The sequence below is a fragment of the Hypomesus transpacificus genome, chromosome 3 (assembly GCF_021917145.1).
Source record: "Hypomesus transpacificus isolate Combined female chromosome 3, fHypTra1, whole genome shotgun sequence".
NCBI lineage: Eukaryota > Metazoa > Chordata > Actinopteri > Osmeriformes > Osmeridae > Hypomesus > Hypomesus transpacificus.
In genome coordinates, this window is record NC_061062.1 from 2,909,167 (window position 1) to 2,978,462 (window position 69,296).

The 69,296-nt window shown below is 48.6% G+C and overlaps 2 protein-coding genes and 1 long non-coding RNA gene across 6 annotated transcripts in view; 1 reads left to right on the forward strand and 2 right to left on the reverse strand.

Annotated features, from left to right (window-relative positions):
- Positions 1-6,479, reverse strand: part of esr2b (estrogen receptor 2b) — a 14,687-nt gene extending 8,208 nt beyond the window's left edge. Inside the window, exons 1-2 of one of the 4 annotated variants that reach the window (XM_047048612.1) lie at positions 6,398-6,465; positions 6,202-6,283 (exon numbers count right to left, since the gene is read on the reverse strand). The gene's annotated coding sequence lies outside the window, so the exon portion shown is untranslated. Of the gene's footprint in view, positions 1-1,868; positions 2,364-6,201 lie in introns of those variants that run through there. The other 3 variants (XM_047048603.1, XM_047048629.1, XM_047048620.1) reach the window with 3 other exon arrangements.
- Positions 6,480-6,482: 3 nt separating this feature from the next.
- LOC124487987 lies at positions 6,483-8,102 on the forward strand. The gene is made up of 3 exons (XR_006958578.1): positions 6,483-6,596; positions 6,873-6,934; positions 7,762-8,102. It is a non-coding gene; the product is annotated as an uncharacterized LOC124487987 (long non-coding RNA).
- Positions 8,103-34,048: 25,946 nt separating this feature from the next.
- On the reverse strand, positions 34,049-60,739 carry LOC124486119 (protein jagged-2-like). Its single transcript, XM_047047943.1, has 24 exons — positions 60,373-60,739; positions 59,485-59,805; positions 52,482-52,542; positions 48,250-48,504; positions 47,971-48,031; positions 46,082-46,212; positions 44,352-44,471; positions 44,092-44,205; positions 43,722-43,835; positions 42,003-42,223; positions 41,745-41,895; positions 41,450-41,614; positions 41,115-41,228; positions 40,902-41,015; positions 40,658-40,771; positions 40,334-40,450; positions 40,199-40,226; positions 39,226-39,311; positions 38,735-38,848; positions 38,331-38,446; positions 37,991-38,248; positions 37,712-37,843; positions 36,336-36,495; positions 34,049-36,229 (listed from the first exon to the last, which is right to left on the reverse strand). Exons 1-24 carry the CDS (start codon positions 60,439-60,441, stop codon positions 35,721-35,723), a joined length of 3,645 nt encoding a protein of 1,214 aa, XP_046903899.1. The 5' UTR covers positions 60,442-60,739; the 3' UTR covers positions 34,049-35,720.
- Between the last annotated feature and the right edge of the window lie 8,557 nt (positions 60,740-69,296).

The following is a 69,296-nucleotide window of genomic DNA, read 5'->3' on the forward strand; positions in this document are numbered from 1 at the left end:
TGGGGTTACCACTCAAATAAAGACGACATGCTGTAGATAGCGTAGCTGGAGAGCAGCACCTTAGTGTCACCTTGTCACATGTAGGACAATAATATAAAGACGTACATTTTTGTGAAAGGTTTTTTGTTTTTCTTACAAGACTGCATAGCATGGTGAGCAAACCACAGTCTACATGAAAAGTCTGATTAGAAACAGATGTAAAAGGATGTGGTTTACTTCAGACTCCTCTACACTGGCAATCTTGGTTCTTTTGTCTCTTCCATTTCCATCTTTTTTTTCTTTTTTAAGTGTAAAAATGCCTTCTTTCAGCCTTCTCTTTGGCACCTATTGGGACATTAGAAGAGATTCCTACTAACAATAGCGTAATTACTTTATTATTATGATGTGAACAAGACGTGCTAATTTCCCCAAAAAAAGTGCAATGTGTTTCCCCAAACAGTGCAATGTCTTACTAAATCAGATTACACACCCAAAAAAGTAGCTGGCAAAAGCAGTTGGCAAAACACAACGTGAAGAATTATCATTTCGTAAAGTAAATATTTCAGAGGCCTTGGGTTGTCTCCTTGGACACAAGCTCACACACACAAGCACACAAACACATGCACATACACACACACACTCTCTCTTTCACATGCTCACACACACTCTCTTTCACACTTACACACACACAACCAGCTATCCGGATGAGGTAATTGCTCTTTGTGTTAAAGGTGACAGGACAAAAGCCTGCTGCATGTCTGTTGACTTGACTGCCTTCCAGTCAGACTAATACCATGCCATACCTGGGGGTCTTACCCACCCTTACTGCAGAGTAAGACCAGCAGGCCCCTGCAGAAGCTGTCACAACATGCTATTATATTTACATTACATTTAGCAGACGCTCTTATACAGAGCGACTTACAGTAAGTAAAGGGAATTCCCCCCGAGGCAAGTAGGGTGAAGTGCCTTGCCCAAGGACACAACATCATGTGACACGGTGGGGAATCGATCCGGCAACCTTCTGACTACTAGCCCGACTCCCTCACCGCTCAGCCATCTGACTCCCTGACTATTAGCATGCGAATCAGTGCTAGCACAATGAGAACAGGTTACGACTGAAGGAGAACTAACAGGTCAGGACTGAAGGACAACTGGGGACAGGGTTACTGCAGGTCACTCAGATCAAGATACTGCTCATCACTTCCAACAATCTGTCCAAATCACTAGATAAACAAGATTTTGTCTATTGCCAAAAGGTGTTTTTGTTGAAGAAGAACCCTGAAATATGTGGTGTGTAAGTGATCAGACTTCTTACCAACCCTGGGAGATCACATGTGTTTCAGTCTTGGCATAAGTACATTTCCATTTAGTAATTTAGCAGACCCTCTTATCCATAGCAACTTACATTTAGTACAGGGACATTCCCCCCGAGGCAAGTAGGGTGAAGTGCCTTCACACAACGTCATTTAGCACTCGAACCGGCAAACTTCTGATTAATAGCCCGATTCCCTAACCGCTCATCCATCTGACCCCCACTCATTCATATACCCCAGAAGTACATCACCGTTCAAATAATTGTTTAACTCAGATATGTTCATTTTCGAGTTGGATTGAAAATGAGCAACATCACAGACTGTTCCCTGTTTGATACCTGAGAACAGATCACTAATCACAAAACTATACCAATCCTGCTGGACGTCAACAATCCTGGTCAAACTAATTTCATTTAACGCCATTCCTCTCTATAATACCATAACCACTTCACACCATTTACAAATCCCAGAGCAGCTATTTATCCACATAATAAGGAATCAGTATGCTAAGCCCATGCACATTTCGGTATATATCAAACATACAAAATCTAATATTGAGAGAGTGGAGTCACTTACTGTTACATGCTGTTGACAGAAACCAGGGGTTATAACTATTGACAGACATATGAGATGTTTTGTCAAATTGTGGCTGTTTACTGAATTGCTCTTTGGACGGGCAGGCAGCCTGGTTCGTTTGCTGACAGCCTGGCAGTCCTCCATAGTAAACGAGACAGACCGCATTACAGATCAAAGGGCGTGGTGTCTGTTCTGTTAATTAGCGTGCTTCAGGAAGACAGAGTGTTCTTGCAGGTAGGACAGAAGTATACCACAGGCTGAGATGGATATGCCCAGACACGCACACACTCAAAAGTAAACTGCTATTAGCATGTCTGAATGAGTGGATGAAAATGTTGTAATTCCCTGATTTCCTTTTCCCTTGGATGGGAAACTAGAAATAGAAAACTATCCAAGGGAAAACTATCCTCGTTTTTCTGTTTCGTTCTATTAGTTAGTGGATATGAAAGAACCCAACCAATAGCATGGTCGTACTCTCTGCCCCCCCCCCCCCCCCACCTCACTACCACACACACCGATTAAATAAAAGCACACAGCCAATGGCACATACAGTGCCCTCCAAAAGTATTGGAACAGTGAGGCCAATTCCTTTATTTTTGCTGTAGACTGAAAACATTTGGGCTTGACATCAAACGATGAATGTGAAACCAGAGATCAACGTTTCAGCTTTTATTTCCAGGTATTTACATCAGGATCTGATGCACAAATTAGAAAATATCACCTTTTTGTTCGAACCCACCCATTTGTCACGTGAGCAAAAGTATTGGAACATAAGACTGACAGGTGTGTTTTGTTGCCCAGGTGTGTCCTATTACATACATTATTCAATCAATAAATACCACTGAATGTCTACACTCAGGTTCAGATTGGGTAAGATAGGTTTTGTCTATGCAGACTGTATTCAGAGGTGAAAACAACATGAAAACCGGAGCGCTGTCTTTGGGTGAAAAACAAGCAATTGTGAGTCTTAGAGAAGATGGAAAATCAATCAGAGCCATTGCAGAAACATTGGCCATAGCCAGTACAACCATTTGGAATGTCCTGAAGAAGAAGAAAACTACTGGTGTACTAAGTAACAGACGTCGAACAGGTAGACCAAGGAAAACATCAGCAGTTGATGACAGAAACATTGTGAGAGCTGTAAAGAAAGACCCTAAAACAACTGTTAGTGAGATCAGCAACAACCTCCAGATGGCAGGAGTGAAGGTATCACTATCTACTGTTCGCAGAAGACTTCATGAACAAAAGTACAAGGGCTACACCAGAAGATACAAACCACTCATTAGCAAGAAGAATAGGAAGGCCAGGCTGGAATTTGCCAAAAAGTACAGAGATGAACCTCAAAAATTCTGGGACAAAGTTTTATGGACTGATGAGACAAAGATTAACTTTTACCAAAGTGATGGAAAGGCTAAAGTTTGGAGAAAGAAAGGAACTGCTCATGATCCCAAACACACAAGCTCATCTGTGAAACACGGTGGAGGTAATGTCATGGCTTGGGCTTGCATGGCTTCTTCTAGGACGGGCTCATTAATCTTCATTGAGGATGTAACACATGATGGCAGCAGCAAAATGAACTCGGAAGTCTACAGAAACATTTTGTCTGCCAATTTAAGGAAAGATGCAACCAAACTGATTGGCAGAGCCTTCATCATGCAGCAAGATAACGACCCAAAACACACTGCCAAAACAACAAAGGAGTTCATCAGGGGCAAGAAATGGAAGGTATTAGACTGGCCAAGTCAATCTCCAGACTTAAACCCTATAGAGCATGCATTTTACCTGCTTAAGAGGAGACTGAAGGGAGGAACCCCACAAAACAAACAACAACTGAAAGAGGCTGCAGTGAAAGCCTGGGAAAGCATCAAAAAGGAAGAATGCAAAAGTTTGGTGACGTCAATGGGTCACAGACTTGCTGCAGTTATTGAAAGCAAAGGATTTGCAACTAAATATTAAGTCTTATTCACTTAAATATGTTTTAAGTATATCTGTTCCAATACTTTTGCTCACATGACAAATGGGTGGATTCAAACAAAATGTGATATTTTCTTAGTTGTGCATCAGATCCTGATGTAAATACCTGGAAATAAAAGCTGAAACGTTGATCTCTGGTCTCACGTTCATTATTTGATGTCAAGCCCAAATGTTTTTAGTCTACAGCAAAAATAAAGGAATTCGCCTCACTGTTCCAATACTTTTGGAGGGCACTGTACCTCCACACAAAGGCTACAGAAAACCTATTTATCCACTAATTGTACTCCCTCAATAACGACATGGAAACGCTTCAGAAAAGTCTCAATTTGAAGCACAGTGAGAGAATGGCTCTCAGACCTTGTAAGCAGATTTAAGGGGGGGGGGGGAGTGTGTGGGGGGGGAGTAACAGTCTGAATTTGGCAGAGTGAAAACCCAAAAGAGAAGAAGGCAAAGGGAAGTGAATGAGCAAGCCAAGCAGACAGAATGATTGAGGCGCATTGAGTTCGGGTACTTTACTTGTCACCGCAGTCCTCAGTCCCTGTCCAGCTTACTGTGCTTAAACCTTCCCTGTTCAACCATCATTCACCTGCCACTCTGCCTCTGCCACCACCGTCACACACTGACCTGAAACAATCACTTTCGACTCAAACACTTTTCCACAACCTTCCTCGATAACCATTCTCTGCTTGTCTAACAGTATAACTACTTTATAGAGCTGTTGAAACTGTGAGTAGACTGATGACAAAATGTCTTCTTACGGATGACCTTACAGACAGCTTGAACTGATGGATCAAGTGTAGCAAGCTTTTTAAGAGGTTTACCGGTATTCCCTCGAGAAAGGTATGGTGCTCATCCACAAGACAGGTGTGTAACACACACACACTTGCAGGTTGTAATTGCAAGTTACACACACACACACACATACACAAACATGCAAGTTGGAGTTCCAGCTGACACACCCACACCATCGTAAATCCATCGCTGCCAGGATCAAAGCCCTAACATCATTAAAACTGTTCCTGGGTAGGCCCTCTTCTGAGGGTGGGGCAGTTTGTTGGTCAGGGATGGATGCTTTTAGCTCCGGAGGAATATTGGCCGGGTTTCCCAGATTCTTTAAGAAGCTCTTAACGCTAGAGATTCTTAGGAGCGTTCTAAGAGCGTTCTAGGACGTTCTTAGAACGAATCTGGGAAACCCGGCCATTATAGGTACACTGAGTGCTCAGTTTGTGGGATAACGGACCGGCCCAAAGGGTTCTTTTTGCAGTGTGACCTTGACTTGTTTTAGGAGCTTACCAATGGAATGCTGTTCAATCAGTCGAATTGCTGGAGGACGGAAAGGGATGCACAGATTTGGCCTTGAAGTTATTTTAACAAACTACAGGATTCCCCTCCCACACACACATACACACACACACACACACACGCATACACACCGTTGAGTTATTTGAGAGTAAAACAGGACTGAAGATCTCCAGTGATATTATTACACTGTGAGCAGCCTCAAGGCTATCCCGTAAAATACAAGTAAATCCTAAATGATTTTTGGGCCTCCTGATATGACACAAATTGATATGGTGCTTTTTGTTTATATGATGGGAATGAGAAATATCATCCCACTGTGTATGAAGAGAAAGGTAACAAGATAGCAGGTTAAAGGGGAAAAATGCAGCGGTGGAAAATAGTTTTCTCTTTAGAAAGATAGAAAAACAGAACGTCTGTTCTTTCAACAGATGAACACAGTGATCTTGTGATCCTCCTGCTGCACAATCGAAAAAGTTTCAATAAGCTATTTAACGCAGCGAGTCTGCATCGGAGTATTAATTTGACTGTAAGTCACTGGTGTTTTATCTAATGTTATCTAATGTTGTCTGGCACAGATAAGTATTCAAACTGGTCGTCAACCGCTAATGGACATTTATTACACATCTCAGTGTAAGTTTCACAGTACTCTTGCCTTTGAAACTGTCAATGTTTACTTTTTTGTCGGCAATTTGCTCATGTATGTAGCCTATTTTGAGATAAATTGGCATCTGAATATCAAAGTGTAACTGAGTTATATACGATAAAAAGTGCTTTAATTAGCAATAGCAGATAAAGATAAACAACTATAGGCCAATAAAATAATTACTGAAAGAGTATGTACAGATGCAAATTGTCGGCTGTTTAAAAGGTTAATGATTTCACACCAAATGATACATAAGCTATATATAGCCTATATAAATATACAATATATATTTCATTAGATATAATATCCTACTATTCCCTCAGTCTGGCAGTACATGCCTTTTGATTTGTAACCTGACATTTATAATCTACTTTCACAACAGTTTCAAAGACTGAAAACAAATAGATTACATACGAATCTGCAATTTTGTTGTTGAAGTTCGAAAAGCTGTCATCCGGATGTGCTCCGTTTGAGTTGTCACTGGAATCAACCGATGCTGCGAGCGGGTTTAACGCAACCATATAATCAAAAAACATAAAATAATAACGGGGAGATTTTGACGCGTGTCAAATAGGCTTAGCAACGCGCATCTACTCTTCTTGATATTCACCATGTATCCCGTTCATCAGATCATCGCTTGGAAACGCACTTTACATTAGGCCACATTTGTTCTGACAGCACAGGACTTTATCAGCCCCTTAGGTGACGTTGCTAACCACACCCACCCGTAGAGCCGCCTCGTTGGTGAACGTTGTAGGCTACTGAGGCGGTGTAGATGGGATCCAGACTCTAACTTCGAAAATAAGCATGTAAAACCTGTAGGCCTATGATCGTATATGCTTCGAATATTTACTTTTGATTAAACATTAATTTGGCCTGTTTGCTGTTTAAAACTAACAGTACTTATCTCCAGTTTAAACCAGTGGAGATAATGATTTCCTCACTATCTGTAGGCAGACTTGTCTTTTAGCCTAAATAATTGTTCAATGACGTCAAGACTAAAGTTAAACGATCGGCTACTTATCAAACTGACCTGCATTCAAAATCAAAAGTTCTGTTACATATTATTGCTATTGATTCAACAGCATGAGGCAGAAGGTCTGGTGCCGACTAAGTAGTGTAGGCTGAGCCTTCAGGACAGCAGCAGGTGAGTGGGACCGTAGGATTACATCGTTATTGAGTTAATAGGCTACATCAGGGGCGTTGCCAGAATGTTATTTTTGGAGGGTCCCATCTGAAAACGAGGGTGGCACAAAAAAAAACAGTTAGAGCTGACAGTTTTCTTGTAAGCAATCATAAATCTGGGGATCAATCATGTAAATGAGGGGGCACCTCCCAGGCCCTTTCTTAGCCACACCTCTGGGCTACATCATGAACAGCAAACGAGGAATAGCCTACTGTAACAAAGTAATGTAACAACAAAGAGTTGAATAGAAATGCTGTACAACTCTCACAAAGAAAGCAGCAGCACTCTGTCATGTTCCAGTCACTGTCCTCTCTCTCTCTCTCTCTCTCTCTCTCTCTCTCTCTCTCTCTCTCTCTCTCTCTCTCTCTCTCTCTCACCAACTCTCTCACACTATCTTTTCTTCTTATCATGTGTTCTTGCAATCGTGGCTGGAGCCTGGAGGATTTCGTTTGATCAATTACCGTTGACGTGTGAACCAGGATGCAAATTACATTCATAGGTTTCCAGGAACCAAATTCGCGCATGTAAAGCGTCACTGTTGAACAATTTCATATCCATACTTTTAAACATGAAATACATTGGTGCTGTGCTTTCTAATTGGTGTTCCCTCTACACCATGAGACCCGCCCAATGTTCCTAGGAGCCTATTCACAGGACAAGCATGTTCAAATGTTCAGGCTCTGTTTGGCTCTGAATGCTTGTGAATCATAGAGAGTGGGCTATGTGCATGAGTGTGTGTGTGGCTATGTGTGCTAAGACCCATCTTTAATTTATCTTCTTTACCCCAGATTCGTCCTTTTAATCATCTCTGGAGTCTCCATCACCCCTCCGGCAGCATTCACAGTACAGGCAGACAGGAGGTATGGACCAGATTCCAGGTGCTCTCATCTGCACTGCTAGCTATTCCCCCGGTAATAGACCGCATGCTCTGCAGCATGTCTCCAGGGTCCAGCCAGTCCACGCAGAACAAGGTGAAACAGATCAATTACTGGCACGGATGTTTCTTCCTCAGTCTGGTAAACAGGCTGAAGAAGGGGTACAGCTACTAAGAATGATAATGAATTAATCAGTTTGTCTGACTGTTGGTTAGTTGTAAGTTACTTAAAGCTATTGTTCTTGCTGTGTAATATTTTTTTGTTGCTTGCTTTTTTCCACAGGTACACCCTTGCATATGAACGATGTTCATGTTGTTTAATTGTATCTTGTTTAACTACATGCTCTTATGGTTGTTCCCTTTGGGACTTATTTAGTTTTCACAATGTATGCTTCATGTTTTGGCTACACGTAATGTTTGGGGCTATCTAGTTGTTATGATCAGTGACCTATGCACTTTTGTAAAGCTCTCTTTTGGAAGACGCTTTGGATAAAAGCATCTGCTAAATGCATAAATGTAAATGTGGAAGGCTTTTTATATTTCCTTATTAAAATGTAATGACAAGATCCTTGCAACTGTATGACTTTCTTTTCTCAAAGGCTTTATGAAAAGGTAGAACGGTGGTATACAGATCACAGCAACAAACTGAATGAGCGTCGTTGTTTTACTTGACTGGAGGAACGAAGGAGTCTTATGATTTCGTGCTGAGGCTGTGTCTCCCTTCCCTGAAGCTGACAACTGCCCAAACTAACACCATTTGCAGAGCACTTAAAATGTCTAACCAATTCAGAGCTCTTTGAATATCTCTTTCACTTTTATCATTTGTATACTTGTTTCTCTATTCTTACTGCACAGTTATATTCAGTATGTGGTCTACGCTTCTCTGGTATCACCAGTCGTCTCTGGAGGAAGGGATCCCTCACTTCTCTCAGAGCATTGGAGGAAATCCTGTGGGGGACACGACCCCCCCATCCTGGGAAAAATATGATTCCCCCCCCCAATAAATCACTGTAAGCATAACTATGTAATTTCAATAATATAAAAAATATGCAATGAAAGCGCTTTGCTGATTATGGACACAATGGTACTTTCTTAATGTGCTGTGTTACAGCAGTAATTTTGGTGTCCCCCCTCATAATTGTCCCCCCCCCCAAAGTTGATAGCAGATTCTCGCCAATGTCTCATGGTCTCTTGGTTCAGGCTCCTGGGTGCAGGTGGGGCTCTACAGGCATCTGTCTAAGCCCTCTGTGACATTGCTTGTAAAAGACGAACAAACAATAACATTTGATGCGATTTGAACGACTGAACAAAGGGAAGGGTCATCCAGGCAGTCTACTGTTGTCTCAGCCATGCTTCCTTGAGCTCAGCAGATCCACCTTGCTTTGAAAACACAGGGTGGACCAATAACACTGGCCAGGAAAAGGAAAAGGTTTTTAACGGTGGGAAGGTACATCCAGGTTCTCATGTGATAAGCCATCTATTTACAAACATACATCCTACATTTACTTTTAGCAGACACTCTTATCCAGAGCGACTTACAGTAAGTACAGGGACATTCTCCCTGAGGCAAGTACGGTGAAATGCCTTGCCCAAGGACACACCGTCTATTGGTAACCTTCTGATTACTAGCCCAAATCCCTAACCGCTCTGCCATCTGACTCTGTGAACCTGCTCTCTCAAAAGTACTTCATGCTGCAGCTCAAGTAAAATGCTGTATAACTGTAATTAAATGTAATTTAGATTTAGGTTTACTGAGTGGAGGAGTGTCATGGCTGACCTTGACCTGTCCCTGCATCTGCAGAGGAGGTCCTTTTCCTGTCAGAAGAATTGAGGACTTCCTGAATCCTTTGGCAGGACTGAATCTGCTCCGTCCCTGACAGGAAGAACTGAAGCAACTGTTTAGTATGCACATTCATGTCCCACACCTGCACAGGTCTGAGGGGGATTCTGAGAAGCTGGCTGGTTTTACTTTACCAAAAACCAGGTGTTTTGTACCACTGAAAGGACACAGTACGCTGGCATGTTGTTGCCATGGGTTGCGCACATGAGCCCCTTCACCCCCTCCCGTTCCAGTCTGTCATTTCAACCGTACCACCCTTCTACTATCGGTTGATGTACAGTAGTTTTTCTCCAGCCAAATCTGTTGACGTTTTTACAAATCACTTCCTGATTTGTTTATGAAGATCGTTTCTCCAGTTTTTTCCCAGGTGTGGTTGGTAACAAAAATCTCATAATGGATAGAAGCTTGCTTCCGCTCTGCTGCTTCCATCACAACCCGGCTGCCATGGCGACAGCAAGTCTGCTTACCTAACCCGGGCTCCTGTATTCGTGTAAACAGACTGACCCATGTACAGTCCACCTGATATACCATATCCACTTGAGTGATCTGTGTATGAGCAATGCAGCACTGCAGTGCGGAGGACCAGCGACAACACGTTCACCTGATATGTGCAGTAACTGACGAGAACAGTGGATGGAGTTGAGGGTTTTGTGTGTGTCGGTGTGTGTGTGAGTGTCTGTGAGTGTGGGTGCGTGTGTGCGTGTCTGTGTGTGTCTGTGTGTGTGTGCGTATTTGTGTGTGTGTGTGTGTGTGGTGGCCAAGGACTGATTGGGGAGCATGAGCCTTGGTTGTAGATTTATGGCTGAGTGTTCTCTGCATCCAGAACACTTTGTAACGGAGAGCTGTTATTTGAGAGTCGATCATTTAAAATGAAGTCTGTTCAGAGACCCCCACACATGGATTAGACTAAATCACCTTGACACAAAGAAACAGGGTTAAATTCGGTTCAAATTCTGTCTAGATGGAATTGAAATAAACTCATTATTCCTGAATGGCCAGGGACAGTAGGTATGTGATCTGAGTTTTTTTTGGTGACCTAGAACAAAAACGGCTGTATTTCTATCTCGATCAGTGAGTCGAAAAAAAATCACACATTTGTGAGGAGAGTAGTATAGTACATTTACATTGTCTAAAGTTTAGCGTGAGCCAGGCCGACCTAAAATGAGAGTAAGGACACATTGTTTGTAAAAGGAGGGAGACTGTTTTTGACCCTGACTTACTTAACTTGGACCTCATGAATGAGGTTCGTAAAGAAAGCCAGATGAATGTGAGGTTTTACCCAGAGGAATCATGTTCCCAGCTCCTTTGCGGAACATGACAGGTGCAATGCTTGTAAAAGGCTTAAAACATAAAAAAAGTTACTGTACAGAGATTTAGACGCTGTGCAATAGGATACTGGATCTGAAGCAAAACACAAAGACCTCATAAACACTCAACTACAAATACTGTATCACACACATGCGTTTGTCTGAGTCTTACACTTAAACTGATTTTTCAAGACCTATAGTAGGTTATTATCAGCTCAATCTTCAGCAATAAATTCCTAGATCCACTTAGATTCATTAATTCTGGGATGGTTACAGTAAACATAGATTTCATTAGTGCTCTCAACTGTAACTGGAGAGAGGTGTTGGCTCAATTTAACAAATGCTCTCTTAAATCCAGAGAGATTTCTCTTTCTAAACTCTGAGGCAAGAATATTCATGCAGGCAAATCAGTCATTTGTTCCGAAAAGTTACAATACCTTTCATTTGACTTTGGAATTACTGATGGATCCAAAAGCTGAAATTCCAGTTTACAATTGTTCCCCAGATAAGAAAATAGACTGTCTGCCTGTCTCTGCCCACCCCCACCCCTGTCCCCCTCTCTTCATCTCCTGGGTGAGAACTGACAGACACAGTAATGCTCCAAACGGCCTTCTTTCCTTCCTGAAAAGCAATGACACTATTCAGTGGTGAACTTTTCTCTGTTGGGATTGCACTTTTTCTGACAATAGAGCAGAAGGGGGTTAATACGAGTGTGCCAGTGGTGAAGTATCTTCCCAGATAAAGACGTCTCTCTAGTTTCTCATTCTCCAGCTCCTTATTTTTTCCCCAGAAAAGCCTTTCAATGGCCTGAAATTGAAATCGTGAACAGAATCAGGGAGTAGCCAGCAACACAAAGAGAGGTCCATTTAATAAGGAAGGACCCATCCACTCTCTCTGCTGTTGCATTACTGTAACAGACACCAGAACAGCAAGGCTGCTTCACACCCCTGTCCATCACAGAATACTACAAATTATCTACAGTATATCACTGTGTAGAATAATCTATTTTACCCCAACAACCCCCCCCCCCGAAAAACAAACCTTCAATAGTCTCACCCTGCTCTGCCCCCCCTCTCACTAGCAGGGCTGCAGGGTCAGTCAACTTAGCAACTAATGCATTTACAAAAGGCCTATTATGACCATCCTGTCGAAATAATGAAAATTATGTCTAGGCTTGAATGTCTAAGCAGAGGATCCGGTCTGTGTGTGACTGTCAGACCTGTGCCATCAGCTTATGCAGTCCAGGCAGGCATTTCTACAAGTCTTGTAGACCCAAAGCAACTTTCGGAAAAGACAGCTCACTGACTCAAGACAGGAGGACTGCGACTGTGTTGAGGAAGGTAAAACACAAGCTCAGTAGCGCCATCTACTGAAAACACCTGAGAAGACATCCTTCACACAGGGCTGTCCATTCCTGGAGAGCTACCAGACTTCATTCCCATTCCAAGTTGGTTGATTCATTAAATCTAAAGTCACAGTGTATGGAGCTAAGTCCCACAGCCTGAGTGACAGTTCAGATTATTAATTAAAGATTTAAAAACTGTCAGCTAGGAAACTGTCAAGAAGAGCAAAACCAAATAATTCCAATGTACCTGTACTTGTACTGGTTAAATGGCAAAAAAATAATTTACTAACAAATTGTGATTCATTTCATTCACTTTTGAGGTAGTGGACTTTTTATAATGTTAATGAGCGATCACAGTTTGATCCTCAAAACAAAGAAATAAGATACAAATGTGTGATTGGTGAGGGTGTGTATGTTGGATGTCAGTAATCATAAAAAATATACGCTTTCCTCCTACAAAAAGTCAGTGTGCGACGTGATGTATTGTACTTACCAAAATACAACAGTAGAGGGCACTGTCTTCATGTAGCAGATTCAAATCTCTTCTTTTCCCTGTGGGATCACTCAGAAAGACAGGTTCACAGTACGATAGAAGTTCTGTCACATGTTACATTGCATGAATGTACTGTAAGAAGGGAACTGGTGTGTCTGTACCGCTGCAGCAAGTTTCCCTTGCCTTCCTCTCTACCTCTCTCTTTGTGTGAACTCTTTCTCCATTGTGGTGTGTTCTTACCGAAGGTGCCCGGTACAGCGCGGCACCTAACCTATTGTGCCGGGACAAAACTCAACTGGAGCACAGGAGACAACACCCTTAAACTACATACAGAGAGACATGCTGACATCAGCTCTTCTGTAACGATTGGAATTGAATATCACTGAATTACTGCACCGACTGTGTTTGTTAAGACCAATCCATTTCCAGCTCTCCTTTTCATGTACTGTAACATGCTCATGACAGAATACCACTCTCACAGTGGCTTCAAAACTTGACCTCTGCCACCACACAGTCAGTTAGATACATTTAACCAGATTGGGATATTTGAGGTGTTTGATTCTTACAGCATTAGAGGGGGATTTAGTGACAGCTCAGCCTGTTTGAAGACTGTGTGTGTGTGTGTGTATGTGTGTGTGTGTGTGTGTGTATTTATGTGTACCCACATACACACTAAAACTATCATGTGTTGCAGTGCAATATCCACTCTCAATCATATTATAATGTTATAATTCACAACAGTTACATAACCGCAACAGTGATATGGCCACATGATAGAGCAGAGCTCCAGTGTTAGTGTGTGTAACTGTCTCTCTAAGAGTTAGTGCTGCTCTCCATTTAACACCAGTGACTGGTCACATGCAAACAACCAGTGTTGTGGCCCCCAAGTGCTCACACAATTCACTGCTTTCAAATCCAATAAGTATCCCTCAGTGAAACCAACTAATTGCTATGCTCATTGTGGTGGGCACAGTTAAACTGCTCCCACCATTGTTTTCTCATATCCATGTTTGGTTGCCATGGCAGGGGAGGCATGGTAACGCAACGTTAGGACCATACCCCAAATATATTTTCAATAGGATCTTGGCGCCCGTTGTAGCGCAGGCTAACCATGCTTTCCCTGCCCTGCTACTTACTGTGTTACCTCAGGGATGTGGATTACTGGTAGGAGATCATAACAGGGAGGTTCCAGCTCAATTGAAAGTTAGCGTTAGTAGTAGGACAGAAGTTCTCCTGCTGTCCTGTGAGCTGGTATCACGGTTGTTCTCACAAACATCCATCATTGTGCTCCGGGGATTACGTCAAAGGGCCGTGGGACACAGATGGAAAAGAAACAAGTACCACACGCGGCACGATCTTTAGATCATGCAGGGAGAAGCGCATGTCAGTCTGCTTTACGGCGATAGTTACACGGCTTGACGCTGCCCAAATCCAGGGCCCTCTCTGCTAACGGCTAATCGTGCTACTCTGGGTCTCGGTGTGGAAACTGCCGTGGAGGGAACCAGGAGTCTTAGAGTCCTTCCAGGTCACGCTGGTTCACTCAGCCCCAGAGGAGCTTCTTCCTGGCTTGTTCCACTGCTGTTAAGAGCGCATTGAAGACACACGAGTAAAGAAACCACCGGATTACAGATGCACTTCGGTTTTTGGCCACTCTGTAAATTCACTCTCAGACTATTAAGTCAGGAAGCCACAGCGGCAGAGAAAGACCAGCAGTTGTTTATAGACATCAGTGACAGCTCTGCACCCGCTTCACTTCCTGTCTGTGGCAGCCAATGACAACAAAGAGAAAAAGGGAGGGGTAGTGTTGGAGTGGAGTTATGGCTGCCTTTTACTTATCCATAAATCGTGAGACAGAAAGACTGTCAGGGGTTGGACGGCCTGCAGGGTTCTTCTCTGTACTTGGCCCGGGCCTCCATCGTTGCCGTGGCTTCAGAGAGCCTGGCTCCTGTGGTTGGACGGATGCTGTGAGAACCTACCCGTGTCGTCGGCGCGCTGAGTCAGCAACCCGCTCACTTTGTCCCAGCATCCCTCATGTCCTGCCCAAGGGCTTCCAGCACGCAGACACACGGCTGATCCCACCTGATAGCACAGGCTTCCTGAACCCACAATCCAATCTGCTGAGCCACACAACTGAAATCACCCTCCCCCTCCCCCCCGTCCCCTCCCCCACCACCCACCATTAACTGGCTTGTCACCATACAAAATAATCCAGCTTGCCATTGAGTGTGTCTGCAACTGTCATGGTGGTTCTTATGAGCAGAGTTCTGCCCCACTGCACCCTGGGACCTCAGCACGTTCTCTCTGATCCACATGCAGTGCCTGCATGTTGGTGAAAGTCGACTCAGTCTGATTTTCTCAGCGGTGATAAAACAGAACATTTGATTCCTATTACCAGTAGTGGTGGACGGAAAAACACTTTTGACGGGCCTGGGGCCACTTGGGGTGCCCCGACGTCTCCATATTGTCTTGTGTCTCCCCTCGCCTCCTCCACAAGCCCCACGCTCGCTGTGGCTACATCATACCCTGGCATAGAGATGAAAACTTTCGGGAGGTTTTGGATACAAAATGATTACCACATGAGGGTAATTACGGCATTAGAAAAATTATAGCCATTTATAAAAGCCCGTTTCAATCAATAAATCAGGCCGGAATAAAAATGTCAGCTCTTTTAACGCTAGACATTGCGGCGATAAAGTTATCCGTGAAGTCACGTTAAAACGCATTTCAGCACAGTAATAGGAAGAGAGTGGATGGTGTGGCACATTCGATTTCAATTCTTTCAGTCGTACTAAAAAGTGTGAGACTCACAGTAAGCAAGTCATTATACCGTCGGGACTTCAGATGTCTTCATTTGAGGGTTCTCTGTCGCAGGTCGCAAAGACAGGATTGACCTCTGTGCTATGGGTCCTTTGACCCTTGACCTCTGAGGTCACCCATCAGAAGCTTTAGGATAGCCTGACAACTGTGAAAACACTTTTAAACTGTACCCCCGCTCCGCCCCTAACTCTCAGCCCCTACAACAGCACAACTGAAAATGCAGTAAAGGGTCTGAAGAGGAGACAAGGAGATCAGCTTACATCTGCATCTGTCCCTGCACACTCCACCAGGAGTCTGCGCTGTTTATCAGACGGCTGTCAAGTCATCACTCAACCCAGACCCCCCAACCCCTGACACACACACACACACTCTCACACACACGCTCACACACACACTCACGCACCCACGCTTGCATATTAATTTCTACTTTTTATAAAAATGCATACACATACTCAAATGAAAAAAAACACACATAAACAATCACATGTACCAATACAGGCTCAAACACACATACACATACTGAAACATACATTCACAAATGACAATACAAGCTCAAACATACCCACACTAAAACACTCACAAAAACAATCACACGCAACAATGCAGGCTCAAACACACACACACACAGTTGTCTCTGTCTACACTCCACCTCTCCCTCTCTCTACCCAGCCATCACCTGTTCAGCTCCCTCAAACTCACATCCGAGGCCTGAGCCACAAAAACATAGTGCTGAGGGTAATGACCATAGTCAGTGAAGGCCTGATACCAGCAAACTTGTAAGGGGGTCACCCTACCAGCCTGGCCCAGGTCACACCCTACCAGCCTGGCCCAGGTCACACCCTACCAGCCTGGCCCAGGGCCCACACCCTACCAGCCTGGCCCAGGTCACACCCTACCAGCCTGGCCCAGGTCACACCCTACCAGCCTGGCCCAGGGCCCACACCCTACCAGCCTGGCCCAGGGCCCACACCCTACCAGCCTGGCCCAGGGCCCACACCCTACCAGCCTGGCCCAGGGCCCACACCCTACCAGCCTGGCCCAGGTCACACCCTACCAGCCTGGCCCACACCCTGCCAGGGGCACCACTGGGGTGGGGTGAGACACGCTGTGTAACCGCCTGATTTGGGTTAGTACTGAATCATCCCCACTTACAATACCACTGACCCCAAAGCGTAACCTCATGTGCACATCATGTTTTGGGTGACACACAACACAGACACACAAGCAAAACACCCTTCACACGCAGAGTACACATCATGTGTGGGTCATTCCAGACGCAGTCAAACACAGCAGCTGAGAAAGGGTTCTCCCACCAATCAGCAGAAAGGGTTCTCCCACCAATCAGCAGAAAGGGTTCTCCCACCAATCAGCAGAAAGGGTTCTCCCACCAATCAGCAGAAAGGGTTCTCCCACCAATCAGCAGAAAGGGTTCTCGCACCAATCAGCAGAAAGGGTTCTCGCACCAATCAGCTGTGGTTCGCATGAGAGCCATGGCAGAACAGGGTGACAGTGGTTACGCAAGGATTGAAAACAAAGCACAAAACACAGAAAGTGGGTGTTGTGTTTTGTTAGAAGGATCTGGGAAGGAGACAGAGACACCGGAGGAGGAGAGAAAGATAAGGAGATAATATGCGAGTTACAAGCAGTGAGAGAGAGAGATAAAGAGAGACAGACAGAGACAGAGAGAGACAGAGAGACATAGAGAGACAGAGAGAGAAATAAAGTAAGAAAGAGAGAGAGACATACAGACAGACAGAACGAGAAAGCGAGCGATAGATAGTTCACAAATGAGAGAGCGAGAATAAGAGTTTGAGAGAGAAATAAAGGGAGGGGTACTGTTGTCACCCCACCTGTCTGAGATGAGAGTAGATCCGTTGTGTCTGTATTGTTCGACCTCCTTTATGTGGCTCAGAGCCCCCAGGATATAGTAAAGCACTGGGATATCTGTACACACATCCTGTAGCACACAAAGCCATACGGCGTGGCTGTGGAGATCAGAAGATTACCCCAGCGCTGCTGGTGTGTGTTTAAGTAAGACCCTGAAACCTGAGCAGGGACAGTGTTTGATATAAAGCCTAATGATCAAGCCAAGCAGCCCATTACAGACTGTCTTAGTTACCCCCTCCACATGGCTGTTGTTGTCTAACACGCCGGCCACAAGCGCATCTTCTGCTCCCACTGCCACGTGTTCTAGCGACAATCTAGCGACAAACCTGTGATGGCTACAGCGCAACATGAGCTCTCTTGGTTCCCTGTTCAGATACCTGCTTTGCTCTACAGGACTTGGCCGGCTCTGCACTCGCCCGGTAGGTCTTGAGAACTGGAGCAGAGGGAGCACATCTCAGCTCGTCACCTCCACTCGTCCACATCTCAAACACACCTCACGCTAAGTTGACTGATGTGTTTGTGAGAATGAATAAAGACACTTGTTAGGTGCACAATGGGAGCTGGTAGCCATTGTTGCTAAAAGATGACAGGCAGAATCGCCTTACTCCCATGTGGACAAAAGAAGGTGCATTGATATGGTATTGTGTGTCGGTGTGGGAGAAGCATTTCTGTGGATATCCTTGTTTCTTCAGCTCTTTGTTGCGTTGCTCTCTGCTGTCACAGCAGATTTAGTTTCTCAAGGAGAAACCCTGCACTACAAAGACGTTTAAAGCTCCTCAAATGCTCCTTTTCGTCCAATGTTGCTAGTGTGTGTTGGCTCAAAACAAACCTGACAAAGCGACCAGGAACCCAGCACCACAGATCTCCATCTGAAGTAAAAGCCCAGAGAGGCTTACGCAGAAAGACCTGGTCTGTCGAGATGAGACTGTGGGAGTGTTGTTTCCTGGAGAAAATGACTCAAGGGCAATCATAGGGCCTTTGGTATGACTGATTTTGAATAGTTGCCTCATTTGTGGTTTAGCGGCCTTTTGAAATGTTACAAGTATTGTTGCAAAATATGCGTCAAACAGGAACGATTTGACAGAAACAAGATCGTAAGGAGTGTGCGGTTGTTCTGACCTCTGCAAGAACCTCCCTGGTAGCCCATGTGTCTCTCTGTTGCTAATTGATTCCAGTGCTTAAAACAGTTGTCTTTCCCCCCCGACCAGCAACAATCCCAGTCATCCAAGACCATACTGTCCCTGTACAGGCCCACACATTTCATACAAACATTCACAGTCACACGTAGATTCATGTTTATGCCCACTGACACACACAAACACACACACACACAGAAAACACATGACACTTAGCAGCCAACTGCTGCAGTCGTTTCCACTCCGCAAGAGAATCAATAACATGTCAGAGCCCATCCCCCGTGACCCCCCTCCCTGTGACTGAAAAACAGGTGATCAACCTCAAATGGGAGAAGAGGGGGGAGTAGAGGCTGGAGGGGGGAGACTATTCATCAACCCAGGACAGTGCCTGCCTGCCTGCCTGAAAGCCTGTCTGATAGCCTGCCTGAAAGCCTGTCTGATAGCCTGCCGGCCTGCCTGTCTGCCTGCTAGCCTGTCTGCTAGCCTGTTTGCCTGTCTGCTAGCCTGTCTGCCTGTCTGCCAGCCTGCTAGCCTGTCTGCCAGCCTGCTAGCCTGTCTCCTGTCTGTCACAGACATCTCCATTCAAGACAACTTCAAGAGCAGCTAAACAAACTCAGGCCCTCGGGTTAGGCAGCCAGGCCACAGCGCGGTGTTTAAAGGATGCCCTACATCCTCTCTCCCTCCATACAGCTCATCAGCTCACAGTTCAAAGGAGAAACACAGACCTTTACTTTACAAATCGACAGCCACAAACAGCGGTTGGATAGTAATTACTACAGGATAAGATCAGTCAGGCCGTAAAACGAAACTACCGAGTTTATCGACCGATTGTTCCATCCCGCCCCCCCAAAAATGTGTGTGATTAACGTGGCTGCATTTTGAAATGCATTCCTCTTGCAACATCAAATGATTTCTTGGAGATAACCCCTCCTAGTTGTCCACCTCCGTGTGGCGTGTGAGTGAGTGAGACATGCGTAAACTCCCCACCCAAGGAGCAGCTCTCAATCATGTGAGGGCAGAGCGCCTGCCTGCCTGCCTGCCTGCAGCAGTCAGAAGCCACAAACCTCCTGACCTCCTCAGACGAGACCACACTCACACACAGCAACACTCCTCCGGTGCTCGGCGCTCAACGCGAAAGCTCAACGACTTTACGGTTCTGAAGAGTCATTCGTTACGTCTTCCTGTGGAGCCCCCTTTAAAAACACTGCTGCTCTGTGGAGACCGTTCGCCCGTGTCCCCCCTTGTCCAGATGGGGGCGCTATTGACAATCAATGGTGTTGACGATGCAGCGCAAGACTCCACAAGAAGGACGGGGGGGGGGGGGGATCTCCTGTTGACTGCAGTCCGTCCAAGGGAAAACCTAACGTTCAGAATGGATAACCCTCTGTTTATACCAACCAATCACATTTTATGCAAGCCGAGCCAATTTGCGCCAATATGATTGTTAGCAACTTCTGTTACCTGGTCACTCTAAGCACACAATCAGTAGGTGCACAGACATAAAGATGGACACAAGACACAGCCAGACCATCTAAGTAGCAGATGAACGTCCAGCACTATCATAACAGATAAGCCCTCTGCTGCTAATACAGGTAATCATGGAGACCGTGGTCCAACCCACGGCAGATTACAGGTGCAGCCCCTGTGAGTAAGCCTGGACCTGGGCCCCCCTGGGGCCCCGCAGAGCAGGGTGACACACCTCTGTGGTCAGGCTGGCTGGCTAGGAGTCTTAGGCTCAGTGAGGTGTCTGATGAGAGGGTACAGGACAACCTGTCTGTTCCCAGCAGACTCCGAAGCTGCTCCGCACACGCAACCATGCAGCCTGCTGGAGGTAGCCAGGGCATGCCCAGACATGCAAGCTGACCCTGCCAGAGATCTGAGGACCCAGAGGAATGTGTGTGTGTGTGTCGGGAGAAGGAGGCCGGGCAGGGAGGTGTTAGACGGTGCAAAAGTTGCTCTGTGTAACTGTTGGACGTCGTGTAGGTATCCTAGAGGTAAGGCCAGCGATGGACTGCAATGCAGACAGTGTAGGGTTACCGGGCTTTAAATCAAGTTAGCGTGTTCATGTTGACATGGACATGCTTCTCTGACAGCAGAAGTCTTCATTTTTCAGTGTCCTTAGTCTGGATGGGGAAATGAGGTGTAGGGCAACGAGTCATTTGAATCATTGGTTCAAAACTAAGCCTTCCTTCCAATCTGTGTTGCAGGAAAACGTTTTCTGGGATCGTGAACGAGCCCGTTCATTTGATCGCATGCTTGCAAATGCTTTAGAGTCTAACTGATTGAGAGAGAGAGATATGGAGACAAAGAGAGACAGAGAGGAACAGAGAGACAGACAGCCCTGGAGAGACAGAGAGATAGTAGTTAGATGGGAGAGAACATACTATTACGACTTACAACCGCACTAACCTTATGTCATAAACGAGTCAATGATTGATTCCATGCCCTCAAATGTTCACATATAAAGCACCAGATCATGCAAGACCATGTCTCTGATGTTAGCTATGTAAACGTTTCCATTTTCTTTAGACACACTGAATTTCACTCCAACAACAATGAAAACACACAGTCCGTGCCAGGTCTATGCTATTAATCATATACTTTATTGAGCACACTGTGAGTTTAATGTGGGTGGGTTTGAGACCATTTTCTACTCCCGATAATTAGCTTATCCGATCATTTACACTGCTCTGAATCATTAGCACCGTTTTTAATGAGATCGCTAAAAATAGAGGAGTAATAAAACAATATAGAGGAGAGCTACAGTATAACAACACTTGACTCCATGTCAGAAGTACAGCATCGAATAACAGTACTGATCACAGATCTGAACAACTGTTATTAACTGTGTTTCCCTATGTGGTCGTGGGCCTCTAATCCAACCACCTGTGTCTGACCAGTATTGACCGGTACTGACCGCTGTTGACCATTGTTGACACGCTGTTACAGTCAGAGGCCTAGCCTCCTCTGGCATGACTTCTGTGAAGTGACGTGAGCAACTGTTTAGGCTGAGGGGAGAGTAGGTTACAGTCTTAGGCAGCTGGAGAAACACACACACACACACAGTCCGAGCAGCATGGGGGTGGGTGTGTTGGAGTAAGACTACCCTTTGCAGATTCTTGGCTTTATCTCTGTCCAGTCTGGTACTGCTTCCAACTGTAGTTTCTGTAGTTGTACGCATCATCCACAGCCAACACAGACTGGGCATCAGGCTGCAGGGCAACGAGCTGTCACAGGAGGAGAGGGGAAGAGGGGAGAGGAGGTGAGGGGAGAGGAGGAGAGGATGAGAAAACAGGGGAGAGGAGAGCAGAGGGGAGCCATGTCTATCCCTCAGGCCTGCTCCACCACCCCTCTCAGCTGCTTGGTCAGCCTGACCACCTGCACATACGGAACCTCAGCCAAGTGTCAGTTCAACATCTTAACTTCACAGACAGTGACTGTTTACACAACCAGGAGTGAGTCCTGTTTGAGTGGCGCTGATCCAGTGAGCTAGTGTATGTGCGGGTGTGAACCGTGACAAGGGAGAGGTCGTTAAGGCTGGGAAGCTCCTAAGCACAAACTGAAGAGACAGTGAATCACGTAATTAATGACCTGGTTCCCATGGGAGACTTCTGTTTGATGGTGAAACAAAAAGGAAAGCTTTACGTCCACGCTGTGTGAGATTGTCAGCGCGTAGGGGGGGGTGTTTAACCATGTGTATGCTTGTAGCTAAAGCACAGACGTAGTTAATGAGCTACCCTCAAGCCAGCTGGTCACAGGGGAGTAAAACAGAGGGCTGGTGTCCTCATAATGACAGCCTGGCCTGGATGTGTGACTGAGGTCACCAGCTGGATCAGAAACACGGCCCACCTGCCCCCAGGTACTCAGGTCAGGATGAAGACAGGGCACACAAAACACACACACTCAGAGAGACAAAGGGAGAGAGAGACTAGGAGGGAGGGAGAGTGATAGAGACAAAGAGAGTGGGGGGGGGGGAGAAGCAAGAAGGGAAGAGAAGGAAAGAAGGGGAGGGAGAGAGTGGGAGGGAGAGAGTGGGAGGGAGAGAGAGGGAGGGAGGGAGAGATGGAGGAAGAGAGAGGGAAGGAGTGACACACAAATGAGGAAACGAGAATAAATAAATAAAAACTATGAGAAAGAAACTGTGGAAGCATTTCTCATCAACTCAGCAACTTCACTACAATAAAAGAGGGTGAATAGAAAGCCACAAGAGGGATGTCTAAGCAGCCTCTGTAATTGGTCACCTCTCTGCTGGTGTTGCCCAAACCACTGCCGGGTGTCAGGATGATAGTGCAGTGGGTAGGCCCCACCCTGAACAGAGGCTGAGCCGGGCTGGGTTGGCCTGGGAGCTGGAAGCTTTGACAGCCATGAGAACCGAAACATGAAAGGCAGATCAGCACCCAAGTTACGGCAGGATTCCAGTGTGAGACACAGAATAACAGAGAAGGTCTGCACATGCACACACACGCAACTTTTTCTCACGATTGCTCGGCTTAGGGCTAGATAATGGAAGCTTAAAATATGTTTGTGGCTGATGTCATTTAAACAGCCCGTCCCTGAATTGTTGAAGTCAGAGGTTTGGGGGATAACTTTTCTCTCACAGCAGCAAACACTTCACTGAGCACAGATGACACACCAGCGTTCCCATAGATCCATGTTGTCAGCGTGACTCAAGCCAGCGATTGTTTGCTGGTTATTGGCTGATAAAAAGATAGTGAGAACTTCACACTCTGACACAGAGACAACAGGGGTTCAGACTGTGTGTGTGTGTGTATATATGTGTGTGTGAGTGTTTGTGTGACATAAGGCTTCCACCACAGCTTTCTTGGCACATCACGCTACCCACACTCACACTGTGCCTTTGTCAACCAATCAGCTGTCTGGTAGCCTGGACACTTATCACTACAGAGAGAATGAGCTATTTTCAGAGTTGGGAGCATTCTGAAACAGTCACCCAATCACACTACTTTATGAACGGGTGCTGAGAGACATTAGAGAGCGCGCGTACGTGTTTGTGTACATAGGTACAGGCACGCCGCCAGGTGAAGTGTGTTGTATTAATCAATGAAGGGTTGAGCCCTGAATTCCCGCGCTAATACGTTATCCCATGCAGAAGCTGAGAACCGTCAGAATAGCTGACTGTGAGAAGTCAGTGAGCTGCAACAAGCCTCTGACAGCAGCCCGCTCAGCAAACAGGCCGGCCCATTGTCACGGCAACGACAGGCAGCCCTCATCGCCCGCCAGCTCTCCACTTCCTCGGTAGGGCTGGCAGTCGTCAGGTGGCCGAGCAGGAGCACTCAGCCGAGGGCAGGTACACCCAGAGGGTTACTACGGAGACGTCCGATCGATCGTGCGCCGCTTGTTTCGTGCTCTGCAACCAAACAAGGCGGGAGTCGCTTGGGTCCAGCAGGACGAACAAACTAACACAAACAGCTGGTCCTGGATGTCCTAATGAGAGGGGGGCTTGGCTGGCAGGTCTCATCTCCCCAGAGCGTACATAAGCGCAGATAAGGTTACTGCCCGCCATTCCCCTGACTTGGCCTCACCGCGGCCTGACATTCTGCCTTGAAGCCAGAGTGAATCCGACTGATAGCTGCCAGACAAGTGTGTTTTTCCTGCTAACTGCGTGTAATGATATTCCTGGATGAAATGACTACCTCCGAATGATCGCGCGCACAGCGATCAGCAGCAGCAGCACATTCCCAACTGTCTGACGGTCTTGAGCAGGACTGGGCGTGGAGGTTCTGGGGTAGGTGTGACATCTTTGAATCTCTGATTTTGTAAGAAGAAATGGGTGAATCCAGGGATGAACACAGGGGAGCACAGCAGGGGGGGGGGGGGGATTATACATGGGTGGGTCATGTCCTCCACACTTTTTAGGAATAACATTTCAAGGTTATTGAAAACAGCTGACGCCCCTGGAACACAGCGTGTGCCCCTGTGAGGGGTAAGGTGGGCGAAGGTGTGCCACCTCCCCAGAGGGTGCTTGGAGGCAGCGCGGCCAGACCTGGTGCTGACAGTGTGACCAGAGCTGGGGCAGCTGGGAATGCAGAAAGAGCCGGCACAACACCGTCACGCTAAGCATGGCTGCCGTTAGCCACCAGCGCTAGCTCCCTCCTCTGCTGTGATGCTTCTCTGCGGGTGAACCAACACCTCAGGTTTGGTACAAGACAGGTTCACAGGTCTCCCAAACTCAGCGCAGCTACTGGAGTTTAGGTCAGGGACATAGGTTTGCATCATACATGGGTGGTACACCCGCATTTTGATGACGGCAAATCTGTTATCAAGGAAAGTATATTTTATATACTATACCTCCATAGTGTAAAGGAACTAAGCTTAGACTCGGAAACAACTGTAGGAGTCAAAGCTGTTGGTCTCTCAGACAGGACTGAGCTTTGCTGCTGATCTGACAGGGTCAACTGGTACTGTACCTCTAGGAACCACCCTTTGATGTTGTCGTTTCATACACAACGGTCCAGGCCTCATAAATCTATAAATACGCCCGCATGGGCTCTTCAGTGGCTCTTCCATGTAGCCTTCTATTGTAGCAGTACAGCCCGCCGAGCACGTACACACATGTTAGGGCTTTGTGTCATTGTTTGTTATCAGCAGGAACTGGGGCCTACAGGAGAGAGGAAATGTTACTGGTTCCCACCATAACTCAAAACAAGCTAATCAGTAATGGGGCTTGATGAATACATCAGCCTAGAGTGTCTTAGTCACAGACTGTAAACAATGAGCAAGCCTATCTAAGTACAAGCAGCGTTTAAAGACTTGCGACAGATCTGATGTGGCCCTTGGCTTCAAGCTGAAGCCAAACTGATTTACAGCTCTGGTGTTCCAAATCACTGGTATGCACCATATTCAAATTCCAACACAGCTTCCAGCTAAGGGCCCGCCCCCTTGGTCCTTTTCACATCCCCTGTGGATCCTCCCCTCTCCTCCTCCCCACTCCTCCCCCTCTCCTCCCCCTCCCCTCTCTGAGTGATGACGGTGGTGGTGGTGGTTGGTAGGGGGATGTTGTACCCTAAAATAATTGCAGCAAATGTTACCCGTGACACCTGGCATGGGCCCAAACCATCTGAGCTGCAGGCAGACAGACAGGCAGGCAGGGAAAAAAGAGACAGTCTATAATGCTGGTAGACAGACAGGTAGATGCGCAGACAGACAGGCAGGCTGGTATGCAGACGGACAGGCAGGCTGGTAGGCAAACAGGTAGGCAGGCAGGAAAGCATGCAGACAGAAAGGAAAGTATGCAGACAGGCAGGCTGGCAGACAGGCAGGAAAGCATGCAGACAGACAGGCAGGCCAGGTCCTTTGAGAGGAGTAGGATCTGAGAGACTGAAGTGACAGCGCAGCATCACACTCTAAATATAGCCCAGGTCTATACCGAAAGGTGGTCATGGGGCTAGAGGGGAAATGGAGACAGATAGAGAAGGTGACTAGTCTAATGTCTAGACAACTGAATCAGAAGAGTCACACATGTTTACACTTTTGTCATCTGCGTAACATCCATATAAGCCAATCAAGCCTTTAAGAGATCAAACCTGGACGGCACCTCTCTAACTGTGGCGTTCACACAGCTCCCTCTCCTCTAAATCCCCGGAGCTGTTGGAACAGGAAGCTGGGTGGTGTTGGTGGGCGGGGCACCCAGGGGGACTCTGCTGGTTGGGGGTCCACATCCAGCGTTTACCGGATCATCGGAGGAGCAGCGTAATGACGGCTTTGCACTCCCTCACCTGCTGTTCGGTGCCACGATGCCCTGATAATAAGAGGGATGAAAGGGAGTGAGTGAAGTGTGCGCTAATGACAGTAAGAGGGTGCGTGTGAGTGCATGTGTGTGTGTGGTAAATAGTGGTTTATTTAAGGAGCCTGGCTCCTTAGTGCAGGCTGGGAAAGTTGGTGTCTGGCCGGGGGGAGACAGTCTGGTCCTGCCACTCCACCCACAGACAGGCTGGAACTCTGCCCTGGCCCCCACCTCAACACATACAACAAACACACACAATCTAAACCCAACGCCCCCCCTCCTTGAGCCCTACCACACCCAAGGCCTTCCCAGGCTACTGCTGCCACTGCTGTACAATCATATGAAACACACATACACACACACACACACACACCTCCCATCCTGCCACAGCCATGGGCCCAATGCCAGTTCCCATATTCAACACAATTTGAAGTGTCCCTCGGTTGAACAAACAAATGATTGAGGGAAACAGAACTGGTTTACATCCATGGCCTAAATCATTCTGACCCGTGTGATGATTATCAAAAGGAACCCATGAGAGTCCACAGCCTTCTTTCCAACGGTGAGTGCGGAACCCATTTGTTTTGCTAAACAAACCGTGCTATGCACGTAAGGACAACGTGTTGTGGTCCTGGACTGAGCTGTGTACACAGGGGTGGAACACACCCACAGCCCACGACAGCTAGCCTGTCTACACATTCCTCTCTACACTAAACCCTGGGCTGAGGAAGCAAAGGGACTGTCCTGACAGCCGGGACTTCATGAAACAAGACTCACAAAAAGGAGGAGAGATACCCAGACAATGGCCACATTGTGGAGGCGTTGCTGTGGTTTCTAAATAAAACCTTCCATCAAAAGGTCAAGCCAGTAGGAAGCAGCGTTCTTTTCTTCAAACGGGAAGTGACAGTAGGTGTGGCAGTGGTATTCCCCTATTCATCGAAGACAAGCAAAGGTAAATTGCCCACTCATAGTTTCCCTCTGTTGAGTCACTCATACAACAGGCCCAGGGCTATGTGTATGGATGTTTACACATCCTTGCGTGTTGGGGCAGAGAGAAGTTAGGTGCTGACAGTCATTTCTAAGAGGTACTGTCCCGTACCAGAGGAGAATTAGGCCTTAATGTTAGGGTTTTACAAGTCAGTTGTATCTCTCTCTCTCTCTCTAGCCGTCTTTCCAACTGCTACAAGAAATAGGAAAGCTTACATAAAAGGTAGTGTAATCTTCATCAGAACATGTAGAGAAATATCTAGAATCCTGCCATATCCCTTCTGCAGATCCAAACATGATGCGCTATAGTCTGCAGGGTCTGTGATGAGGTGAAACTAGGATCAGGCGTCTCAGTTCACACTAACGTGTGATAGTCCGTCATGTTCTGGTGAGCACAAAATGAGCACGTGAAGATAGGGAGTACACATTATACCTTGTTCCCTCTGCCCAAACTCACACATACAATAACCCAAAACTAACTCTTACACACACACACACACACACACACACACCTAAGGACAACAGCTGCTATGGACCTTGTGCCTGAACACCGGGCAAAACAGCCTGAACAAACAGGCCGTAGGCAAGACTGCAGACATGACACACAGACACACTCACTGTTCCCATACCTAGGGGTTGGCAGTGATTGTGATGCTTGTGTTCATTCAGCTGCTGCAGGGGCCACCACTGTAAGCACGTCTGAGGAATGTGAGGGATCCAAGATGGCGGCTGATGGGCAGGGAGGCCAAGGTTCCAATCATCAAAAGGAGGACACTTGATTCACCCACTCCCGACCCGGCTGTCGTCGGGCTGTCATGTTCTCTGATCTTCTTGAGGACCTTCTCTGGGCTGAGGTTTCTCCTCCCTGGAAGGAGGAGTCTGTCTCCTTGAGAGAAGAGCCTGTCTCCTGGAGGGAGGAGCCTGTCTCCTGGAGGGAGGAGCCTGTATCCTGGAGGGAGGAGCCTGTCTCCTGGAGGGAGGAGCCTGTCTGGTTGTGATCACACCACTGTCTGCAGTGAGCCAAGACTGGACTCAAGGAATCTGGAATCAAAACCAGCTGGGGGGGAGTGGGGGGGGGTTGGAAGGGTCGGGGAGATCCACCTCGCCCATCCAGAGTCGCAGAACAGCAGGGTGGTGGTGGATGATCCAGCTCCACAAAGCTCGAACACTTCCTGGTACCACGGATTGAGATAGTATGGAGGATGTCGTGATATTACAAGGTTTAGGGACCCATCCAGACAAACTAATCTGGGGGAAAGGGGGCTGGGAGGGAAGAGGACCTGGCAGGGTGCCCATGACTGTTGAGATGTATCCAGCCTGTCAGAGACCAGTTTTCATCATCCTGCCTCCCGCTCAACCTGGGGAGCAGCTGGGCCTCAGCCCACCTCTCCACCAGCACATCATCTTTACGAACAGTCGTCTTCAGACAAGGGAGTTCCTTTGAAGCGTGTCCAACAAACCAGCTCGCTCTGTCTACACAGTACAGTCAAGTTCTCTCTGTGTGTGTGTCTGACTGTGAGTGCGAGGACCTGTCTGTTTAGAGACCTGCAGCTATCTGACAGAGCTGACCTGGGAGGCTGGAGTCAAGTGGAGCTTCTAACCTCTGTCAGAGAGACTGAGGGCCAGCCTCAAAGTGCTCCACGCTGAGCTACGTTCACAAGAGTCACTTGGCATCGTTTCTTTTGTCTCAGCTTGCCCCTGTGAAGAGGAGTCCCACCCTTCCACAGGAAGTGAGGCGTGTGATGGTCGAGGTTCGGCATGACTGGGGACATGACGGGGAGGAGGAGGTGTTTGGTTCAAAGCCTCGCTGATTCAGACGTCAGCAGAAAGCTTTTCCAAAATCCACCAAGTTCTTTGGTTTCACAGGGTGGAAAAACACAGGTTCCTTCTTGTTTTCCGACATCAAAGCAGGCTTGGAAGAAACTTTTTTTATTTTTTATTATTTATACTGGTCATGTTCATCTGTCGGGTTGATCCTTGTTTATGCTTGCGTCTGTCTGTAGTTGGACAGCTGCTGTGGTCTCCCTCAATCAGTCCTGCACGAGCACGGTGATGTAGGGTATGGCACTGATGTACAGTATGGCGCGTTCCTCATGATCATCAGGACATTGAAAGTCCTTTACATACAGGAGACCCACTTCCTGCTCATCTTGCGGTTGGGACATTGGGCGAAACCTGCGTTGTCAGCGTGTCTGACGGTCGTGTCTAGGGGTAGTTCAGTAGACATGAACTATCCCTAAAACACATCACATAGCAACCATGCATTACTCACACGGCTTTTCGCAGCCAGTGCAAGTGCAGTCAGGGCAGAGCTTCTCTCCTTCCCCGAGACCTCCATTATCCTGGTTGCAGAAATAGACAAATCCAAACATGTTCGGCTGATCTACAAGAAGGGGTGGCTTCTAATGATTAACTCTTAAAAAAATACAACTGTAACACATTAAACATTCCCCTTTCATCATGACGTCTATTTTGACATTTCAGCTGCTGCCTGTGGTTTGGGTGCTTGGCTTAGTCAAACATTAAGAAACGATCTTCAGTGCTTCAGAGCAGCAACATGGCTCCAGACCCTGACTGTAATGATCTGATGAGAGAGACAGGGAGAAAGGAAAGATCAAGCCAGCACCACACAGAGCGATACAGACACACAGATACAGGATAAGCCGGGGGGTCTCTGGGGGTGTGGCTGTGGATGGAGGGAGTGTGTGTGTGTGGAGGGGTGGGGGTGGGTGGAGCAGGGTTTTGTGAAAGGGCAACGCCACTCTCACGGTTGACATGCTCACTCATAATGAGAGGTGATTTGGGACTTAATCACGCATTAAGCCTTATTGTTGCACCTCCGGCAAACTGATGACACAGCTCCGTCGATCCGGTGGTCACACCATCAGTGTGTCCCGGGCCAACCCCTCGGGTCTGGCCTCGTGGCCGTCGCGCGTGCAAATGGCATGACGTAAGCCTGTCCCTGCCCTGTGTTCGAGGGAGAGACTGGGAAAAGAGAAAGGGAGAGGGAGAGAGGGAGGGAAAAGGGGGGGGGGGGAGAGAGGTCAGAAAGTCAACATGTTCGTGCAGCCACACGGCTGTCTGGGAGGAAACCACTCAACTGGGGCTGACAAAGAAGCTGATCGTGTCTGGACTGGAGCAGGCTGGAGCGAGCCTATCAACCTCTATCACACCATCACACGCCCTTACTGCATCCCTACACTAACCAACGCCGGTAACCCAAGTGAGATTAATCAAATGTTAATTACTTCAGTGTTATTTCCAGACTGATAACATAACAATAAGTTACCCCAGGAACACAACTTCACCATAAAGAACAGAAGAACGGTTTCCTTACAGTGATGTAACAACTGCACTTTCTCTTTCTCAAGATCAATTGAGAAACCCCATATTTTGTCTCTGAGTCCTCGCCTGAACTGTCATTAATTTCCAGGCAGTAAAACCCCAAATAAAAACTATCCAGTCCATTTCTAAGAATGAATAAGCAGGTGATGCAGAGAAAGTGAGTTAAAGAGTTCCTCTGGTTGAGGCATGTCTGTAATTGTGTAGCCTTCGGTGATGGGACATATACTGCTAGCTAGGCATGCTGAATTATAAACACTTAGAAAATTGAATAGAGCAACCAATGCCTTCAGTAAACAGATTAGAGATGCGTATCATTTCCGTTTAATTTCAGTGTACAGACCTCAAACATTCACTGTCTATGCAAATCGGTCATAGTCATTTCATCGAGGAAAGCTACAGTATGTATGATTTATGACTAGAGGTTCAGCCTGTCATCCAGCAGATGTGTTGGAGATGCAAATGTTCGGCAGGTGTGTGTGTGTGTGATGTACTGGAGGCTTTTCAGTAGGAGATGAGCGAGATGTCTGTGACAATGTTTTCGCTGCTCTTACAAACCAAATCAAACTCAAGAGGAAACAGTTAACAGTATTCTTTCTGCCATTCTGATGAAGGGCCCTACCCCCACTTTTTGCCTCAGTAAATCATCGATTCGTCTTCCCCAGCACATGAGGCCTGGTGCTCGGGGACAGGAAGTGCTCATTGTTTTGAGTCCCGACCCAGACTTTGATGTGAAGGGTCGAGAGGAGGCTCCCTCACATTTCAGGGGGGAATATTCAGTGTCAGGAACATCTGGGATCGCACTAAGTAGGGCTTACTTGGCAGGCGGTCCTATTGGCATTGACACCAACCTAACATGGTCTTTCATCTCAGCTCGAACATGTGGATTCAGCTCTAACCCTGTGCCTGCTGGCAGGGAGGAGGCTCAGGACCAGCGCCAGAGAGGGGAAGGTGTGGCAGCCCGCTGAGGACCAGGAATCTCTCTCTCACACACACACACACACACACACACACACACACAGACACTCTCCAGCCTGCCTTTTATTTCCCACTGTCCTCAGGAGTTCCAGCACAGATTCCTTCCACCCTGTTTATACTCATATTTTCACACATGCTGGTTTCAGACTCATCTTTGAATTCCTCTCGTTTCTCCCAGACAGAGACGCTATTGTGGACTGTGACACAGGACACCGTACGGGACAAAGCTGGCATAACACCATGCCTAAAAATACTCAAACTACTTACCCCGGGCAGAGCAGTCTCTCAGCCATCAAGTGATTTAACAGGAGTGTGTGGTTCCCGGTAGGGGGTCTGTGGGCCAGCCTGCTCGTAGCCCTACAGTGCATGTAACACGACAGACTGCTGCCAATCACAGACCGCTGCCAACGACCCGGGCTAAAATAGGTGAGTACGAGGAGGACAGGTAAAGTATTTAAGCTCGCAGGTTCGGCACAGCGTATCTGCGTCATTGTGTTTGAAAGCCGAGCGCGGCAGGTCAGGGGGTCAGGGAACACCTTGGCTGTTTGCTGGGATGCCCTGGCCTGCCGGGCGCTGGGAGAGGGAAGGGCCAGCCACTCAGGGGGTCTAAGACTGACCTGCCAGCCAGCCACAGCCCAAGTGTTTACCTGGCGTTGGACCACGCCTCCTGGGGTCCTGCTACTGTCTCTGCCACCTGTGGATTATCCAGTTGACTGGCTTCGTCGTCGAGGATCACACACTCCATACGATTCACATCACCTTGTCTGTAGCCCTCCATCAATCATTCAACTGACCGTGAACAATTCAAAAGAAAGGAGCCAACTGCATGTCCCAAGTGGGAAATGATCTGTGTGAAATCATTAAGACACAAAATATGAAAGACAACAATAGAAACAATCACTCTTGCTGCCAGACAACACATTGTGGCTTTTCTACTGCATGGCACCGGTTGAAGCCTTCCCATCTGCTCTCAAGGAGCTAGTTCAACAACAACTATGCTATTGGGTGGCCCCTACTAACCTTGAGCAGGCGTGTGAGTGATACTGGAATCTGGTATTGGCTTACATGGCACATGCTACACAGGTAGAACACATACTGTCCACTGGCTGCTGTGAGTTCCACAAACTCCTTCACCCAGACCCCCCCCCCCCCCCTCTCCCAGACCCCTTTTCATAGCTCTCTTCTTTATTGTACTTACCAAGTAGGTCAGTTATTATGCACTGTACAGTACACACATGTGACTTGAAGGATATCTGATCCCAAATTCCGGGCACGTTTCCCATTCTGGGAGGACTACTGATGGGTTAACGACCACCAAACATGACATGTCGCACTACGAAGTGTTATATGTCCTCTACACAGCTGCTTATTGCGATCATATTGTATCAGAAACCAAAACTAAGTTTTAAGTAATGCGTGGTATAGTTTGTCAATAGGTTGATGAGAAAACAAATTCAAATACCACAACCCTCACTGACTGATTTGCTACTTTCCTTGCCTGTATTGAAGCCTCTTTAGACGACGGGGGGTGGTGCGAGTTAACTTGGCGGTTATGACAACACGATAGTACGCTAAATTATTTTGCTGCTGCTTAACGACTAAAAACGAGATTCCAAAAAGTATTAAAAGGTCGCTAAGTAATATTTTAAAGTGGCTATGGATGGTGAGAAGTCGCCAACTCTAGCAACAAAAACGCTAAATGTGCAATACTAGTACTGGGTCTCGGTATGAACGGTGGGTGTACTGTAGCTAGGCCTACTACAAGGGCTAACCAATGATTCTCGGTCAGTTAAGGTAACTTACCTCATGCCAGATCTGTACTACTGCTGCCAGTCCATCACAGTATGGGAGAAAATGACCTGTGGGTTAATTAAATGTATTTTAAACACTACAGTTGTACAGCTAGCCTAATCATTACGAGATAGCTAGCCTGGACTAGCGAGCACAGCGTCAACATTTAAACCGTTCTCAGAATCCGTTTCATCAATATTAACCGAGCATGGTTAGAAATCCCTTACAACCCTGATGTATATGGATCCCCAGTTTTGCAGTAGCCTGCTGTAGGCTACATTGAGCTACTTCCAAAATCCTTTCTGGATTGGAACTGGACTAGGCCGTCGATGTCTTTGCAGTTGGGCAACTGAATTTAAGTAGGCACGCGCAAGAGTCAGTCAGAATGCTGAATATTTTAAGGGATGTGTTATTAAAAACTACCTATATTTGCCACTTCCTCGTGTGGGGACAATAAATTATATTAGTACACGACCCCGGTATCCACGAAATTACGTAGCATAAACAAATTAATAAATAAACATAACAATGGCATTGGTATAAAATACTTTAATAAATAGTAGGATTTTTCTAAGAACAAACAAAAAAAATCACCAACAAACCAAGACTTTGCCAACTGCTCTTTTGTACAAAATAATTACAATGTTGTGCACATTCAGCCCACTGTGCTGGGCTAGCAAGATCTGCTGAATGGATATGGGTCGTTATATTGTAATCCTTTATTTTGCATCATTAAAACAAATTGAAAACATAATTTTTGTCCACGAATAACAATATTAAACTGTAGAGATACACCAGATTAATTTTCACTACCACTTCAGAGGTAATGCAAGATGGGTTCTCTTCCTCTGTCATAGTGCAGAAACAGAATCTGTACAAACACTGGACAACAACAACAACAACAGCAACATCAACAACAATATAACTTGTTCCCTTCATTAGACCAGAACTTATAAGCATTATTTGGGCCATTACAAGGCCGGGTTACATCACTCCTCATCAGAAACAGTCTACAAGCATCCATCCACATCCCTTGTCAAAACCTGCTTGCATCCTTGGATCCCGTGTCAGACTAAAGCAACCTTTCCATGTGTTGGCCCGTCCTTGCATTCTAATAGGACATTCTAGTGTTAACATACAGTAGTAGTGTGAATGGGAGATAGAGAGCCAGCATTCACCGAGAAAACTCTTGATGTTGGAACAGAAAGATATAACACAAAACAACCACTTATAATGTGTATATGTCAATGCTCTGGTGAACTAAGTGGGACCCTAGATATTGTCCATAATCTGTATAAAACCTGCCTTGTGTCAATGGACACAAATAAACGGAATGACATCATTAAAAAAAAGAACAAACATTCTTACTTTTTAGAATAACTATCATACAAAGGGTCACTTAAGTTACTAAATTCAAATATACACAGCCATTTTCATATTTACATATATACATAGCAAAGAAATACCTTTATGGTGGTATGAATAGTTGGTTAGAACAGACTTCCCTTTATATGAATTTTAAGTTCTGGATAACTCTGAAAGAAATTTAAGAACAAATAAAACGTAGGGCTTAAGGCACTTTCTACCAAAGCAAATACTGAAATGACCGCATAGGCTCCAAGGAAGTTTTAAACACATGCTGACATGATATACATTAGGTCTTTACAAGTGTCTACATGTCCTGGTTAAACATGTTTATGGATGTAAACAAATGTTTCTGTCAGGTGGCATGTAGGGTTTCCGTCAGCTGTTTAAGGACTTAAAATACAAAATCTGTTTACATATTTTGACTTAGAAAATTACGATACGGCAGGAAAGCATAGTAAAGGCCCAGAGTGTGGGTTAAGGCAGATGTGAAGAGAGCGGCCCATGACTATAGTCCTCCAAAGGCAGTGCTCAAGTCACGTGATACAGAATCCTCTAGATGACATTATGGAAAAGATCTTTCCCCTTTGAAAACAACAACAGTTTGTAAAAGAAATAAAAAATAGAAAGTAGCCAAAGCGTTTACTCTTTTTGTTTCCAACAGTGTGGTTTTCAACTGAAATCAGGAGCAGTTTTATCTTAGCCGTCAAGTCCCTTCTTTTGTAAGTAAGAAGCCTCGACATTGACACGGAAAAAAAGAAGAAAAGTTTAATAAAATGTTTATAAAAGCATCTGTAATCTTCACTTCTGGTGCTTGACGTTTAAAGCAGACGTGTCCCGCTCATACGTAATGTTCTTTGACGTCCTCCGCGACGTTGGCAGCATTAAGGTTTTTACAGCGGTTGTCCTTGGGGCTGTAGGCAGTCCGATGGGGGCCTTTGACCGGGGCGCTGCGGCTGGTGCAGATCACCTCTCCTTTCCCCAACCCCTTGTCTTGCCCCCCTGGCACGGGGCACTTTTGGGAGAGGCCCTTCTCCAGCTCCAGGCCTCCTCTCCCCTGCCCTTCCACCTCCTCGTCCCCCTCCTCCTCCTCCCCGTCCGCCCCGTCACACTTCCTGTCTGCGGGGCTCATGAGTTTCTTACACTCGTACTGGACGTCCTTGTCGCGGTTGTCCTTGAGCAGCGCCTGGCCGGCCCACGGCGTCTCCAGCTGATTGTTCACCGTGCCGTTCTCGGCGGCGGACGCCCTCTCGCGCTCTTTCTTCCTCTTGCGGCTCCACCGCACGCACACCACGAGGCAGAGGATCCACAGCACGCTGAACACCACGCACAGCACCGGGACCAGGTAGTCTGCCATGAGAGAGGAGGGAGGGAGCGGTTGGTTCCGGAACAAACGCAAAAGAAAAAAAAAATCTGTTGGTACCTAACTGCAGAGGGTGTTGGGCCTCCGACTCACCGACAGGCTGGGGCATGACCTGCGTCTCCACTTTGACCTCCACCACAGCCAGCATGAGGGTGCTGTTGTGGCGCTTGGAGAGGGCACTGATGATGCCGCTGGCGGCCTCCTGGATGTCCGCACGATTGGCCTCCAGTGCACGGGCATCGTCCTCATAGGACTGCAGGGGAGAGGGGGGAGAGATGAGGGGCGGGGAGAGGAGGAAGGAAGGAACAGAGAGAAAGAAGAGGTAATGTTGACTCTGAACAAGAAAGGGATTCCCCCCCAACTCCCCCCGCCCTGACATGCGCCCTCCCATGAAGCAAACAGAGGGTGTAGTTAATTGCCTAATAAGTCGATCAGAGTGAGTCCAGGGGGAGCTGGGGGGAGCTTAGCTCATTGCTGAGCACTTCAATTAGGAGGAACAATAGCGGAGCGGGCCAGCTGTGGCTCCCCGGGCAGAGAGAAACCCTCCCCTTTCTTCTTCCTGGGAAAGCAGCAGCTCATTCACACGCTCCCAGCCCAGAGCGAGCGCCCCTCACCCCGCCTCTGGCACCATGCTAGGTCGCTAGCGACCACCCCCCCGGCCTCACAAAGCCCCGGCAGCCTCCCGCTGAGGCTGGGCTGGCCCACAGCCTCCACAGCCCCGGGTGTGGGTCTTCTCCACGTGCACAAGCACTGTCCATAACCGAGGCGCATGTCAGAGGCGTTCGACCCGGACTTTTTCGAAATTACCTCTGACGTTTTCAACGTGAGCCCGTGGTGAGTGGGTGGTGAGTTGTAATGAAAGCCAGCTCTGAAGCTGTGAGGGTTTCACACACACCACTCCTTTTCCTGTACTACGTCCCCAAACACGACTACATCACAAGTACAGGCCTAATCCCCTCCATTAAGAGCTTAGTGCCCTGTAGGGCCTGATTTCCCCCATGTCTGACTCTGGGGGGGGAGAACCTGGGTGGCCGACATAGACAGAGAGATAGAGAGAGAAAGAGAGACTAACATAGCAACGACAAGCAAATGAGGAGAGACAGAGAACAGTAAGGTGTTCCAAAGTCAAGCTAAATGTCAAACAGATGTTTCCGAAGAAGGGCGTCGCGCTTCAAAAGCCTTCCCTTTTAACAGAGGGGAAAGAAAAAGGCTCCGATTTTACTGGTGTACTCTTGAAGCCATTTACAATGACGAATTAAGTGTGTGATTTAATAAAGTGAATGAAAGAGCAGAGTAAGGCGAGGTCCTCGGGGCTAAGTGAGGGAGGAGAGGAGCGAGGGATTCTGATGACGACAGTGGGACGTGTGGAGGTAAGAAGGGATCAATGGCAGTTGGAAGGTGGGAGGTGAGGAGGGCAGCTGTGTGTGTATGTGTGTGTGTGTGTGGGGGGGGTGTTAGGGGCCACTCACCATGGCAACCTCTACGGCATCTCTGTTGGAGTTGGACAGGTCACAGAGAATGAGGAGCGAGCGGTCTTTAGCCAGGGTCTGTGTAACAGGGAGGTACTTCAGCTCCCAACACATGTTCTCCACAGTTGTGCCCTTTCAAAACACACACACACACAAATACACACACACAACATGATAAGAGATGAAAATTAGTAATGTAGGCTGAGAGAACGTTCATTCGTTTGTGTTCCAAACAGAAAGCATTTCTAGTCAGTCCAAACAATCGTTTGTGGCTCTCACTTGTGGCACTTTGTCTTTGTCGAAGATCAGGGTGATCCGAGCACAGCTGTTGTCCAGGTAACCACTGTTGGGCTCACACTGGGTGTGCAGCGGGGGCGCGGGGTCGGGCGTGGAGCACACGCCCCACAGGTGGCAGGGCGGGGAGAAGCAGGTGAGGAACTGGTGTTCCACGCACTCGTGACCTCCCTGACAGGAGGGGGCGCTGTCCGGGGCTGGGGGGCTTCTCTGCAGCAGGCAGGGCCGCCGGCCACACACCACCTGGAAACCAGCGGACAGAGGTTAGAGCTCTGCACACGCCGACGGAAACTCGGCGGTGGAGACACGAGGGGCGGAGCCTCACCTTGGAGCAGCGCACGTTGCCGTTGACGCACTGGCAGGTGTTACACTCCTCCTCCCAGCGGCTGCCATGAGGAAACTGCAGGCCAGAGTGACGGCAGGCCTTCCCTATCCCTATGACTGCAGAGAGAGAGAGAGAGAGAGAGAGAGAGAGAGAGAGAGAGAGAGAGAGAGAGAGAGAGAGAGGGAGGGAGAGAGGGAGAGAAAGAGAGAGAAATATGGACAGATAAAGATGAGAGAGAGAGAGAGAGAGAGAGAGAGAGAGAGAGAGAGAGAGAGAGAGAGAAAGGGAGAGAGAGAGAGAGACAAGGTTAGGACCAGTCCCCCTGCACTCCCGCTCCCTGGAGAGGGCTTGAGGATGTTTCCGACTGGGAATCAGGGTTCTCTCCTGGGTTCTAGAGAACTCACACTCCTGGCAGCGAGGCCCGGAGCGGCCCAGGGGGCAGACACAGCGGAACCCGTGGATCTCGTCCACGCACGTGGAACCATAGGCGCACGGGGAGGACTGGCACTCATCGATGTCTGAGAAGGGAGAGAGAACAGAACCAGTTAGAACCCATAGAGATGTCTAATACTGCTTCAATACAGCCCATCAGGGAAGGTATTGATGATAGGTTCTCATGCAGCCTCACCATGGCCCTCTCTGAAAAGAAGGTAAAAGGAGCTGAGGATTCTCCCAGAGAATGTCTCACTGAACTGACCTGTTTGCAGAATACAGCTGACCTCTCCTCACAAGAGGGGTGAGAGGTTAAGACAGGCTTCCTAAAGGCTTCCTAATCTGTCCCCTCGGAGACAATCAGCTCAAACTCCCCGTGTCCCCTTTCACCCCTGACCCCCAGGTCCGGCCCCCCCCCCCCCTCCCCCCTCCAGCACAACCCCTCTGGTTCCCAGGGACTCACTGATCCGGCAGTCGGGTCCGGCGAAGCCTGGGGCACACTCGCAGCGGAACCAGTTCACTCCGTCCACACACAGACCTCCGTTATAGCTGCAGAGAGAGGAGGGAGAGGCACAGAGCACATGAACAGAACCCCTCGCAGTAAGCCCCTATACAGGGCAGCAGAGCACCAGGCCACAGGTGCCTGGTGCCTGACACACACAAAACACCAAAGCTGGAGGGCTCAAACTACAAAGAGAAAAGCCCCTCGTTTTCATCCCTGTCCTGGCGGTAGAGTTTCGAACGCGAGAGAGAGAGAGAGAGAGAGAGAGAGAGAGATAGAGAGAGAGAGAGAGACGGAGAGAGGGAGGGGAGAGAAAGGAATGATGTTCACTAAAGCTGATCCCTTACACTTATCACTTCATATGTAAATCCCGACTGACCCCATACTGTGCTGGCCCTATACCCCTGCTGACCTGCCCCCCCCCCCCGCCCTCCCCCACACCGCCCCCTGTGAAGGGGTCAGTGGTGAAGAATAGGGAGAGGTGCACCCTGCCCCACCCCCTGCCCCCCTGTACTAATCCCCCTGTCAGTCATTGTGGCAGGGGGAGTCTTTGTGTCCAGCAGACCTCTCTGATCCAGTGGAGCAGGAATACTCAGCTGCCTGGCTTCACTTCCCCTCTCACACACCTTCCATGCACCCCACACACACACACACACACACACACACACACACACACACACACATACACCTCTGCATCCCCAGTACCGCTTGGGAAATCTGGGAGGCATTAAATGAGATTTGTGAGGTGTGTAGTTAGCGGGACAGTTTGTGTGCGAGTGATCCTCTCTAACACCCTTCATCACGGAGCAGAATGTTCACACCCTTCAGATCTGACGGAATGGGATCAGGAAGTGGCACTCGGCAACATCAAATAAAACACCCCCGACTTCATACAACCTTCGTTTGCGTGTTACGTTCACGTTTCGACACTTACCAGGGGTAAGGGTTGCAATCGTTGGCATCTGACAAGAGAGAGGGTGAAAGAGAACGGAAGTTAGACGATTTGCACCAGAGCATAGACAGTTGGACAGAGCCTCGATTAAAGTCCCTAGTTGTCCATGTTTCTTACTCTGTCCGCAGGTGGCTCCTTCCCAGCCGTCCTTGCAGATGCAGGTGTACGTGTCCCCGCCTCCCACACAGGTCCCCCCGTTCTCGCAGGGACCAGAGTCACACGTGCTGTTCTTGGCTGCAGGGACAGAGAGACGCCAGGGAGACACGGTTTAGGAGCGCGGGAGAGCCCATCAAAGTGTGATAGGAGGGAAAGAAACGCTTAAGCGTTCGAGACGAGAGCTAATACTTTAGGAGGACAGGTAATACTTTAGGAGCAGAGGTAATACTTTAGGAGGACAGGTAAGAGTTTAGCAGTGCTAGGGGTTTAGGACGTGCTTCTCACCAGTGTTGCAGGTGCTGCCTCTCCAACCTGAGGGGCACGCACAGCGGAACGAGTCGCCGTGGTCGTAGCAGGTGCCTCCGTTGCTGCAGGTGCTGGCATCACACTGGCTCTCACCTGCAGGAGAACACCAGGCCGTCACACACACACACACACACACACACGCTGATAAGCTAACGCACTCACCAACACACTCTCTGAGACACGCTGGGGGAAAGATGCGCGCACACACGCTCTCTAAACTCACGCGAGTGGCAGGTCTTGCCCTTCCAGTTGTCGGTGCACTGGCAGTAGAAGTCGTTGAGGAGGTCCACACAGCGTCCTCCGTTCTTACAAGTGTTCCTCACACAGTCGTTCACGTCTGAGGGAGCAGACCTCAGGGGTCAACACAGAACACGCTGCTGGCTCTCTCTCTCTTTCAGACACACACACACATGTAAACACACACACACACACTCACCAAGGTCACACAGAGGGCCCTCCCAGCCGTCAGGGCAGAAGCACTGGAAGGAGCTGATGCCATCGATGCAGGTTCCTCCATTCTTACAGGGGGAGGCGACGCAGTCGTTGATATCTGCAGGGAGAGAGACAGAGAGAGTAGAGAGAGAGAGAGAGAGTAAAGAGAGAGTAGAGAGACAGAGAGCGAGAGAGAGAGAGACGGAGAGAGTAGAGAGACAGAGAGAGACAGAGAGAGACAGAGAGAGACAGAGAGAGACAGAGAGAGACAGAGTATGGGTGAGGAGGAGGAAGCGATGACAGCGAGAGACTGGTGTGACTGTGGGTTAGAGTACTCACTCTCGTGACAGTAGAGACCAGTGAAGCCCAGATCACAGGAGCAGGTGAAGTTGCCTGCCGGCTGGCTGATGCAGCGACCGTGGGGGCCACACACATTGGACGATATGTGCCACACCCCTTCCTGGGTGTCGTTGGTGGCCACGGCAACGGTACAGCTGTCGATCACTGGGGTCGACGAAGAAAGAAAACGACAGTGTGTAATGAACGATGAAAATCCCACAAACCCTCCAGCTGATAGGTGAGGTCTGGGCTCAGAAGGAGCGCTGCACTGTGACGAGCCTGTCAACGTTCCTACCTTCACACGGGTTGGTCTGGCAGTGGTCCTTCAGCTCCGAGCAGGTCTTTCCTTCGTAGTCGTCTGGACAGGCACAGTAGAAGTCTCCCATCAGGCTATGACACTGGGCCTTGTTCTGGCAGGGGTTAGGGCTGCAGGGGGTCGTCTGTACCTGCGGATGGAGGGACGGAGGAGGGGACGGGTGAGTACGTTCCCAGCCAGCGGAGGCTGATGTTATCGATGGACCTGATGAGTTGGACTCGCTGAAGCTAAGCTCACCTCGCAGGTGGTTCCGGAAAACCCGCTCGGGCACTCGCACATGAACCCGTCCGGGATGACGTGGCACTTGGCGGCGTTCCGGCACGGGTCGCTTGCACAGCTGTTCCTCTGGACCTCGCAGTGCCGGCCCACGTAGCCGGGCGGGCACACGCACACGTACCCGCTCCGCCCATCCTTGCACGTGGCTCCGTTTTGGCACTGTCCGTGACAGCTGTTGATGTCTGCAGGTGTAGGGAGGGACAGAGCTTAGTGGGTGCATGATGACAATGCAGAGTCAGACCGTGGAAAGACAGGGATGGCATGCCAGACACAAAGCTCAAAGATGCAGGTTCAAGCCTGACAGAAAAAGGAAGTTTAGATACAGGAAGCCACGCTGCTCTGGATTAGAAAGGCTGCATGCACTGGAAGCAGTTTAGGTCAACTGAAAAGCTCTCGTTCCTATTTCCCTACTCGCTGAAAACCGGATGGGATTTTCACGGTTGTGAAATTCCATTCCGTTGCAAGAGACTTGTATGGCTAAAGAGTGTGTTTAGCAGAGAGAAAGCCCAGGAAGGGACATGGTTCTGAGTGGGTTGTTGACAGAGCTTCAGGCAAGATGACAGAGATCAGGAAGTGACCAATACTAACTGATGTCACAGTTCTTGCCGGCCCATCCACGGAAGCAGGCACAGTGATAGAGAGCAGAATGCCTGCCTGCCTGCCTGCCTGCCTGCCTGCCTGCCTGCCTGCCTGCCTGTCTGTCTGTCTGTCTGTCTGTCTGTCTGTCTGTCTGTCTGGCTGTCTGCCTGGCTGCCTGCCTGCCTGCCAGCCTCTCTAATCACGATCCTTCGCTCTTCCACACCAACGCGCCCCGCACCCAAGGTAATGTAGAACATTCTTTAAGATCTAGTGAACTACTCTTAATCATGTACTGTATGTTCTCAGCGGTCCCCCCCTCCTCCCTCCCCCCTCTCCCCCCTCCCCCTCCCCCCCCCCTCCCCCCCCCCCCCCTCCCTCCCCACTTCCCCCCCCCCCCCCCTCTCCCCCCCCCTTCCCTCCCCCCCCCTCCCCCCCCCACCTCCCGCCCCGCTGCACTGACCAGACCCAAGGCTGAGCTGTTACACAGCACCTGTTGGGCTGCAGTAACACAACACCTCTCTCCCAGGTACCGCCCGCTCCCTGAAAGGGGAACCGTGTGTATCTGAGGATAACGGACCCGTAACTCAAGGCCCAGAGCTTTGTCTCCTTGCCTTAGCATGTTCACAGGTTAGAAACCATTTCCTCTGAACCTGCCCTTTAGTGGGGTGGGGCTCAGTGTGGAAAACATCCTCCTTTTCCCCCAGTCTGCAGCCAAACAGAACCCCCCTGTCTGGGTATATTTGGTCCCAAGGCTAGCAGTTGCCAGGCTGGGTGTTATTTATAACTTTACTCAAGTCACCTGGCTCCGGTTGCACATCATATTCAGCTATCTCAGTTTGCAAGCCCCCTTTTCAAACGACTACTCTCCATAGTAATAGCACTCGCTAAAACAGGACGAGGTAAACAAACATTAAAATGCTACTCAAGCACAGAAATTCATGGCATGAGATCAAACACACCATTCACTACTGGGGACAAATCTAAAAAAGACATTCACAAATAAAGACCAGTGCAAATGGAATGCAATCAAACATGCGGTGTTTAGTTATGCACCCCAGGACACCTCAGTCCTGAAGCTCCAGCACTGCTGGGTTGCCGTACCTATCTGGCAGGTCTTCCCTGCCCACTGCGGAGGGCACAGGCATTCAAAACCGTTCTCCATGTCGATGCAGGTGCCACCTTGGGCACAGGGGTTAGAGGCACACTCGTCCGTGTCTGAAACACACACACACACAGAGTTAATGTCACAGCCTGACTTCATGTCACGTTCATGAAGCATGGGCACAAACACACATTCAAAGTTCCAACCCCCTCTCTCCCCCCTCACTCCCTCTCTCTCCCCCTCTCTCTCCCCTCACTCCCTCTCTCTCCCCCTTTCTCTCCCCCTCTCTCTCCCTCTCCCTCTCCTTCCCTCTCTCTCTCTCCCCCTCTCTCTCATGCACACACGCACAGTAGAACACGTTGCTCTCACCTTTAGCACAGGTAGGCCCCGTCCAACCGGCGGGACAGTGGCACTCAAACCCAGAGGGGACCTCGTGACAGGTTCCCCCGTTAGCGCAGGGGTTTGACACACAGGCGTGTTCCGCTGGAAGGAGAGAGGGGGGTGAGAGGGGTGAGAGGGGTGAGAGGGGTGGGGAAGAGAGACATATTTTTGCTGAGCTCCAGTGAAAATGTGGGTAAAACGCCATTGGCATCCACAGGCAGGTTGATATGTGCAATGTGCTGACTCACCTATCTGGCAGTTCTTGCCTGAGTAGCCGTCAGGGCAGGCACAGTGGTACTCGTCTGGCTCCGTGTTCATACACGTCCCCCCGTTCCTACACGGACGGTTCGTTCCGCAGTAGTTCAGGTCTGTGGAGAAACGTGGAACGTCGATGGATTAAACTCCCCCTCGGGTTTGGGTGTCGGAAACAGGTGACAGGTCAGAGGTGAGTGTAAAGAAGGTGTCCAGGTACGATTCTTTACACATATTTTATTATGATATTTTATTCATTTATCAGACGCTTTTATCCAAAGGGACAAACAAATAATGCATCCAGGAAGTCAAGCAGATGACCGAGGACCGTAAGTGGACAGTTCCAACAGTATTCCGGTGGTCAGAGTCTAGGTACAGTCTGTATTTACTAACCAAACCACAAAGCAACCACGTCTCAGCTACAGTTTCACAGGTACAGCCTGTGGTGTTGGTGTGCACAGTCATCTCACTACAGCCTGTGGTGTTGGTGTGTACAGTCATCTCACTACAGCCTGTGGTGTTGGTGTGTACAGTCATCTCACTACAGCCTGTGGTGTTGGTGTGTACAGTCATCTACCTACAGCCTGTGGTGTTGGTGTGTAGTCATCTACCTACAGCCTGTGGTGTTGGTGTGTACAGTCATCTCACTACAGCCTGTGGTGTTGGTGTGTACAGTCATCTCACTACAGCCTGTGGTGTTGGTGTGTACAGTCATCTCACTACAGCCTGTGGTGTTGGTGTATACAGTCATCTACCTACAGCCTGTGGTGTTGGTGTGTAGTCATCTACCTACAGCCTGTGGTGTTGGTGTGTACAGTCATCTCACTACAGCCTGTGGTGTTGGTGTGTACAGTCATCTCACTACAGCCTGTGGTGTTGGTGTGTACAGTCATCTCACTACAGCCTGTGGTGTTGGTGTGTACAGTCATCTCACTACAGCCTGTGGTGTTGGTGTGTACAGTCATCTACCTACAGCCTGTGGTGTTGGTGTGTACAGTCATCTCACTACAGCCTGTGGTGTTGGTGTGTACAGTCATCTCACTACAGCCTGTGGTGTTGGTGTGTACAGTCATCTACCTACAGCCTGTGGTGTTGGTGTGTACAGTCATCTCACTACAGCCTGTGGTGTTGGTGTGTACAGTCATCTCACTACAGCCTGTGGTGTTGGTGTGTACAGTCATCTCACTACAGCCTGTGGTGTTGGTGTGTACAGTCATCTCACTACAGCCTGTGGTGTTGGTGTGTACAGTCATCTCACTACAGCCTGTGGTGTTGGTGTGTACAGTCATCTACCTACAGCCTGTGGTGTTGGTGTGTACAGTCATCTCACTACAGCCTGTGGTGTTGGTGTGTACAGTCATCTCACTACAGCCTGTGGTGTTGGTGTGTACAGTCATCTACCTACAGCCTGTGGTGTTGGTGTGTACAGTCATCTACCTACAGCCTGTGGTGTTGGTGTGTACAGTCATCTCACTACAGCCTGTGGTGTTGGTGTGTACAGTCATCTCACTACAGCCTGTGGTGTTGGTGTGTACAGTCATCTCACTACAGCCTGTGGTGTTGGTGTGTACAGTCATCTCACTACAGCCTGTGGTGTTGGTGTGTACAGTCATCTCACTACAGCCTGTGGTGTTGGTGTGTACAGTCATCTCACTACAGCCTGTGGTGTTGGTGTGTACAGTCATCTACCTACAGCCTGTGGTGTTGGTGTGTACAGTCATCTCACCTTTGTTACAGAGCAGGCCTCCCCAGTTCTTCTCACAGCTACACTGCCAGGGCTTGTTGCAGGTGCCATGGACGCAGCCAGGGTAGGGCAGGCACTCGTCACAGAACAGACCCTGCCAACCATAGTTACACCTGCAAAGGAAACGGACATCTTACAAACCACAACCTCAGGTATAATATCCGTGTTTAAGACCATGAGACCTAATATGCTCATTTCATCCAAAGGCAACAAACTTTTTTTTATTAATATTTTTTTTTTAACCTAAGATCGTCCGTTTTGCAGCCGCTAGGCTAAACCTTCCAAGTGACCTCACGTCAGATATACGACGATAGTTAAATAGGGAGAGGCTGTCTGGGAGCCTCCAGGGAGGCAGGGGGGGGGGGGTGAGGGCCGGTGAAGGGTTAGCTAATCTGTTGGTTTATGGCAGCAGTCTGTTATTCCAAGGCCAGCGGTAACCTTGCCCCACCTGTCGTGTCATTTCTCCCCCCAGGGCTATTTTAAGGATCCCCTTCTGCAAATGGACGCCGATCGCACGCTCTGCTGCGATCCTTCGCAGATGCGGCAGTCCGCTCGAGAGGGCCGGGGTGTGAGGCGCTGCGGTTCGGACATGCACAAAGCCGTCACTACGCTGTTTCAGATCGTGCGCGCTGTAACGCAGTGTGTCACAGGTCCCTGTGTCGCAACGTGCAATGTTGCATTGACGTCTTGCACACTGGCCTGTGGTTTGGGGTTTGTACAGTGCTGTGCAGCCGTGGAAGGTTTGAGGCCTCCATGTGGGAGCGGGAAAAGGGGGGGAGGAGGGGGGGAGACCGCCGGGCCACCGCAGGCGGGGGTGGCCTCAGACCTCCCCAGCCATGGCCCCCGTCAATGGAGGGCCCCAAAATATCCCTCCTCCAACAACCGCCCACGCTTTGGAAATAGACCTGCAGAAGCCACGCCCCTCTCGCTGTCTGTCAGCCAGGGGGCCCTGACCTGCTCCTCTCCAACAGCTCCAAGACTGTTGAATTATTTAGAGAGAGTCAGAGATACAGAAAGAGAGAGAGAGAGAGAAAGAGAGAGACACTCTCCGAAATAAGCAAACTTAGCCCCGCTGTTGCCAGGATACCTCTTCAGTCGTGTCACATGAGGGAGAGTATAGGTTGTGGACGCGCTGTGTGTATGGAAACAAGACACCGACAACACATTTTTAGTTTTCCTCAAGTCTGCAGGAGGGCGGGCTTCTCTCCGCAGGAGGAGGGAGCCTGTGTTCCTGGTGGGAGAGAGCCTCGCAAGCTCCAAATCACATGTTGAGGCACATTCCATTTTGTTCTCTTCGTTCGATTCCAAAAAGCCACATTGAGAGATCAGGCTCATTCGGGAGTCATATCGGAGTTCTCTCCCTCGCCTTGTCCACTTGCATGGTAGTTGAAGCTAATGATGCATCAGAGATGGGGACCAGCTCACTTTGTGACGCCAGGCCAGGCTGCTGTCATCTATTGGCCCCAGTGCGTGACCCAGGGTGCTGGATCAAGCCCCGCCCTGCGAAGCAGGCCAAGCTGCCAGCCAAAACAGGCCCAGGATAGGAGGAGGTGCAGGGGGGGCCTGCTGTCTGCGTGGGCAGAGGGGCTCAGACACAGCGCTGGAGCAGTAGAGGAAACACTGTGTGCAAAACAGGCCTCCGCAGGCCAGCTTTGGAACAGGAAGGGAAACAATGGCTCCTGGATCAGACTGGAGCTGGAGAGGTGTGTGTGTGTGTGTGTGTGGGATGGGGGGGGGGGGGGGGTAGTACATGACTCTACACTCCACAGAGGGCCAGGGTTTTGGAGGGAGGAGGAGATGGGAGGGGGCAAGGGACTCATCTAACATCCACCTCCACCCCACTGCATCCAGCCAGGCTGTGGGTGACTCACGTGCACTCTCCAGGGACGCTGCAGCCTCCGTGGACCAGGTTGCAGCCTTGCTTGCAGATAGCTGTGGGTCAAAGACAGATTGACAAATGAATAACAACCCAAGCTTCGGCTGGAAATCTACAAAAAAAACAAAAACCCTGGTTCTCTCCACGGTTTTCTCCATTTGGTTAAGAGAGCCGTAAAAGGATTTGTCAGTATGTCACGGGGGGGGGGAGGGGGGGGGGGGACCGAAAGTGTTGTGTGATGGGTTGGACGATGTGTCAGAAGGTCCCTACTCACCACTATTGCAGTCGGGCCCCATCCAGCCCTCCATGCAGCCTCTGTTCCCCAACTGGTCGCAAACGTAGTGGCCAAAGTAGTCGTCACGCGGCCTGCACTGCTTGTTGCACTTGCTGCCGTAGTAGTTGTCGTCGCAGCGCACCCGGATGCTGTACTCGAAGCCGGCCGTGGCCCCGTTGTGCTGGATGGTCTGCCGCTCGTCTCCAGGGTTGATCATCCCTTTGCGGACGCTCCGCTCGATCAACAGGTCCTCATCTGGGACAAAATCAAACGGACTTGAGTTCAGTAAGCTTGAATCCAATGCAGCAACCGGTGCGTGGGTTGATTTGAACTGGCGACCCCCTCTAGATATGCAGAGGTTGATATAGTGCTGTTCTGTTGAGTCGCTTCAACGTTGATGAGAACAACTCTGAGCGCCTCGGAATGGGCCCCGAAGCTCGAACCAGGAGGATGGGTGGGCTGGGTGGGGGTGGTAGGTGGGGGTGGTAGGTGGGGATGGTGGGGGTGCGTGGTCCGGGGCTCCGAAAGCATGATAACCAGAACGTTTTGGTTGAGTTTTCCTGCTTTGTGAAAAGGCTTTTCGTGCCTCTCCCTCTCTCGCCCCCCGCCTCCTCTCTCTCTCTCTCCCTCGCTAGCCCTCTCTCAGGAAACCCTGCTCTGACTCCTTCGGAGCCGGGCCGGAAATAATAAGAGACGGGAACAAACGAGGAAGGGCGACATAGGAAAGGGCCTTTAGCTTTTTCTCAAGGAACAGAAACACCATGAACCCAACAGGCTTGGCTGCAGCCACCAGCGTGGTTAGGACTGGGGGCAACAGAAACTAATACCCTGCCCCCTCGATCGCTCTCCCTGCCTCTTCTCTCTCCCTAACCCTCCTAAACCTAACCTTAACCCAGTTAGGTCCTACGTTGTGGTAGCTTGTTAGAACGATCTCTCTGACTCACTTTTATGACTTGCCTCGCTCAAACGAAATCCCCAAAGTGCTTTTTCCAGGGCCTTCAAAATCACTTTCTGCCCTGCTTTCCTCGATTTGGCTGACAGCTAGCACGCTGCCACAGATTCAACAGTCACTCCCCCACCTGAAAACTGCAGCACTCCACTTACTGCTGCTCATTTCCAGCAATTAGATATAAAAATACAGACCAATCATTGGCTCTCTCAGGCCTGAAGGAGAGACTCCTAAGAGAGGCGGCTGTTACCAGGGAGAGAGGGGGGCGGCAGGGGGGCGGCAGGGGGGCGGCAGGGGGGCGGGAGGGGGGCGGGAGGGGGGGGGGGCACACTGGTTTACACAAACTGTGAGGGGGGCTTCAAAATGGAGCAGTTGACCGAGTAAAGAGCAACACAACTGTCTGTGTTTATACAAACACAACATCGTTTAGAAATGTAGTGTGGCTGACACAATTTTTTGCAGGCACATTTCTGTCAAGTGGGTTTAGGATAATGCTGTCTTGGCTTGGATATGGACTATACAGTAACTTCAATGCCATGCACATGCTACTATTGCACTGATGAAGCTATTAACCGCTAAAACGACGATGAGACTGTGAGAGTTCGCACCCTCCTCTTCATCCCTCCAACAGTCCGCCATTCCTCTCTCCCTCTCTCATTCTCTGCAGATGATGTCAGAAGACTTAAGAAACACTAACATCAATGGCCCTGCCACCACCTAATAAACTAACAATGGCACAGGCCTCTTCTCCCCAGCCTCTGTTTTGTGTTTAAACACAGAGAGCTTCCTGGAGGATAAACAGCTTGAGGAGAGCCTCCTTTTTCCTGAGGCCTCTCCAAAAGGCTGGCCAGGGTGAGCTATCCAACAGACCCACCACACACTACGGCATGGGCTTTGTTGTTTTGTTTTAAACAATTCCCTCTAAACAGCCATTGCACAGTGCAAAACAAGGCAACGCACAGCTCTCTATGGCCCCAGCAGACCCTCCTGGGTTGATGTGGTAACGGAGGCCGGGGGGTGGGGTGTGTGTGTGTGGGGGGGGGGGTTGTGTAGCTGTCAACACAGCGACCGGTCAGTCTGTCACTGTCCAGAGGCGTGCGTGTCTGTGGCCGCGGTGGCTGCCTCTCCTGTCGTGCCTGTCACGGCGTCGACATGCAGGATAATGAAGTGGCGCGCGGTAGCTCCGCAGCTGCTGGGAAGGTAATTAGCAGACGGACTTCAGTGGAAAGAAAAAAGAGCTGAGGTCCATAATTAATGGCTTAACGAGGTGATGTCCATGCTTTATATAGAGGCGCAGAGCAGTCTCTCTCTCTCTCTCTCTCTCTCTCTCTCTCTCCCTCTCTCTCCCTCTCCCTCTCCCTCCCTCCCTCTCTCCCTCTCTCCCTCTCCCTCTCTCCCCCACACACACACACAGTCCCATAGGAGGAGAACCAGCCTAGCAATGTTACCTATCAGTCACAGTCAACAACATAGGAATGTATACACTCCCAACAGAAATCTATATAAACCACTGCAACTGAGTAAGAATGAAAAAAGATTCAAATGGGACTGATCCCTGCCACTCATGGAGGAGGGGGAGAGACAGGGGGTGCCCAGAGACCGTCCTGGCCCCTGTCTCCTCCTCAGAGAGACCGTCCTGGCCCTCTCTCCTCTTCAGAGAGACCAGCCAGGCCCTCTATCCTCTTCAGAGAGACCAGCCAGGCCCTCTCTCCTCCTCAGAGAGACCAGCCAGGCCATGTCTCCTCCTCAGAGAGACCAGCCAGGCCCTCTCTCCTCTTCAGAGCGACCGGCCAGGCCCTCTCTCCTCCTCAGAGAGACCAGCCAGGCCCTGTCTCCTCCTCAGAGAAAACAGCCAGGCCCTGTCTCCTCCTCAGAGAGACCAGCCTGGCTCTCTCTACTCCTCAGAGAGACAAGCCAGGCCCTCTCTCCTCCTCAGAGAGACCAGCCAGGCCCTCTCTCATTACGGGAGCCATTTTCTCTCCGGGCTTCTGGGTAAACGTCTTTGTGAGGAGCCCCATTGTTCCAGAGAGTCTCTGGAGCTGCCTTGCTATCAGCGCCCCATGGCTGAGTATGACGAAGAAGTGAAAAGCAGGACGCAGCAGCGAGGATTCGTGTATCGCAGGTTCATCGAGCGTACGAACACAAAGCCCTCGATAGGTTAGCTCAACCCAGTGATCCTGGCTCAGGGTTTAAAAGCTGCCCTGAATCTAACTCCCTGAAACGATCCCAAGTCTGTAACACATAGATTACATTCCTCAATTAACCTGTATTCCTGCTGGCAGGAGTGAGATGAGAGGAGGAAGTAAAAACAGGACACATCTGTGTACAGGACTCCTCAGTTCCTAGCTACAGGCCTAACCACACTCTGCATTCTTCTGGTTTCCCTTCAGGAACAATTAGTGACTTACCTACTGTATAGAAGGAATGCAGTGTGTGTGTGTGTGTGTGTGTGTGTGATGAGAGGGACAAGAGGAGAAGTCTAGGAGTATTAGTCATTTCCTTTGATCTCTGACGTACGAGGACACTTCCTTTAGACTGTCATCTGTTATGCTGGTGCTACTGGTGGTATATAGAGCAGGGTATATAGGTATATAGAACAGGGTGGTATATAGAACAGGGTGGTATATCGAGCAGGGTATATAGAACAGGGTGGTATATACAACAGGGTGGTATATAGAGCAGGGTTTATAGGTATATTGTGGTATTTAGAACAGGGTGGTATATAGAACAGGGTGGTATATCGAGCAGGGTATATAGAACAGGGTGGTATATCGAGCAGGGTATATAGAACAGGGTGGTATATACAACAGGGTGGTATATAGAGCAGGGTTTATAGGTATATTGTGGTATTTAGAACAGGGTGGTATATAGAACAGGGTGGTATATCGAGCAGGGTATATAGAACAGGGTGGTATATAGAACAGGGGTGGTATATCGAGCAGGGTATATAGAACAGGGTGGTATATAGAGCAGGGTTTATAGTTATATAGAACAGGGTGGTATATAGAACAGGGTGGTATATAGAACAGGGTGGCATATAGAGCAGGGTGGTATATAGAGCAGGGTTTATAGGTATATAGAACAGGGTGGTATGTAGAACAGGGTGGTATATAGAACAGGGTGGTATATAGAGCAGGGTGGTATAGAGTATATAGAACAGGGTGGTATATAGAGCAGGGTGGTATACAGTATATAGAACAAGGTGGTATATAGAACAGGGTGGTATATAGAGCAAGGGGGTATATAGAGCAGGGTGGTATAGAGTATATAGAACAGTACTTACCGCTGTTGCTGTGTGTGCCATTATCCCAGTCCCACGCCTCCACTATCAGAGTATACGCCCTCTGGAAGAGAGGCAGACCACAGGTCATTAAAGGGTTATCAGAGTTCAGACTAATACATAGTCCACACACACACACACACACACACACACACACTGCATGCACACAGAGAGGCACCGCAGTGCTGCACGTCAAACACAGCACACACACACACACAAACAAACACTTATGAACAAATCTGGAAGGATGATGGTGGGAACAGAAGTCTGGTTCCCACAGTGCTGTCACTGATTAGCCGAGAATGAGCCTGAAGCTAGTTAACAAGTACAACTTGAGAGTGAAAAACATCTACCTGCTCACCCCCAAACACAGCACTGTATGCCCTGGTGAAACGACTCACTGATTTGCATGTCAGAGGATAAACACTCTTAAACAACTCCCTCTGTTAGCAGGAAGCCCAGACGGCGAAGGGTTATTTTAGATGACGTGTGAGTAAACCAGACAAGATGGTGCTTGATCTGTGTTAGCTAACCAGGGTCGGGCCGACAGATGATCATTCCCATGACCCGAGTTTGACGGAGGAGGCCAGGAATGAAGACTGGATCAGACTGGACCATCAGTCACATGAACAGATGAAAGAAGACTCAAATAAGCAAGAACTCAGATGGTTTCATAGAACCTTCTGGAAAGCACAGGGAGACACACCTCACAGTTGGCGGTAAAATCTCCACCCTGGATCAGGGTCCCACAACGCGAGTTTCAAACTCCAAAGGGCCTGTCTTTGACTCAGATTTAAATCCAATCTGATTCTTGTGGAGAAAAGAGCCACATTTTATATAGAGATAATCACCACCCCCAAGGATATTACCAAGAATGTATTTAATAACAGGAATGTGCCCTTCCCCAAAACGCAACGCTTCCATCACTATGTCCAGTGAGGGCCATGGAGACACTTGGAGACAGGCTCTGGGGTTCTACAGAAACAAAAGTCAACACAGAGAGAAGGTCCTTGCCATTAGAAATAGGTTGGTCCTTGGTGACTGCTGGCTAGGCTTTCCCGTCTGTTCCCACCCCTGGTCCTGAGATCCTGAGGACCCAGCCTCTCCTGCAGCTCTGGAGCTGAATACAGGCTGGGCTGGATGAATGTGTGAAAGAGTAACTTCCTCAGTCAGCTGTGACTGTAAATCACAAGTCTGGAAACCCCTGAAAGCACACTTTTGACGGTAACTGATCGCCAGTTGCTGTGACGGTGATTCGTGTTCCTCGAATCAGTCTTGTGTGGCGGGATTAGTGACTCCCTGGCGGGGGTGTTTGGTGCGTGTGAGGTCCCTGTAGGAGGAGTTGAGGCAGTGTTGGGGCGAGGGGGGATGCGACCCAACACACCTGGGGAAGTTCTGACAGAGAGGACACATGACACCTCCAAGCCAATTAACAGGACTCCCAGGGATTTGGGTTTTCATTAGCTGGGCAAAGGAGAACACAGTCCTCGCTGCCTTCATCTGTTCAATGAATAAATTACTGCACTCACTGCCCATGTGACACTTCCAAGGGGACTGCACAGAGAAGGAGCTTTAACTGGGAATTGTCAAGAGGGGGAAAAAAGTAGGATAAGACTCATTATCATTATCTTTTTTTTCCGCGTCGCTCGCTTGAATAGAAAGTAACGTTTAACAAGGGTTTCCATGAGCCCGAGACCCAATTAACAACTTCTGCCGACTTGCGATTGAGAGAGAAGAAATCAGCGACACCTGCCATCTCACACCTGTTAAGATGTTGATATGAATAAACCATGCTGGTCCCTGCAGGCTACAGGAACACAGCCTGCTTCGTTTAGCACTTTATTAACAGAACAAGCCTTCTTTAAAAAAGGACTCTCATCACATACTCTCTCACACTGGCTTTTGTTCAAACTTGTAATCCAATCAAAGCTAATCTAAGCAGGATTTAGTTGAAGCTTTCCAAGCCAAACTGTTGAAATCATGTTTCTCTGGCAGTCATCCTACAAGATGTATATTCTTTTTTCTGTGAGGTAATGCATTTTTGTCATGAGATCAATACAACTTGGCCATAACTCATCTGTGATCCTTCTGACATAAATGTTCAGGAGACAGACAGCAAGTTTAAACAACCCGTTAGTCTCTCCAAGTGCCAAAAGGATGAAGTGGCTGAACACCTTGTATTGATGCATGACACTCCCTCGCTGTGTCCTAACCTGTATCAGCACCATGGTGGCCTCAGGTAAACACCTGGCTTAAGTTTCCCAGGATCATCCTGTGGTCATCAATGCAGTCCTAACTCTGCCAGAAGGCCATCACTTTAGACAGGGAACCCAACACCACAGCAAGGCGCCAAACACCAGATACGCAACAGAACCACTTCAGGGCACAACACAACAGAAGCCTTATGTAAACACTTTCACATCCTCTCCTGACTTTGCCCAGCACAACCCTCTCTCTCTCTCCCCCCTTTCTCTCTCTCTCCCTCTCTGACTCTCTCTGTCCATCTTTCCCTCCTCTCTGCCTTCTCTCTCTCTCTGTTTGTTTCAATCAACTCAACACTTAGCTGAAGTATAGTGTCATTGCTGGATCTGAAAGGTGCAGTTACTAAAGGGTTAAAAAAGTTCTCTCAGCCTTTCCTCCTGAGTGTTGGGAAACTGATTTACTGTACAGTGTTGGGTATACCTCACCAACTCTTACAGTGTTGGGTATACCTCACCAACTCTTTCAGTGTTGGGTATACCTCACCAACTCTTACAGTGTTGGGTATACCTCACCAACTCTTTCAGTGTTGGGTATACCTCACCAACTCTTACAGTGTTGGGTATACCTCACCAACTCTTTCAGTGTTGGGTATACCTCACCAACTCTTACAGTGTTGGGTATACCTCACCAACTCTTTCAGTGTTGGGTATACCTCACCAACTCTTTCTCCACAGGCACTGACATACAAGTCTGGAATGTCCTACCCAACTACGCTCCTCACCGACAGCGACAGACACTACTATAAATACTGAGAACTATATATACACTACACTGTACATAGTTAATTCTTGACTGGCACAGTCCAAAGCCATTTGGACACACGTGCTTGCTTACACACACACAAAAACAAACACTCGTACTAGTCTGGAGCTTGCGAAGGTTCCATAGAGCTGGAGTTGGGTAACACACACACTACCAACTGGGAGAGTGTTCCAGATGTTGACCTCGTTGAGAAACTCTGATGTGGATGAACCTTCACCCCATCACCCAGGAGGTGAGGGCGGCTGCTGTCACAACATCCAGCCTGGGACTCACTGCTGCAACCCACACAAAGATCTCAGCCATTCTCTTACTACAGTGGAAGAAACGAGACTTGAAATGAACAGAATAGAGAACGCGTGTTTGTGGAACAGCAGCACCTAAGGACTGGGCTGGATGGATGTCTTTGTTAACAGCACACGTCATTGTCTAGGATTTAATTAGAGCTGACGACAATGCCCCGCCTCCACACCCACCCCCCCTCGCTCCACACCTCGTTCCCAGCAGAGGGCTCCGGGCAGGGGGCTTGGCTGTGGCCCCACACCTCCCCCTCTTGCCAGTTCTCCAGCTGAGCTCTGCTGGCGGGGTAGGTACACGAGTCAAGTGGGGAATGAAATTGGCTGTGTAATAACCCCTGCAGCCAATAAGAATCGAGTATTCACCCAGACCATGGTATAACATGCTTTAAACACGGCTGCACCTGCCATGCATGCCTTTCATTATAACTTACTGGTTACCATATGCACATACACAGACACACACACCAAGACAAATAATACCTATGCAAACCCACTCCGTAGGCATACGCCCAGACAAAATCCTACACATGTAAACAAGTCCAACCAGCCCCATAAGAATAGCTGAGAGACATTAAAGATTGAGATGGCAATCAGTAGATTCACACGGGCTACGGAGAAAATCAGGTCATCTTAAGTGGAACCAGAGTAAGTCCCTCGAGTCGGGCGTCACAGGGGAAAGACGATCAGGTCTCTCCCCACCACAGATGAAGTAGTGTAGGGCTTTGAACAACACAATCCCCTCACCTTGTATCACCTCACTACCACACACGTAACAGAGCCTGGCTTTCTTCATCCAGGAAGACGGACTTCGGGCTTTTAGGCTTATTACACTGACCCAGGGAGGAGGAGCAGGGCAAGGGCACAGGAGGAGCCGTGGCCCCAATAAAACCAAACCACTTAGGGTCACAACAGTTCTATATGCTGCTTACCGGTCAAAAACAAACATGATTTGTTAACTGGGCTAGGCTAACTGGGCTAACTAGGAAGCATGCATCCCTAGGCAGAGGACTGTCGCTTTCTTAGACTGCACTCAGCTCGTGAGCCCAGTGAGACGAGCAGTGAATGTTTATCAATTAGGCAGGAACTGACGAGACAAGTCCAACATGAAGACCCAAACAGACATTGTTTTCATCCTTAACTAACAAGCATCGCATCTCCGCAGCTCCGGAAACTCCCGGCAGCAACGTGTTCTTACTGCAGACAGCATTTCACACGTCCCAGTTATTCACTGTTAAAGCGACTGATGGGTTTGGAGATTCAACCTCGTGTCCAAACAGATGTTTCACCTCGGCATCACCCATGATGGAAGCGAGGGAAAGCGAGGAACGTGTGGAAAATATTTAAAAAAAAAAACATGAATCAGGAGAGTAAACCCCTCGTCCTTGATTTACACACAGTGGGGTGATGGGAGGACAGAGCTGCTCTATAAATACCCCCAAAAAGAAGCAGAGGGAAGAGGGGAGGGGGGGGGAATGAAAAATGCCTGTTTTCTCCTGGAGTCAAACACTGCATTATAAGTGACTCTGTGAAGGCCGGGACCTAAAAATACCTCTCCCTTGTGACAGAGTCCTCACAAGAAGGAGAGACGCTTCTCTTCACCACCCGAGACTCTTCTTCCTTTCATGAAAATAGATGTCACTGAAAACTCACACAGCCCTGGGGGTTAAACATGAAGAGGAAGTGATCATTGAGTGGCAGAACAATGTCTTTTTTCTCTTTAATTCATGTCAGGAGCCAGTGGCCCAGATATTTTGACCAAGCAATGATGCCATCATCAGCTACAGGGCATGGTTTCATATAATACATTCTCTATTCAGCTCACCAGTCAATGTATCTGATGGTACAATAATCATCACTGTTGTCTGGGACTCCAGAGGAAGACCTGGATTGACTGAATCAATAATTATTTTTGTACAAAAAATATTAATAATAATGCAAAATGCATGTCGAGAAGGCAGAAGTCTACTGTGTTGAACCCAGGAAGAAATCTTAAGGACACAGCAGCCCCTCGGGTCAGGCAGGGGTGGGGGGGGGGTTGGTTAGTTAGGGTCAAAAAACAAAGTTCTGCAGAGAAGGGAGACTACCGTTGGAATGAAAGGGAGAAAACTGGATAGAGTAACACGGCGAATATCGCTGTTTTTATTTTTTTATATATTTTTTTACAACGTAGTTATGGCGGCAGGCTTGTATTTCAAAACTGCAAAGTGCTGTGGGAAACCCTGGGTCAGGCTCTCCATGCTGATATGCAGTAAAGTTATTTTATTGTGTTTCGCGTGTTTTATGACGTAGTGGAGTTGCTGCTGTTGTCCTACTAGAGTCACCCTGAGCCAGCTCTCTCATCACACCCTCACCATGCTGGTTCCAGACTCCACACGACACAGAAGGAACACCAGGCCCTACGTGTGTGTGTCACTGCGCCAAACCAGTATGCACACACAGCCAGCAGCCTGTCCCTTTACAGACCTGGGAGTTTTCCCCTAGTCTTTCTTGAGGGTTTAGGTTGGTTTAGGCGCAGTTCTATGGGCGAATGTGAAGCCCTCTGTGACATTGCTTGTGATATGAGCTACGCAGACAAGATTTGGATTTGATTTGACAGACAATATTATTTGAAGGTGAAACATTCCCTGGCAACATCCTCAAGAACCGCAAAAAGCCCTGTTCGGAGCACCAATCCCTTCTTTTGTCCCGAGTACATGGTGGAAAAATAATGCCCCCCATACACTGAGACAATCACCCAATAAGAGACAGAGGCTGAACCTGAGAGCTGATTGGTAAAGGCATCCCCATGTCCAGATTGAGTAGGGATCTTCACTTGTTTGAGTAGTGGTGACACTGATATCCACTCCCTATGTCACACACAACTTAGTGGTAATTGTATCTGCCGGGGCCCCCGCTTACTACGTCCATCTTTCCCTTTGCTGACAGCAGACCAAGAGGGCTGATGAATGGATAGGTCACCTAGACAACCAGCCACACACAGTTCCTACATGCTGAGAACAATGTCATGGGTACAGCTAGTCATTAAATGTTTATATTTTATGGACTATTTTTATCTCATTATTATTTTGATTTCATTTTCATATCAGCACTGAAACTGACGATTCCATTTTTTTTTTTTTTTTACTGTGTTCCGATTCAAGGCATCGATCAACGAGCCCAGGTGTATGGACCAATCAAAATCCAATTTCAAATATCCCCCCCCCCCCCCCCCCCCCCCCCCCCATTCAAACCTATACTCCTATTTCACACCACCTGTATGCTTTGTACCGATAAGGGGGAAACAATGTAAAGTAAAAGAACGGATGTTCTAGTTCTTCCGGTCTAAAACGGCACAGGTAACTGCGCGTAAAAATAGGCCTATAGCCAAAGCAACGCTTCTCGCGCGTCCCTGTTCGTGTTGCGCGCCTGTGGCTTTACGGAATGTGCACTTGGTCATAACAAACTGGCATTGACTCGATGTTCAAGAAATTACAATGTGGAATGGGAGAAAATACATGCACTCTATTGACTCTTAACTAAATGTTCTATAGCAAAGATATGCGCGTTCCGCCAATGTTGCCAAGTGGACAATGTTGCCAAAGATGGCACATTCAGTCTCTCTCAGCACCATTTTCTCATCTTTAAAAACAATTGACTACACAAGTAAGATAAAGGGCTCTAGCTCAGATATGACGTTATCCACTTACCGGCCAAGCGAACCCGAATGGAATGACAATCTTTCCAGCATCACTGATACGGTTTTGGTTGTTCTTGGCGCTCTTGAGTTGAAAGGTATTCCCACCGATAACGTTAGTAGATCCAGTTCCGTAGGTGCACAAGCCCGTGGTCGTGACCTCAGTTTGGTATTCCTTTAAACACACTCTAAAGTAGGTATCACATTCATCCCGGTTGCAGCTGAGATCTTGAGCGTTCCTTTCGCCGTCGCAGCAATCCCCGTCCGACAGTTCACCGTTTGCGTTCTGTACGGCAATCAACTGGAGCTCGAAATAACCCGAGGCATGGGACACCTAAAAATAACATTGAATAGAGAAAAGTTCTTACAGTCTTGCAGTACAGTATACATACTGCACACCTGGACTTCTGTTCCCAATATGTAATTAAATTATTTGTGGTTTTATCTCATATTTACATATCGGAATTGAAATATTCTCATCTTTACAAGGTATTTCTATGTGAAGACAAGTTGTAGGATTCAATTTGAGTATATATTGGTCATGACTATAATTCAATTCTGACTTGACTTATGACTGACATTTTTATGGGCACTCGATTACTTGAATCGTGTTCAAGATAGAACTCAGGTAGCCTATGAACACAACCAAGCATTGATGCATTGTGGAAATTGCAGTTAAGTGTGACTGGTTCAAGTAGAATGCAAAACGAATTCATCAATTTGAGGAGAGCCCTTAAGTAGAAATTCCAAGATCACATGATTTAACTGACTACCGCGTAACTGCATTAAGAGTGGAATTCTTTACAATTGAATTTTCTAAAATGAATGGGCTCTCGTTGTCTAACGTCCAACTGCCTGTAAATGTAAAATACCTTCCAATATTTAACAACAGTTTGCTCACCTCAGTCCACAACGTCAGCAGCAGAAATACTATTGAGAAGCAATGCAAATTCCCCATACAATTCCACATGACTTCGTTTGATTAGTGTAGGCTACCATTAGGAAAAAATGTCTTTATCTTTTAAAAACAGCCGTTGACCGGCGAGTGTATCCTGGTCTTCTGGCATGCACGATACGAAAGCGTGATCAATTCCCGTACTCTGTTTCCGAATGAGAAAGAAACATAAGATGCGTATTAGTGGACAGCCGAGGCAGCGAGCGCACTGCTGGTCCAGACACACGACTTTCCCCCACCGTTCGAATCACTCAACAGCAAGGAAAGCTATCCGTTTCAGCACTGAAGACAAGCCTGGGGATGGTTCTTTGATTGGCAGCTAAACAAACCATTCACAAACTCTTGGCTCGAACGATGGCTTAGGATGCCACGAGCCAACCATAGACAAGGGGGCGGAGTAACCTAGCCTACCACAGATATTAGCGTACAATTGATGATTTTAGGATCAGAAGTTCTGATTCAATTAAAACCATAAATTTGTTTGCCAATTTTTTTCTTTATAATTTTTTCCCACCATAAATCCAACTCCATGAGGCTAATTCTTGAAAATCTGGGATTAAAAATATATTAAAAACGGTTGATTGTTGCAAAACAGCAGTTCCTATTCGAAAATGCTTCCATAACTTTGCCGACTTGTAAATTAATGTATCGTCCATGGTCAGCGCGGTGACCAGAAGCGTGTAGGGATACCTGGCTGAGTATGAGAGCCCTCGTCTTTGACATGTCACCAGCGAAACAAATGTCTCTCAGCGCCCTCTACCGCTTGTTGACTTGACTTGTTTTCTTCTGGGTGTGTTCTGATCTGTTTTACTTCTAGTAAATGAAAACCACAGTACAAAGAGCCAAAGCTCTTTATAGCTCGGAAAACGAATTTCTAGGTACAATATGGTCTTGTTTACAGAGAACAACAACGACGTTTTTGACACGACACGGCTGTCTGAAACGAACCGTACCACAAATGTTGGAGCAGTTGTAGTGTACCCGAAGGCCCTGCACTATTAACCGACTACGCTAGGCTGTTAACAGGGAGGAATCGGGCTCGGTTGCCCTCTCCCCAGCCTCGCTCCCAGCGAGCCAGCCAACCGGTGGCGGAGCGGAGATGCAGGGGCAGGAGGCAGCGGATATCAAGAGTCACGAGGACGCAGTCCAACAGGTGGCCTCTGACACAGTGCAGCAGATGTTTCCTCCGCGAGCCCGGGAAGCAGGTGCAGACAGCTGCCGTGCCTCGCGCCCCACAGCCCTCAGGTCTTTATGACGCTCCTTATCTGCCTTGATAAGGGAGGAGACATGAGAGTCACTGGTGGTCCAGATAAACCCGGGAAGTAATGAGGTCAATTAGTGTGACAACATTTCTTCACTTTTTGGGAGGGTTAGGGTTTTTGGGAGGGTTCTCTCTGAATGTGACCGTAGATTTGTTTTGTTTGTTGCTGAGGCCTGCCCAACTAGTCTTGTGGTCTAGCTACAGTCTGGCTGCATCATGACATATATACCCACTACTGAATCCTCACGTTCTGTCGTTCAACAAGAACGATGAAGGGAAACATATTCAACTTTGTTATGAAGTTGAGGCAGTACTGTTCCAGAATGAGGGATTAGGAAATTCAGTAGGAGATAAAAGTCCCAGCATGCATTTCAGGCCTGCTCTAATGCGGAACAAAGACAAAACAACGTGTTTGCCAGTCTACACAGATACGCAGAGTGTTAAAGATCTTCCACGTTGGGTGACGCTGACACGGCTAGGCTTCTGAGGAAAACAAAAGTGAAAAGGTGCATGTGTAGTTTCGATGTTTGACTCTTGCTGAGTTGTCTTGGTGCAATATACGGTGCTAAATATCCGTAGGTGGTGTTGAAAACCCCTTCATCAGATATCTGCCTCTACACCTCACGCATGGCGTGTGGATACCTGCACAGGAGCAGACAGAACATACTCCCTCTCCTTCTGCATTAGAAATTCCTTTCTTCAGTCTCTGTCCTCCCACTTCCCTGCATTGTCAAGACATTTTTACAGTCTGTACACTCTCTCTCTCTCTCTCTCTCTCTCTCTCTCTCTCTCTCTCTCTCTCTCTCTCCATCTCTCTCTCTCTCTTTCTCCATCTCTCTCTCTCTCTCTCTCCATCTGTCTTCCTCTCTCTCTCTGTCTCTCTCTCTCACACACACACACATACACACTATCTCTCTCTGACACACATGCACACACTATCTCTCTCCCTTACACACATCATCTCTCTTTTACACACACACACTCTCTCTCTTTGAGTTTCTATACATCCTAGTTCAGACTGTATGACCTGGAGCTGTATGAAAGGGGTTTTTGAGAAGGTGCAAACAAAAAGGTTAGCTGTTCATACAATATGAAATGGCAAAACACTTCCTCTTAATGTACCATGCCTGTGCAGACGGACGGAAACAGCTACGACACATAGAAACCTTTACAAGTTCTGTCCTGAAGAATGCAAACAGAGTTGTCTTATCTTGAAAAAGAGTAAACTTTAGACAGTCTTGTTGTGGCTTGCCTATGGGGGGTTTATGTGGTACTACAATGCACTAGAAATCATTATTATCTCTGTCTTACTTGCTGTCTCTCTCTCTTCCCCCCCTCCCCTCTCTCTCTCTATCTCTCTCTCTCTGTCTGCCCCCACTCCTCCCTCTCTCTCTCTTTCTCTGCCCCCCTCCTCTCTCTCTCTCTCTCTCTCTCTCTCTCTCTCTCTCTCTCTCTCTCTCTCTCTCTCTCTCTCTCTCTCTCTCTCTCTGCCCCCCCTCCTCTCTCTCTATGCTCCCCCTGTCTATCTCTCTCTCTGCCCCCCCTCCTCTCTCTCTATGCCCCCCCTGTCTATCTTTTTCTGCCCCCCTCCCCTCTCTCTCTCTCTCTCTCTCTCTCTCTCTCTCTCTCTCTCTCTCTCTCTCTCTCTCTCTCTCTCTCTCTCTCTCTCTCTCTCTCTCTCTATCTCTCACTCTCTCTCTCTGCCCCCCTCCTCTCTCTCTCTCTCTCTCTCTCTCTCTCTCTCTCTCTCTCTCTCTCTCTGTCTCTCTCTTTCTCTCTGCCCCCCTCCTCTCTCTCTCTCTCTCTCTGCCCCCCTCCTCTCTCTCTCTCTCTCTCTCTCTGTCTGCCCCCACTCCTCCTACTCTCACCTCCCCTAAAGAGGGCTGACACCCTAGAAAGGGCTCAGCTTTTGATCACCTGACAACTCACTGACAGAGCTGAACCCAGTCCACCTCAGCCCTCACCCCTCCACCATGCCGGGGCCTGCTGTCTCACCCTGCTTCCTTCTCTCTGGCTGGGCTGTGAACTACACGGTCGCTCTGTAGGCTGTGAGTGAGTGTGGAGCAGGCCCGGTTAGAAGCCTCCTTATGGAATGTTTCTTAAAACCACGGCAACATTGACCTCCACTCCCGGAGCACGTCTGATAATGGGAGGTTATCACAATTCCTCCGCACACACACACACATACATATACACACACACACACCATACCCACACTTGAGCACACACAGCACAGAGCAGGTGTTTGGTTTCCACCAGACAAGCAGAAGAAATACTATGGGGTGTGTATGTGTGTGTGTGTGAACAGGAGCAGGTGCACCTGCACCAAGGTGTGTGAAATAGACAATTATATCTTCACAGCTTTTACAGCTTGGTGGCATGCCGGATCACCTGATAACAGCTCCACCCATCCAGTCCACAGGAATCTGCTCGCAAAACCGACGGCAACTCGGACAAACACGGACAACGGCCAGAAACGTAATCATTGTTTTTGGATGTTACACACAATAAAGTCACCACTGACTGACCCAATGTGTACCCCGCGCCCATTTTAGCCCCGTTTGACAATGCACTAAAATTAGGAGCTTGCAAATGAATTCAGTCCCCAACAAACCATTGTGATTGTTCCACACACAATATACTGGTCTAGACCGTGGAGCCATTAAGTTAGAATGGGGGACTTTCCTTCTATTATGTGTAGAAGTGTGGAACAAGCATATGGGAGGGGAGTCACATACATGCTTTGGCTCGTGACCACGTCGTCCTCTCCAGATCTGAGTCAGTCCCGGAGAGTCACCGCCGAGGGCTTTGATTTCAGCCCTAAAAGCTTCTTAACGTTTCCTCGAAAACAAGGCTTTTCCCCTGTCATCTACCACAGCAACACACCGGCTCTGTCTCCACCACCACCACCTCCTCCTCCTCCATGTAAACATCTCATTAAGGGTCAGGGCGCGGAGCATCTGCATCCGTGAGACGCTGCTGGGACCAAACAGCAGAGCCCCCCCTACAGACGGTGTCGGCCCTGGAGAGTGATTGCTAGCCTGGGACTGTGGAGCACAGGGTGTCCCACTGCTGGGGCCCTGTGAAGGTAAAGGTAATCACTTCAAATGAATACCCACACAGGCTCTGAGGCTGTCTGTTGTCAGGAGAAGAAAGCCTTTTAAGCTGGGACTGGAGGTCAGGCTGAATCGCTTTGCATGTGCAGGCACACGCGTGTCTGCTCTTGTACCCGTGTACACGCAGAAATGCACACACAAACACACCCAGATAGCAAACACACAAGCATACGTAGACACACACGCACACACACATATATACTCGCACACAATGCAGAAAGACGAGCCTTTCAAATGCAGGTCTGAAGGCAGCTGTAGGTGGTTGGGTTGGGGTTAGGGGACAATAGAGAGGGGTCAGATTAGCGGTCTGGTCTTTGTGACGATGGTCCTCAGAGTCTCTCTATGATGGGATCTCCACGGCCAGGGGGACCTGAAACACAATGGGCCAGAGAGCAGAGAGGGAGGCAGGGGATGGGGGAGGTGTGGGCCTTGGCATCATGTGAAGCAGAGACAACCCAGTGAAGATGAGCCTCAAGCACAACAACCCAAAAGGGGATCTCAAATGGATCGTTTCATGATCACCACGATGGCTTGAGCTCTAATCCTCTGTTTAAACTACTCTGCGGTATTCTTGAAAGAAAGAAAATCAGTTTCTTCCAGCTAATGAATCTACGCAATCCAAAACAGTGACACCTAACTAGAAGCATTCGGTCATCATTAGATATCACCTCACTGTTTTCGATATCTCCATGTGGGTTGTCAGGCTGCTTCTGTGGGGATGTTCTACGCGCTAAAAGATTGTAGGAGTTAAGCCAACATTTTCGCCGTCCGTCTGTGCTGTGGTGTGGGTGTGAAATGTTGAACACCCCCAGGTGGGTGGAGGTGGGTTGGGGGTGCAGGAGAAGCCTGAACAACAACGACATGTGGGTGCTTGACTGCATAGTTGTGGAGGAGGGCATGTTTATGTTGGCAGGAAGAGTTTAGGTAGCGTAGCGGACTGTAGGTGCTGGGGATGGATGCTTTTACGGGAAGCATTTCCATTTAGGACCATGACAGTCATTCCACAAGCCATAACCACCCCCACTCCCCTCACCACCACACAAAAATGTTTTTCCAGGTAAGTATTAAATTGGTTGCATCATGAAATTTGATTGATTTCAATAACATTATTCGCATTCCTTACATTTTGGTGGTAGGTTTTAGTTTTTTCTTGGATATCAGTCATTGAAATGCACAAAGGCTGACTGTTTCATGACTTCTCTCTTATCTAAATTATGATTCATGAGGATGATTGTTGACTGCGCTACGTTTAAAATTACAACACTCAAAAAATTGTTGCTCACATTGTTGAGAGCAACTGTACTGTATGGTGCAGCATGGTGAGTGATTGAAGCTTTCTTTCAAGGCAAAACACACCATTGTGTCCCTAACAATCCACAATCAGTCTGAGGAAGTGATACACAGGACCCAGATACAATGCCCAGCGTGCCTGACAGCAGAACCTTGGCTCCACCAGCAGTGGGAAAATGTTCCTACGTTCTCTGAAGTACCAAGGCCCCCCCTTCCACCAGAGCCTGCCCCCCCCCCTCCACCACCACCACACACACACACACTCTCTCTCACACACACACCCTACAACATACACACACAAACACACTCTCTCTCTCACACACACACACACACCCTACCTCATACACACACACAAAAACATACTTTCTCTCTCTCTCACTCACACACACTTTCTAACATACACACACACACACTCACACATACACTCTGGATAAGAGCATCTGCTGAATGACTAAATACCCCACACACGACACACAATACTGTAACATAAAGAATCAGGATACTTTGTGTGACTTTAATCCATGGTATTCCCACCGTGAGAGACACGGCTCATGGTGTTGACAAGCTGCACAGGAGCTGTTAAAGAGACACAAATGTGGAACAGCCATGTGCTGACATGATGCTATGGTAAAGATGATCTAAGGTTTCACGGACAATAGGGCAAAATAGACACCTTGAGATCTAAGGCTTCCAGAACAAGTGAAGCAGCACCACAGTCAACAGTCTCACTTACTGAAGCCCCACTCCATCTCCACTGAACTCCCTTCTTACAGCACTTAGTTCCAGCGACCCCCCCTCTCCTCCACATCCTCTGGCTTCACTGTTTACTACAAACACAGATAGGAGCTGTTTTAGACCACTGCTTGTTTGTTCGCCCTCTTCCCTTTGTGGATAAGATCTAAAGCAGCACTTTGTCAGAGATTCCTTCTTTAATCGTTCAGAAACCCAATCCAGCGACAGGTACGCTCAGCGCTTCTGATCTCCAACAGAAATGGGAAAGTGTTGATTGTTTGGGGGTTAAGAGTGTGAAAATGAATTGCCTGAGAGTGTTTAGGAGTATCGAGAGACCGCTGAGCAGTGAGAGAATACACACGCACACACACACACTCACACACACCCACACACTCACTCACCCCCCCCACACACACACACAGAGAGGCACATGCCTGGTCATGTAAACATGGAAGTGTTCAACAATCAGTGGAGAAGTGACATGCCCTTGACATCACGACGCTGTGCTGATTATGGAGACAGAACGGGGAAGACAATCCAAATGGAATGCAGCAGGAATTCCCTGGAATCCCCCCTCGCGCGGAATACCAGGGCCTCTCGTACGATTCCGTGTGGAGTGGTCACGCATCACAATAGACACAGAGCCATTCTCCCGCTCAATGCAAGGAAACGTTACCTCAGCGCCAAAAATGTCAAGACTACAAGCCCGGGCCCTGGAAACAATTAGGACGGAAGCTCTGGCAGGTGCCCACCTCCTGAGAAAATATCCTAGTGGGGCTGAGGAGGGAAGAGGTGGGTGTGGACTCGCTGACAGCAGGAGAGCGGGGAACAGTAACATGCTCGTAAAACCATAAAAGGACAACAACACTGCACACTGCACCACAGAACACGGCGGGGCTGTTTACAAGACCAGAGAGAACGACAAGTGAAAATGCCGAAATAGAGTCTCACACAAACTGCTACCGACCTCCTGGAACACTAGGGGAGTAACTGGAGATCGATGGCAGTTTGTTGTGTATGTTGTGGTTCATAAAAGAAAAAAAAATGGTGTGAACAGCAGTTATCTGTTTCTCATAAAATGCACGGACTCAGTCACAACGGTCGTAACGGCCGCCTTGATAAGACACACACTATCACCTCACCATTCGATAAGAGGCAGGATTCTCACAATCAGACCTCGCTTTGTTTCGAAATCTACAAGCCTTCAAAAAGATATCTCCACACGCCCACACACCGTGGCACGACTGAGAGATGCGTTTCCTCGTGCTCGTCCAGGACCTGCAGGGGTGAGTTAGCTGGGCCTGGGACACAGACGACCCCTCGGAGAGCTCTCTGGAACTGGGCTGTGGACGACACACCCGCTCCCAGCCAGACACAGGAGCTCTCCAGCCCACTGAGGTGCGGTATGGGGAACGTTACCACCCACTCACAGTCCCGTTGTGGGTCAGAGGAGATCAGGAATCCCAGCTCTCTCAGAGCACCGTGTCTTTAATGTCTTTGTGTGTGTGTGGTTTCAATACATTTGATACTCTCTCCATCCTTTAATGAGAGTATATTACATCCATTAGCTCCAGAAATCCATGACTGTGTCTGTTCTGGGAGGGAGTATCCAGATACATCTCAGAGACACTCATTGAATATGAATCCATTGTATATCTGCATCCCGACCCCGGAATACAGTCTTACACAGGGTGAACATATGGGAACATTGTTCTGTCCGCTGAAGGTCAAAAAGGCAGGGCTCTGCGGTATCTCAGGCAATGATCACATCAAGTACTGCATTGTTAATACACAGACATTTTGTGTTGCATTGAGTGACGGAGTGGAAATGCACAGCAGCAGGGGGGGGGGGAGGCGGGTTAAGGAAATGACACGTTCTCTTGCAGATCTCAATCTCGCAGAACATTGCCAGCCATAACAATGTAGTGTTGAAAGGGATCGGTCCGGGGTGGTTCTGAGCGGAGGAGTGGCCCGGCGCGGCCCGGCCTGATAAGCACCTGCACAGGGCTGCAGGAGGAACCGACTAGGCCTCATTGTTCTGGAACACACCCTTCTGGAGGACTGGATGATGTCACTCTGGGCCGTGCCCTCCGGGACCGCGACGGACACTCCCGTCTGCCCTGCCGAATGGAGACACTGGAGATGGAAACTGGGTGAGTCACCGGGGGTGGTGACCTGGTAGGGCTGAAGGCCTACCCACCCAGGAAACAGACAGAGAGGGGAGATGGAGGAGAGGGGAGGTGGGGGGGGGAGGTGGGGTCAGGTGGAGGACAGGTGGAGGGGCAAGGTAGGTGGAGGGGAAATGGAGGAATGGTGAAGGACAGGTGGAGGGGGAGGTGGGAAGGAGGTGGAGGAATGGTGTAGGACAGGTGGAGGGGGAGGGATGGAGGGAGAGGTGGAGGTGGAGGGATGGAGGGAGAGGTGGAGGTGGAGGGATGGAGGGAGAGGTGGGAAGGAGGTGGAGGAATGGT

What these genes read in the sequence shown, in the direction of transcription:
- LOC124486119 (XM_047047943.1), bottom strand. Translation starts at nt 60,441, where the DNA reads ATGTGGAATTGTATGGGGAATTTGCATTGCTTCTCAATAGTATTTCTG. An exon ending in TGGCACACACAGCAACAGCG is followed by an intron (nt 48,505 to 52,481) that starts GTAAGTACTGTT and finishes ATTTTGTCCCAG; the next exon opens with ATGAGGACCTGTTGATCGAG. An exon ending in ACAAAGACAAAGTGCCACAA is followed by an intron (nt 37,844 to 37,990) that starts GTGAGAGCCACA and finishes GTGTTTTGAAAG; the next exon opens with GGCACAACTGTGGAGAACAT.